Source organism: Phyllostomus discolor, chromosome 1 (genome assembly GCF_004126475.2).
Source record: "Phyllostomus discolor isolate MPI-MPIP mPhyDis1 chromosome 1, mPhyDis1.pri.v3, whole genome shotgun sequence".
Lineage (NCBI taxonomy): Eukaryota > Metazoa > Chordata > Mammalia > Chiroptera > Phyllostomidae > Phyllostomus > Phyllostomus discolor.
Window position 1 is genome coordinate 127,840,404 of NC_040903.2, and position 72,089 is coordinate 127,912,492.

Genomic DNA, 72,089 nt, shown 5'->3' on the forward strand with positions numbered 1-72,089 from the left:
ACTTATACTTTCTAGCAAAAAAGATGTATTTACAAAATGTTTAACTAAGTTTTGTTTTTTAGGAGTTTTATTTATGAACATAATAATTTCCTTACTTCCTCTTGTTACTATAAATATATATGTTGACTAAAGTTAGAAACACCTTAATTACTCAAAAGTATATTTTCAGAGCTTTCACTTATAGTCAACATAACCTAAGTGTGCTATCTTAAAGTATTAAAAATAAGGAGGTGTACAGTAATTTTTATGATATTACTATTTCTTATTGAGACCAATATAATGTAACTAAACTTGTAGTTATTTTCTTGGCAGTCTCTAGGTCATTTAGCATGATAATCTATTAAGCAACATTACAAAATATTAACGCTTACCAGAAATTTTGACTTAAGAAAAAAGAACAGACTGAAGTTTTAAATTTTATTTACTATATACTCACTAGAAAATATTTTAAATAGTTACAAATTAAATGTTAGTGATATATTAACCTTAATAGACCTTTATTAATAATATCAACACACTGGATACTGAACAGCAAGCCATAGTGGCTTAATAATTAAATCCACACTGGGATGGGTATAAGACACATCACAAATATGCAATTTACAAATATATCCCATATACTTTAAATTCCTTTTCATATGAATATTTCTCACAGCAGCGACTAGTAGGCTTTAATATGGTGACAACTCTTTCACCATTTATGAAATGGGAAGTTTTATAAAGCAGTCATTCTTGTTAATGTTTTACCTTGTTTTAATTTGTTTGAGGCTGTTCTATCATTGTATCTTAATTTTACAGTTAGTGTATAACTCTAGAATTTTTCTTCTTCCTTAAAGAAACTAACCAAATAAATGACCAAGTCTGAAGGATAATCTATTATTCAGCTGTTTTTTGTTAAAAATGTCTTAAAGTATCTTTACTGTTTTCAAGCTGATTTATCTCTTTTCATATACATATTTATTTTCCTTCATGTAAAATTAATACCTTAAATAAGATAACAGTTATCATAATCAAATTTAGCAGAGTAATAATACATTTACATAATTGAAAGGTAACTTTTAAATATTAAACTAAGATAGATCAATCACATAGAACAATTTAATATTATAATTTTTAAACAATGATTATTTTGACCACTAGAACCCGTGGAGATGGAAAAACAGCAAAGTATAAGTTGCCTTTTTTTAAAATAAGAAAATGGAAGGCTCTCAGATAAAGTATGTTTCTATGAGCCTGTGGGGTTAGAAGTTAACAAATGAATTACTTTCATAGGGTTTCTTTCATAGGCTTTCATTTTTTAAAACTTATGGTATTGATTGCTTATCTTTTTTTAAAATAGTGTACCAACTTTGTACCACTAACATTTTTTTCAGATAGTAAAGCACCAATATGGGGTACAAAACTCACCATTCAGAATTCTCCTTATCCCCCTCACTTGGACTTAGGAGCTTCTTTTCTTTCTTTGTCCAGTTACATAAGGTATAGTCCTCTTAAACTAGTAAACAGAGTGAGTGGTTTACAGCAATGGGATTAAAGTCATTAACCACATATATTGGGCCAAGTTTTAATACCTAAAAGCCTAATTTTTAACTCTATAACAAGGATAAGATAGCATTTTCCTTCCTATTTGAGGGAATATTATGTGCCCAATGAAATAATCATAATTCACATTAGAATATTTTGTTAACTATAACTTTTATAAATATATTTGTGTTCACCTCTAATATTGGAAGATACTTATGTGCTCTCCCCTTTGGGCTTAAAATTATCCTATTTGGTTCTTATTAGAATTATAGCAAGCAGCCCAGGCTGAGGTGGCTCAGTGGATTGAGTGACCACCTGAGAACAAAAGGGTTGGAGGTTTGATTTCCCAGTCAGGGCATATGCCTGGGTTACAGGCCAGGTCCTCCCCAGTTGGGAGCAAGTGAGAGACAACCACACACTGATTTCATCTTCTCCCTCTTTCTCCCCCCTTCTCCTCTCTCTAAAAATAAATAAATAAAAATTTTTAAAAAATAATTATTGCAAGCATTTATTTTGAATATTTTTATTTTCATCCCTTCCTGCTCATTCCTGTCCATTTTGAGATCCATGCTCACCTTTCAGACACCTTTCTGCTTGCATCATATTTCCTGTACCACCATACTAGCAATACTCTCAAATTACTTTCAGTTTCCCTAGTGAAAATTCCTATTCCCTTGGAGCACTTCTCTTAATTGTCTAGACTGGTGCTCTTCATCCTATCTTATGATGTTAATATTTATCTAAACTGAATGTGTTTCTTTTTTAAATTTTATTTTATTGTTGTTTATATATAAAAGAATATTTAAAGTTTTCAGATATTACTGCTAAAACAAATTTTAAAAAATAAGTGGCTAATATCTAATGATTGAGTTCTGTCAGTTCATGTGGGGCCAAATATTTTGTCAGGGTAATCTGCTCACATATCCTTAAAGTTATAATACATGAGTGAATAGCTAGCTACTCTGAACAATTACAATATATTCATTTTAGTCACCTATGAGTTTAGTTAAAAATCTCATTGAGGGCAATAGGCTTAGTAAGCGGATATCTTAAATTGTCTATTATTTTGATAGAACTGGTTCTAATTCTGAGAGAGAGAATTGTATAATAAATAAAGTAATAAGGTGTTATATACAATATATCTTACTTCTCAATGGTAATCACTGTTAGTATCTGAAAGCACATAATTTCTTATAACATTTTATAAAACTGCAAAGATTAAATCCAGCAGTATACAATGGTTCATCAAAAATTATAAATAGTAAAAAAATTCTTTCTGTATCTTTTAGTGTTTCAATTTTATTTGTGAATTTTTAAGGCTTAATGATTTTAGTTTGCTTTCCTACATAAGTCATTTAACTTTTATTTATTTATTTTAGCATCAGTTGTATATATGGAACCATGGAGATTGCTGATAATGCAAGGGCACCACTATAGACAAGATGCATGCTTTAATAGTGATGGCAGTTTATATAAGAGAGACATATATTAAACAAATAATCAAGTGACAGATAATTTCAATTAGGAATAAGTTATAAAAAGAAAATAAAAGATGGTGATGAAGAGTCTGTGGAAGAAAATTAGTTTTGGGGAAATCCTCTCTATAGGAATTCATCTCTGAAGAAATAACATGTAAACTGAAACTGATCAATCACAAAAAGATCTGTAGAGCAGAGTATAACAAACACAAAGGCCCTAATCATAAATACATGTAGAATGTAGAAGAAATATAAAGCCTGGTGTGGTTGGACATGAGTGATCAGGATGGACGGTGATAAGACCTGAGGATGGAGAATGATCCAGGGGTGTCCAACCTTTTGGCATCTCTGGATCACACTGGAAGAAGAAGGGTTGTCTTGAGCTGCATATTAAATGCATTGTAACACATAGCCACAAAAAATATCTCATAATGTTTTAAGTAAATTTATGATTCTGTGTCGGGCTGCATTCATGACCATCCTGGACCATGGGCTGGACACCCCTGATTGTAGACATTAGGACTTGTAGTGCCTTGGGAACAAGGCAGAGTACGAATTTTAATGAAATGCAATGTAAGGCTACAAGAGGATTTTAGGTAATATATAAAAAGCCATGACTGTCATCTTTTAAAAAATTACTCTGGATGCTCTGTAGATGGTAAATTTAAGAGGACAAGAATGGAAATTGAGAAACCCTTAGGTTCAGTGGTTCACAAAAGAGAGAACAGTTACTTCTACTGTAATGTTAATAGAAGAGATGGAAAGAAAAGGCTGAATTGCCTACAGATTCAATCATAGCTTAGGTGTGGGTGCTAAGGGAAATAAGGAAATCAAAAATTTTTGGTTTGAACCTGTCAGGGGATAGTGGTGCCATGACTGAAAGGGTGGTGAAGAGGTAGGGAAAAATAATAGCTTTGCCTTATTCTTTGACCTCTCATTACTCAAATCTCATTTTATATGGATTTATACATGCTTCATTTTTTAAATTTCAAATCAATTCAGTTAGTTGTATATTAATTAAAAATTACTATATACCAGGTGTTAGCTTGATAAGAAATTGCCCTCTTCTGGCCTCCAAAATTCATCTGGAGGAGGTAGACATAAAATTTTACAGTTATCAACAGTTTTAAATTTTTATAAAGTGCCACACACAAAAAATAATTGCTGACACTTCTAGCACTTACCAGAAATTTCTAACAAAGATGCCAAATGATTGGTCCACTCACATTTTCTCCCATATCCCCATCTGTATATTTTAACTTACATCTAATACCACTTATGGCTAATATGTCTTTATGATTACAGGTAAACTTTATTTTCAAACTCTATAGATATATAATATAAGGCAAAAGTAAAAGCCACATACATTGTTTTCTAGTGACAATAACAAAAGGTAATATATATAAATCAAATAAACAATATTATATTTCATGTTCCATAATATATAAAAATGTCAGTTCAATTTGTATTAATATAAAACATAAATGAAATTAATTTTTTCTCTTTTTATGTTTGTACTAAGTCTTTGAATTCCAATGTGCATTTTATACTTTATATCACACCTTTATTTGATTAACACATTTCAAGATTAGCCACATGTGACTAGACTATCACTGTGTTGATGGTACATCTCTGGACTTTTGGAACCATGAAAGTAAATGAATAATATTAGTAGTTCATTTGCAACAGAATTTTCAAACTTTGCTGCCATGTGATTATCTCAGGATAACAATTTCCCAGGATGGTATAAATCAGATGAAAATTTCAAGGAAATAACATGTAAAGTGTCAATGACCATTAAGACAGTATGTGATGTTACTTTGAAGCATGACTTATAAGAATAGATCTGTAGATGAGAAAGAAAGGGAAGACAGCAGTGAGTCTAAAATGACTGAACAATAGCTAATAGACAATGTTACAAAGGGGTCAAAATTAAACATCAGTGTGCATTCAGGACATAGTGACCACTATGAGAATAATGACATACCATTTCATGTAAGGAATCAAGGATGGAGCTGACAAAATGATGACGAATGGTATGAGATATGTTCTAAGGTTCAGGTCACGGTGACCTTAGTGGGAAAGTACAACAGTGCTGGGAGGTTGAGAAAGAGTCATATAAAAGAGTAAATAGGTATTGTGGTATTGGAGATAACATGGATTTTTGAAATAGATAGGCTGTCATTCACTATCATCAGTTTTCACAACTGAAAGGGAATAGAGAGATTACTCCTTCCTTGTAAATTCATTGTTGGAATTAAGGAAAATAATACTAACAGTTCATTTAGAGTTCCTAGGACATAGCAGGTGCTACATAATTGCATCATATTCTTCCTCTCCCTCCTCCCCCTCTCTCTGTCTCTTCTCCCTCGCACACAATAGATCAGCCATACACAAAAGGGAAATGTGCAATTGGTATTGTGACAAGTCTTTAAATGAGCACATTTTGTGAGCTGATAATTTTGATATAACCACTTCATCATTCAACATGCATGATGGATAGGTTCTGTCATTTTAGAATAGAAGTTAAAAGAACACATTTTGCTCAGAAGTCAAATAATTGCTGGGGATATGAGTTATGATCAACATTATCAGCTCCTAAGCAACCCAGTGAGAGTGTCCTCATGCACCCTCTGTTGCCAAAAGTCCATAATAGGAAGACTTACTTTCTTTGATCACGGAGATGCATATGTAATAGCAAATGGTACTGGAATTCTGAGTTTCCATTGAGACAACCCTGTTTTAACAGGATCAAAATTGTTTATTATATAAAAGATATGTGGATTATTAGAGGATGTTAGCTTTTGGCTTTGACTTTAGAAAAGTACAGCCTTCTGGGAAATAAGTACTTACTAGCTGGTAGGGAATGAGCAGAAGTAAACTGTATCATTAATTACACAAGGTATCTGTGTAAAATATTCTTCTGGAAAATGAAATATGTGATTTAGAGGACAGAGGACCTCAGCTCTTTCCCTTATCCACAAAGGTCCCACGTTCACCCAGATCTCAGCCCAGATACAGAATTGCCCTCCTAATTCTGTTGTCCTTGCAGATGCCATGTTTCCACAGATGCTGACAGCATTCTGTTGCCATTTCCTTAGTGAAAATGGCAATTTATTAAACAGTGGCCTAGTTTAATGCACCTTGTCAAAGTGAGTCATTTGTTCCTTCTTTGCCAAAATGACCAGGCTGATTTTTAAAAATTGCATGAAAGTTAACTTTCATTCTTATTCCCTTTAGTTGTTTTCTACATGAAGACTTCAAGTTATCTATTCAAAATAAAAATCCAATTGTCAGAACATTTTGGGAACATTGAGTCTGGGGATAAAATGAAACAATGTTTTCGTCATCTCTCAATGATTTCTTCTCTCTAGTTAGTTGATCAACTTTAATGTAAGTTTTCATCCTATTTTTAAAAAAGGGGAAGGGTTTACAGGAACAAGTATAAAGGACTCATGGACAAAAACTGGGGGTGTGGAAATGGGAGGGAGGTGGGAAGGGATGGGTGGGTGGGGTGGGATGGGAGTAAAGTACAGAAAACTGTACTTGAACAACGATTAAAATAAAATGTTTAAAAAAAGCTTTTTTGAGATAACATATTAGGACTCTATACAAAAATAATAGAAGTCTATGTTGTAGTTATGCTTAATCTTGCTGTTCTATAAGATGTATGACTTAATAACAGAGAAATTGCATATAAAATTGCAGGTTTAAAGTAGTACTATTATAGGAAATAATATACTTTCAGTAAGCAAAGCCTGGATATTAGTTTAACATGTCATGTGGGAAAACAATATTGTTTTTGGATTTGGAGAAGAGTCATTTTGTATAAAGTGAGAATAAGAAAAATCCTCTGTGAAGTTTACTTTTAGGATGAATTTAAAAAACACAATTCAATAAAATCTGCTTAAGTTAAAAGAACTGCTTTGTATACACTGCAATTTTCATAAAAGCCTCATCATGTTTTATACACAGGTGACCATCTTTAATAGTTTTCTGTTTATATTAACAAACAATAATTACATTTGACAACAATAAAGTGAAATAATGTTATCTGAGAAACCTAAAACACTTTACAGATACTACAAGTTTCCATTTGTTTTATTTTTACAAGACAGGTAGAGATTATCCTTCACCCTCAATTATCCAAATTATTTGTGCAATATTTTTAATGGCATTATCCTAATTGAGTCTCATTTTACCTCTTTTATTATGATTGCTCCTTCTTTTTACCTTCTAAAACTTTTAGAATATTTCTTAATATTTTATAAGGAGAGATATATAGTATAGGGTAATTTTCTTGAATAGTTTTCTCATTTTTCACTGAAAATATCTTCAAAGCTTATCTTCATAAGAAATAAACCTGAAATTTAGATCTCATTCATAGAGTCACACAATGTTTTACTAATTTAATCTAATTTAGAATTAACTACTAGATCGATTATCTTCTGCATAACAAACTACTCAAGAGCTAGTACCTTGAATTGACCATTTTACCACTCATGATGCTGTGAATCAGGGACTAATCAGCCCTCTTGGGATGTTAGCCAGGGCCGCTTAACTGGGACTGGAGGAGCCAAGAAAATTCTACTCACATGTGTAGTAAGAGGTGACCCAAAAGTCCAGAGATTGTCTAGTTCCTTACCTCTTTGTAATCTCACATCTTCCAAAGCATGTCCCTGTGTTTTCTTTCTGAAGGGGGGTTGGGGTGTGGGGTCAGAGATTTTCATACAGTGACTCAAAGTTCAAAGAGGATGAAAACATTCTATTACTTAAAGTCAAGTCAAAGGCTAGCAAAGTGCTTCAGGGGAGAGGGATAATAAACCCATCCCTTGGTGGGAAGAACAGCACATGGACACAGAGAAGGAGAGACTTATTGGTGGCTCTCTTTGTAGACAATCTGTCACAACCACTGCCACCTGTGTTCTACCCCACGCAAACTGTTCATTATTCCCTGTCCCTCTGCTAATGCCTCCAACTATCTCCATCTGTTAAAATCTTATTTATCTCTCAGGGATTGTTTCAAACACCCTCTCATACATTGTCTTTTACATGATGGCTTTCACCTGTATCTGTGAAGCTTTTATTCTCACATTGAAATGAGTAAAATTAAATATCTGTCTTAATTTTTTTTTTTTGCACTTTAGGTAATCCCTTTTGTCGACTGTATAAACAAAACAAAAGCACTGAATGCAGTGGTCAACCATGTCATAGTTTCACCTGAGTTAGCAGCAGCATTTCCTTACATGTTTCTTTACTAGTTTCAGTTGACAGACTGTGATTCTCTTGCTACCTCACTAGTCTCCTGCTTTTCAGGCTTTTGCTGGATTTATTTCATCTCAGATCATTGAAATGTCTCAGGGCTCAGTAGTACGATCTCCTCTCTTCTCTATCTGCAATAATATCCTTGTTTTCATCTATACCCACTGCCATCTATAATCAGCAATCCAATTTTATGTTTCTTCAACTCTAGACACAGGGGTGTCTGACCTTTTGGTGCCAATGGGCCACACTGGAACAAGAAGAGTTGTTCTGGGCCACACATTAAATACACAAACACTAATGAAGTTGATGACCAAAATAAAAGGTTTTAAGTAAATTTACAATTTTGTGTTGGGCCCCTTTCATAGCCATCCTGGGCTGCATTTGGCATTCAGGCCATGAGTTGGACACCCCTACAAGAGGTATACATGCAACTGATCAGTTACCATCTCTATTTGTTGCTCTAATGAACACTTAGTATTTACAAAATTAATGTCTTTATTTTTCCCTTTTATTGACTTTATTGCAGTGACACTGGTTAACAAAATTATATAGGTTTCAGTGCACAGTTCTCCTCCACATCATCTTTAGACTGTATTGTATGTTCACCGCCACAAGCTAAGTCTCCATCCATAACCAATTTTTAAACTCCATTTCCATCTGTTGTACTGCTAGCTTCCCCATGGCAACAAATGGTAACAGTTACTCAACCCAAAAATCTTATTATCATCCTTAAATCCTCCATTTTTATCTCATCCTACATCTCAACCATCATTAAGAATTATCCTTTAGCTTTACTACGCACTTATATCTTGGGTTACATGTTACCACAATCACTGCCAATGACCTTGTTCTTGTGACCATCATCTTTCCATTAGACCACTACAGAAACCTCTAAACTGCTCCTGTTTCCACTTTTGTTCCCCTATTACCTATTTCTCACAATGAATTGGAATAATCCTTTAAAAGTTTGTTATTTTTATTCTTAGCTCAAAACCATACAAAAACATTTTATTACACTGAGTATTATCCAAATTTATTTTTTAAAGATTTTATTTATTTATTTTAGAGAGGGGAAGAGAGGGAGAAAGAGAGGGAGAGAAACACCAATTTGTGGTTGCCTCTTCAGTGCCCCCTACTGAGGACCTGGCCTACAACCCACGCATGTTCCCTGACTGGGAATCAAAACAGTGACCCTTTGGTTCGCAGGCAGGCACTCAATCCACTCAGTCACACCAGCCAGGGCATATTATCCAAATTTGTTATCATGAGATACATTGTTTCCATGTGTGTTCAGTTCTCACTTATAAATTTATTGCTCATTTAATATGTCCAGCCAAACTGTCTGGCTGCTTTTCTAAAAATATATGTCCAGCATGTTTGTGACTCCAGGCCTTTGAACTCGCTAATTATTCTTTCTGAATTTTTTAAAAAATAGACATTATCAGAATTCAATTTCCATTTATTCTACCCAAATATCTGTTAAAAAGACACCTGAAGTATTTAATGCAATACAGTTTTAAATACTATGCCTTCCAAATTTAATACAAAAGCCACATTTGGATTTCCTAGGAGTCCCAAGTGTATCTAGGCACTGTGAAACATTGTTCTGTCTTTTGGTTCTCTACTGGGGATGCACCAGTCATCAGCTTCATGGTTGGCATTGTAATGCTTCTAGGCATCTTTGTTATACACTGGGAGTCTTTCTATTAATCCTGTTGACAGAGTCTTAATGTTGATCACTGCATCTGTCTCATAGCCCTCAAGGGAATACAGCTTCTAGTCTTCTTGGAAGGACTTGCATACAGAGGGGAGATGGGCAGTCCACAGCCAAAACCAGTCAGGGAACTGCTTGGGGCATCTATATGTGAGGTCAGGGTACAATTGAGTACATGTAGTTGAAGAGTGTCAATTTTCCTCAAAGGAACACCACTTCCTCCTTCACTCATCTTCATGGTCAAATCCCCATTTCCTAGTGCTTCAAAGTTGCTCTTATTGCATTCTTGAAAAGCTCAACCACTATGTGATAGAGACTGAGTGGTATATAAACCACCTATATTAGCTGTCCTGGTGATTTGCATTTAGTTCTTCAAACTCTAGTTAAGGTGAGTAAATATAATATAAATCACATAGATGCCTAGCATTTTCATAGCTGCCTTAAATAGCTTCAACTACATTGCAGTTTGGGTTTATGCTTCCCATGTGTTTCCCATGAAATAATCTTCTTTTGTCTCTCCCATCAAACAATGAAGTGTGCTGAGAAAGATTCTGACTGAAATGCATCTCATGAAGAAGTGATCCAAAAAGTACTGAACATTCTGGCTGGGGACAAGACCCACCCCTCCTCCCTCACCCCCAAAGCTCTCCTTGTATTCTATCACACCCTGGACCATACTGGGAATAATGTCATTGTGTCGGTTTCTGATGGGTATCATGGTATCTATAAAGTCATAAATAGTTTTAGAATCTTCAGCACTTTTGTACTTAAAATCAAGAAGCTCCTAAAGACTCTGGATATACCAGGTTTGTACCAATTTAACTGATGACGTCCTGAGAAAATTATCTGGAGAAAGACATTTTTTTTCATTATATTTTCCAGTCTAACGGGCCATTCTTGCTACAGAAACGTAAATGAGGTCCTTTCACAAGTATTCACAGATCCTAAGTCCGGAAACTACTTCGTGGACAGCGGGGGCAGCCGGAGGGAGGGAGTGGTGGGCGGAGAGAAGTGCAAAGAAGTCCACTTGGCCCGGGATGCCACAGTCCGCAGTCCGGAGCCAGGCGGGAGCCTGGGTGCAGGTGAGGCCTCGCTTAGCTGGCGCTGGTGCCGGTGGCATGCGGTCCCGGAGCTCACCGACCGGCAGAAGTGCCTTCCAAACAGCAGCTGAGATCCAGGCCAGAAGAGCTGCAGAAGCCCAGAGCCACGCGGACCAAGTGGCCACTCCCCCCGGGAATGTTCTTTTAAATATTTGTTAGAGCTTTCTCAATACCGCCCTCAGGTTTTAGCTCTTTAATTTCATAGAAAGGTCTTGCATGAATATCCTATCTCAAGTAGCGTACCGTTCTTATCGCTCTTTTTACACTATTTTTATTTTTTGAAGCATTCAAAACAATTTGACATCATATTTAATAAAAGTTAAATTTCCAGGGACATATATAATCTCATAACCCAGAATTCAGGAGAGAGTTCTGGGCTGGGAAATGAAATTTTAATTTACTGTGTGGCTACTTTCTAATTTTTCAACTTTAAAACTTCATTTTAAAACTAAATCATTCTACTGGACTCTATGTATAACAGAAGTCTTATTAACCCCAATACCATATCTATATATACTTTTATATATTAATTTTTACATATGAATAATTTAAAAATTTATATACTTTATATATTTTTTTAAATCGTGGGACTATGAGACTTGAAGTCTGTGAATAGGTGTCTAAATGCTAGTGCAGCATCACTCATTGGCGATGCAACGCTGGGGAAAATTTCTAAACTGGATGTCAGTTTACTGACATTTAAAATAGGACTAAAACATCAACTGTTTCACATTCCTGTTTTAAAATAAGGTTGTAATGTTTGGGGCACAGTGCAAATGGCATCACTTAATGATTACAAATCTACTTATATGCACAGTTTTGATGTCCCTTTCTATGGGTATAATAATAACAGGTGTTTGTGAGAATACTTGGGAGCAACTCTCTTTGTTTCTCTCTCAATTTAGTTCAGTTTTTAAAAAAAATCTTTATTTCTGTCTTTTGGGGGGAATAATATAACTCATTTTCAAAGAAAGCAAATGAAAAAGTTTTGTTTTAAAACACTGAGTTTTGTACATCAGTGTTTACTAAATCAATTAATATTATAATTTTAGCACATGAAAACATTATAAAACTGATTAACAAATATTTTGAATATCACTAGGCAAATTGGTAGAGTAAATGAATTTAAACCCTTATTCTTATTTTCCCATAGCAGTCTTCTCCAGAGACGCTTTTTCCTCTTAGGTTAAAATACAATCACAGCAAGCCATAATCCTTGTTTAGTGTCTGACTCATTCATGTGACTGGTTATTTCAGCTTGAAATACAATTCCATTGACATGGTAACAACAGAACTATAAATGAATAAAAACCATTTTGAGCTTTCCAATACTCTCCTGAGATTTAGGCCTTCCACATTCCATGGAAAGAAAATAAATAGGTTGGCATTAAACATCATTTTTAAAAGTAGTAGTGAATTTCGAAGACTTCTTTGGAGATTGAGTAATGAAATGTCATTGAAAGTAAAAAGAATTGTTTTTTTCTTGTTGAATTAATGAAAACTTTTATTTTCTTAACAGGAAGCTATCAAATACACTGCAGGTTTGCATCTAACATCTCAGATTGATGGAATTTAGTTACTTTATATTTGTAAAGAAGGTCAGTTTGAAATTAACTTTTTCACTATTAAATTATTTATCACTTTAACCAGACATGCAATTTTTCAGACATTTCAGTTCAAAATAGTATGATTTTTATGATAAAAATCATGTATCATACACACAAAAATAAACAATGGAAGGTGAGCAGACATAACTTGGTAAATGTGCCAGCTGCATTCTTTCTGATGAAATTCAATCATCTTTGTACACTGCAAAATTTTCGGTGTTATCAATTTGTTTTTAAAGAAACAACCTCCAAAGCTTTTCAATTAAAGAAGAGCAGGTCTAATTAACTATTGTAACAGTGCACTGGTATTAATAGGATTCACATGTTTTCAGCAATTCAGTTTGCATTCCACTAAAGTGGCTAAAACTTCACTTTATTTTCACGGCGACCCGACCCCACCAGGTGAGTTTAATGTACATTTGAGTTTAATGAGTATTTCACATTGCATATGTAATAAATTTATCTTAGTTCATTTATTTTTTAATTTATCTACGGCAATATATAATAGATATTTGGACTATATAGAGAAAAACGGCAAAAATGATATGGTAATCAAAAACCAATAATTGCAATGTAAGTCACTTTGACCATTTTCAAATCTAGTTGAATGTCTCTCCACTGGAAAAGTTAGGGAGGGAAACTGGATGACATATCTAAAGTCAACTATTGAAAACAAAATTATTGTATGCTTGCCACTTTTTAATTACCACAGATCTGACAATTTATGTCCATTATTAAAACTTTCTATTAATAACTCATATAATTTCAAAAAATTAGTATTTAAAATGCTTTAAACCTAATGTAGGTTCTAGGTATAAGACATTTCTATGTTATTGTATACACATGTCATTTTATTTTCTCAGCATAAAAATGTATGGTGTGCGTTCTTTTGTTGTGGTTGTTTTAATCTGTAGAAGACCATTCTGTGTGGCATGGGCCCAGTTCCCAGTGGAAAGCAAGGTCCAATGCACAGGACCCACATCCATGGATAGGTTCTCCTGTGGGGAATCAGGCCTGCATTACACCTAGACTGCTATGAGACTTGCTTTTGCCAAAACTCCCTCACCCTGAATTGAGGCAGCAAATGTTTACTGCAAAGTAACTTCCTAAAATCCATGCTAAACCTTCCAAGGATGAGTGTAACCAGTTCAACTACTTTTCCCTTTTCATTTGCAAATATCCCTCTTCTGTTATGTGATTATGGGCATCATCTCCTTTGTTTTCCGTAAAAGGTAACCACCTAAAGTGAACCGGTATATAGTAAATGAGGACCATCATGTAATGTGCCCAAAAAAGAAATAAAGGCCTGTCATGGTGGAGGCTGCGGCTTTTGCTCCCCTTGAGAGAAAAGCCATGCTCACCCTTTTCTTCCACAGGACTTGGTAGTCCATGTGAATATCTCGTGTTTCATCCACAAGGCAGTGGACCCCACAAGCTGGGGTCCGCATCATTAATCCTGACCTGAGGAGTGCTTATTGATTTTAAAGAGAGTGAAAGGGAGGGAGGGAAAAAGAGGGAGAGAAACATCGAGATGAAAGAGAAACATTGATTGCTTGCCTCTTGTACACACCCTGAGAGGGGACTGAACACACAGCCCAGGCATGTGTCCAGACTGCAAACCGATTCTGTGATTTTTCAGTCTATGGGACTACATTCCAACCAACTGTGCCACATAGGCCAGGGCTGTATGTTGTCTTCTCATAACAGTAAATTGTAATCCTTGCAAATTGATAATGTAGGACACACTAAGATTTTCTAAAAAGTGTAAAGTGGATCTGGTGAAAGTATAAACTTATAAATATACCCTTTTGTAGGCTACAGCTGATTTATAGATGGACAAGGGAAAAAAACTCCTCATCGCTGAAGAGGTCTGGATGTCTGGTTTTGACCCTTGACCATAATAAGACAGTGGGACTTATGGTATGCTTTATGAAGTCTTAAATTCCCCTAGCAACCCTCTGGGTCACTTTGTTTATTAATGGTTTTTATCTGACATAACAGCTTAGGTAGCCTGGCTTGCCTATGTGGTTAGAAGGGCATGAAACTCCTGGGAATTTCTGCTTTGAGCTCTTCTGAAGCCAATATTCCTAGCACAGATCTCTGTGGTTCAACTCAGAAGCAAAGTAAGATCTCTTTGCAACTAAGGGCCCTAGGGAACTTATCCCTGGAAGGAATAAATTTTACAAATTCAGTGGAATAATTCATCAAATTTACATGAGAAATGTCACTAGAGAAGCTGAATTTATAGAGAAGATTATTTACCTACAAAGAAATCTACACTACCTGTTTTTATAAATAACAAAAGTGCACCTTGAGATTGTTTAAAACCTGGAGTAAGTGATGTTAAGGGACAACTGGGCTCAGATATCCCCTTGTTACCTAAATGAAAATGTGTCCTTGTTGATTATGATGGTCAAAACGTGAAAACCTGTTTCCTCTCCAGGAAACACAGTTTATTCATGAAAGTTATTCTTCACTGGAAGCTTAAACATTGAATATACTAAAAGAACTGTCAGCCTGTAAGAACTGAGCATTTCCTGACTTGTACAATCCCAGCCTAGCACAGGTTAACTTGCTGCTGGGTAGAACATCCTAGAGCAAGGAGTCAGGGAGAGCTTTGCTAAGGTGGACTGCATGTGCTCCACTATTGGTTAAGTGTCTAAATCTTCAGAAAATCACACCATACACTAAGTGTGTGGGTGGGTTCTCTTCTCATGCATTTGCATTGCACATGAAAAGGTGCAGTGACATTCAAAATGTTATGCCAGGTACCATATTTCTTAAACTTGGCCTATTATATGATGAAAGAACTGTGGAGGCAGCTTGGGAAAAGGAAATGAGTCCAATTATTTTTGTACCTATGTTTTATTTTGCCCCTTTAAATTTTACGTAATTATAAACAATACTTTTTCTAGAGGATGTGTTCCAGAGGTGAAGCTTGGATGGAGTTTGGTCACATAGACACAAGTTAAAACCAACTCAAAACTTATCAATGTTTACATATACACTTCTCAGAGATATTGAGGATAGCCATGAGACTCATTCTTTATACATCTTGACATTCTCTGGAGGTGTTAGTTGTTCTAGAAACATTTACTTGACCCTCTCATCAAAATTAGTAATTCTCCATCCCTAAGTTCTACATCTCCATTCACTGCTAAAACATAAAAACTGTAAGATTATAGTCTGTTCAGCTCTCAGGAGGCAAAAATATTGGGAGGGGATAGTTATTACCAATAAGTTTCATGTGTTATCGTTGTAATGTAAACAGTCCTATGGTGTGACTAAAGAAAATGAATGGTTTAAATAATTTCTTCAATAAAAGCAAGATTATTATAAAATATACCAAATAATTTTCAGTAAGTATATCCAAAGCTACATTATTGAGAAAAATTTTAGGAGAAAGCACAGTTCAATATGACACTTCTTAGTAGCAAAAAAGAAATATTTTTTAAACAACAAATAAAATTAGAAGCTTTTATTTAATATATCCATATTATTGAACAAAATGAGAAAGTGCTGTGTGTACCATGTGACAAATTTAGTAAGTAGATTATTAAATCTAGTTTAAAACATACTTTTGCTCCATAATGTCAGCCAGAAGCAATATTTTCATGCTCACTATTTTTGTGTTGAAACACGCTTTTAGCCTTAGGGAGGTCATTTATTGTGATTTATACTAGTCTAGCTTGCTTTTTTTAAATAAAGTACATTATTCAGTTTTTTGTACTCTTATAAATAACAGCTAAGCAAGTGAATATTTAAATGAAAAAATATGTGTAGTATAAATGTGGTGTTATTTATTTTTTAACATAACATATTTACATATAACATATATTTAATTACTGTACATAGTATAAATTTACTCATTTTGAAATTTGTTAAATATATTAATGTGCCAAATTAAAAACTAAGATAATTCCTTAAATTTGGCATTATAGTCTATATTTCCAGTCATTTCCTTCAAAAAATATGTTTTTTAGGTCAGGCTAAAATGGAGAAGCTTTGCTCATTGGATGCTGTTTGCTTCCAGGCCGAGGGAAGAATCCTCCTTCAGGTGCCACTGTGACCTGAGTGGCACACAAAAAAGGCCACCTCTCAGATGGACTCCCAATTCAGCCTTTGGAACATTAGGGCATTAATCTATTTTTATTCTTCTCATACATGCATAATGAATTAAAAGCAGATTATGGATTTTTTTCATTAATCTTGCTTTCCTTTTCCATAACATGGGTATTTCTTAGTTCAGTGCTTTGGCTATGAAAATTATTTAACCATCTTTTTAAGTACAATCTGTTATCTACCACATTCAAGCACACCCATCAACATCATCAGTGTATAGAGTTTCAGGAATTACTGAGCTCCCAGGCTCTGTAAAAAGTTCATGTTCAGCTTTGTTATTTTGTATAGTTGAGTTTCTGCTTAATCTCTACAATTTAAATTTAGTAGTCTGCAGTGTTCTAGTGAATTTATTACTCCTGGAATTGCTTTATTTCTTCTTTGTCTTTGCTTCCTTTGGCAGTTTGTATTGTTATTTTGATTTTGGTTTTGTTTGTTTTGTGTTTCTTTTTTCCTTTTAGCCATAGAGTCCGTGTTCTTTCTTTCTTCCCTACAAGATATGCTACTTTAGTTTTATTCAACTCTGTTAAAAATCTCTTCCTGGCCCTGGCTGGTGTGGCTCAGTGGATTGAGCGCCTGCCTGTGAACCAAGGGTCACCATTTTGATTCCCAGTCAGGGCACATGCCTGGGTTGTGCCAGGTCCTTGGTGGGGGACATGAGAGAGGCAATCACATATTGGTGTTTCCCTCCCTCTCTTTCTTCCTTCCTTCCCCTCTCTCTAAAATAAATAAATAAATAAATAAATAAATAAATAAATATTTTAAAAAAAATCTTTCTGAAATCAGCCATATTGTTACCCAATGCATACATCTTTATTTTTAATCACATGACTTATGTACACATATTGCCTCAATCTATTTGTAATTTCAACACTGCAGGAAAAATGTTAGGGAAATTGTCTTCTAAGGCCAACGATTTCTCCCTAGAATCATATATATCTTTTTGGTTTGAATTGTGTTCATATATGTGTTCTTCAGATATCGCTTCTGCTTCAACCATCTTTGACTTCATCTGTGAAGGAAATAAAGAAAATAAGGCAGTTTTGTTCAAAGACATATGTTGGTGTGTCAGTAAATAGCAGATTATCAGAAGAGTACTCTTGCTCCCAGCTATCACACAGCACTGCACAGCTCGTTATAACAGATAAATTTGTGTTCTCCCAGATTGTTAGGCACATTTGAAAGAGGCTTTGGAATTTGCCATTCTGATTACTGAAAAACAGAGTATGAGATAGTAAATTAATATATAGTCAGTCATTTCACAAGTATTTATTGTTTTTCAAAAACTATTTTTAAATATGGCCATTGGACAAAGCTGCCGCAGGCTTTAATATTCTCAATATGATATTCTTTGACTACTAATTCTCTGAAAATATTTTTTTGGCAAACTACTGCAGAAATTGATTTTATTAACATTTTTCTTGACTTAATGGAGATTTTTAAGAAGTTTATAGTGTAATTAATAGCAGGAACTGATAAGAGTCATCATTATCAATCTCTTGCATATTTTGCTCAAAAGAATTTAAATGTATCCAATGGTCATATTTCAGTAAGTATCTTATATATTTATGTCCTTATATTATTTCTTTCATATCAGAGAATAGGTATTTTATGTGCATTCTCACTGTTGCCCCTGGATAAATGTGTGTGGGTTTAATGTTTTATTAAATTCTATGTTTTCCATGGTATTATGAAATAAATGTGCATTATCCTGGCTATTTCTAAATAATATTTGGGATGCTAAAGAAAGTCAAAGAATGTATTTCAAGAAATATAAAAGTTTTTAATTGTATACATGGTTTTAATAATAAACTGGTTTGAAGATAAATGAAAATTAAAAAAGGTAATTTAAAAATGCCATAAATTACTATTAGAAAGGCATGTGACTCTTTTTTCATAATGAGGTGTTTTTCACAGTATCATAATTTTCTGCTTATTCCCATGTCTCATTTATTGCTTTCTAAACTCCTTAAATTAAAATTTAAAAAGCTTTATTTGTAAACCAAACACTTTAGAAATAACACATTGACCAGAATATGTTAGAAGCACAAGTATTTTTTAAATAAATTGAATAAATAGACAATTGATTTTATCATCAATAACAATATGGCAAAAGTGAATTTTTAAAAACTGATTTTCATTATGATGTATAGTGTTATAAATTAAATGGCTTAACTTCTTTTTGTTGGTGGGTCTTAGAGGGGTATTCCAGCCATAAACCATCTGACTACTGCAAATATGAGAACAATCTGGAATGGGTAAGGAAATACACCTCCATGGTTCCATACAATGTTTGATGTTGATACATTAGTAAACTGGGTGCTCTGAGACATTAGGGACATTTGTGTACCTAACCCATTAAGGTGGACAAAAGTTATACTTGCAGGATCACAGACATATTTCCTTGTGCCTCTAAGGATTGGACCTGATATTTATCTCAAGAAATAATTTACTTTTGGAGGTAGTTATATGACACCATTATTCTATTCCTACATCACAATATGCTTCCTACTTCTATTAGGTTTTTCTCCCAAATATAAAAATCAGCTCCCAGAAAAATACATGAATACTTCCATACCATACATGTCATGATGCTCAGTTGTATCCATGATATAACATGTAACTCCATGGAATATACACTTTAATTCCATCCCCTCAGTCACCATTTCTCAAACTTGATGAACCCCTTAACACCTCCCAGATGGATTAGACAATTGGGTGCCTCGGGTTTACAGCTCTTACCATTGCTGGGGCTCTTCACTACACTTCACTTGGCAATTTCTTTTTCTAGTCCTTAATGACCCAGATCAAAATTGATTTTCCTCAAATAAACACTCAAATAACTGCATGAAAGTAAATTATGGGACTCTCTCATCTTGTTCCTATCGCATTTGCCTCACACCTATAACACTGGACCTCCTGTGAGGCTAAGGAATTGTCTGAAACTGTCACTTTGCACTGCACTCTGAGACCTACAAGACAAAGAAAGACTTTATGTTCATAAGCTTCAAAGTCCATACCTAGACTAATGAGACATTTAAAAACTAACAGATAAATAAAGACAAGTTTTCAAAAAGGCCATAAATGATTTTTGTCCTATTTTAGCATCTATTAAATATTTGTAAGCTGACAGTGGTTATAAATTGTTTTTATCTCATCTATAGTACTAAAGAGATCATTCATTAAAATTAGTGACTATATGATCTACTTTTGACCTAGTTATAATTTATATGAATGAGAAAATTAAAATATATATTCATTAAAATATTAAAAAGTTAACATTTGAAATAAAAAATGTTTATTTTTTGTAGCTCTGTTACGGAGCCTATCAAATCTATACATTATTGTCCTCCTGTTCAACTTTCAACATCTTATAAATTAATTTTTATTTTACAATTATTAAAATTACTGTTGTAGAAAGACTGTATTCTATGAAGTGGAAGTTTGGTAAATGTAATTTCCTCAGACATATTCTTTAATCAATATTCTTTCAAATATCTTATACTCATTAATAAAACACCTAATAAAATAAGTCATAACTGAGAAATATATGCCTTAGGGGGAAGTATAGTAAACTTAGATTTTTTGTGAACTTATGAGAATCTTAATATTTTCATTTTCATTAAAAAACAAAACATTAAAGTCAAGTACTAATCAAAGAACATATATTGAAAACATTTAAAATAATGAGTATTTTACAAATAATTCATGTGTACCATTGCTTCTTTCCTAGACATATTTTAATATCATGTTTTGATGTTTTTAAAATTTTATTTTGAAATACTTTTAGATTTACTGAAAGAATTCTTGCACACCCTTTAATTGGCTTGCCCTAATCTTAACCTCTTACAAAACCAGGGTATATTTATCAAAATGAAGACCTTAACTTTTATATAATATTCACTAAACTGCAGACTTTGATTTGATTATGCAATGAATGTCTTTTTTTCTGCTCCAGAACACAATCCATGTTCATCACATCTTTTAAATCTTCTCTAACCTTTTTTGTTGTTGTTCCTTTTTTCTGCAGATATAGTCCCCTATTCAATGTGGGTTCCACAAAGACAGACAAAAAATGCAGGGATTTTTTTTCCTTCCCACCCTAGTGCAAACCAAAAGAACAATATTACATTGTTCAGGGTCTATCAGTGGATGCAAAAGTGTTCTCTAATCTTTCACAGTCTCAGTCTTTCCTTGATCACCATGACTTTGACATTTTTAGTGAGTTAGGTCTTTTGTAGGGTGTTTTTCCATTTTTGTTTACATGACAATGCCTCATAATTAATAAAAGTACTTTTCAAGATAGGTTTGTAAGTACATTTTGCTTTATTACTCATTTATCCATTATTTTTTTATATAAATGTTTACAGGGTCAGGTACAAATAACACACTCTGTTTATTACATGGTCTTTTATTACAAAATCATAAGCATGTTATCTTATAACATAAATATCACACTCAAGCACACCATATACCATTTTAGGTGGAATGTTCAAATTAAAAGTATAAATTATTACACCCTTATTATTACCCTCCCAACCCCACTCAAGGAGGCCTTTCTTCTGCAGGACCCTGTGTATTCAAAGCCACCACATGTTTGTGTGGAACGTCCACTGAATAATACTGGAGGCTCCATGTATCTTTCAGTACTGCATTTATTTTTCACGTGTTCAGAACACAAAAATACTTGTATTATGAAAGTTTGATTTACTTGAATTACTAATCAACCTGAGGAAAATTCTCACTTGTACAGATATATTATGTTTTAACAGACTACTTGTTTCCATGACAATGACAACTTTCATAATAGATTTTTGTAGAATACCTCTGAATATGACTTCACCTTGTAAGAGCCTCTAATCTATACATCACAGACATCCAAAACAAAAGATTGCAGAATGCAATGCCAAAATTCAGTATTAAATCCCCACAATTGGCTTTACCTTTCCAGGGCCTGGTTGCAGAAATTTCTAGGTTTCCATTTTGTATCTTTTTTCTAGTTAGTTCCATTCTCCTTCTTTACAAATCTGACTTGCTGTAATTGAAAATCTCAAAACTGTAAAAAGTACATATAGGAAGTACTTTTTATATAAAATAGTGCATAAAAGAAATTCAGATTTGGGGGAAGGATGAAAAGGGTTCATAAATTCCTCAGAAAACTATAAGACCAAACATTTCATGGTAAAATGCATTAAGAAAAAAATGATTATATTACTTTCCATCTTTAGGCAATATGCATTAAAATGTTAAATAGATTTATGAAATAAACATCAGTGAAGTCTTCCTATCCTTCCTCTTTTTATCAATGGGTATGTACTTTATAAATTTTATATGGCAGTCTTAGCATTAAAAATATGCAAGATTATGGCATTATAAAAGCTTAATTTTTCTTAAAACCCTAATATTCTATTATTACATGAAGTTTTGTAAATAGCTAATAGATAACTTGAACTAGAAAGTGGTAAAAAATAAAGTCTATTTCTATTCATTTTTATGTCTATGGATGAATGAAAAATTATATACATATTAAAAGATTTTTAATACAATGTTTTAAATATTAAATGTATTGGCTTTCCAAAATAAAAAGATACATATGCTTTTGTTTCCATTTCTTTTTCCAAGGCATGGAAACTCAAATGAATGATTAGATTTTTCATAGAATTCTGCAGTACATGTAAAATAGGTACTATAATAGAAATTACTAGACTTCATGTTCAGTACAATAGCAATTACCGCTAATTATTATCACTTTGAGCACCTACTTTTCAATACTTTTTCAGGTAGTTTTGACACCTACTCTGTATACAAATCTGAAATGTGTTTGCATTTGGTCAGTCATTCTTACATAAACTTCTCATTATAAAACATAAATCCTTAATCTTTATCTAATTGATGATACAAACTTAAAATTTGTGGTGTGTTTTGTTACATAATATGATATAATTTCAACAATTTTAAAGTTACTTCTAGATCCAGAGTCCTGATCAAATCCAAATGCCCCTAAAAATAGATGCATCCTGATCAGTGGCATTCAAAACAAAACAAAACAACAACAACAAAGTTACCTTACAAGAAGTTAATATTGTATGCTTAGGCTAATTTTTAAAACAGAACAATTTATTTATAATTGATCTTTCTCCTCTTTACGTATTCATCTTAGTACCACTCTGTCCTGGGTTTAGTGATCATAAGTTTTTACTTCAGAAAATATATCTGTCCAATAGTGTTTATATCTAAAATTACTTCCTTCCCACACATTAAATCCTAAAAACTATGACCCATCCTTTATGCTTTCTACAGATGCTCAAATTGTCACTCAGACCATATTCAATATATTCGACAAGTTTGTGTGTTGTTATCTACCCAGATTTTTATTAAAATCAGATTTTAACCCACAAATGAATTCACAAATTCTCCTAATGGGGGAAGATAGTTGGGATCATGTATATTTCTCAATGATTCCTTTTTTTCTTTATGGCTCTGATCTCAGTCTGCTTTTTCTTTCTTCCTTTTTTATTGTTGTTCAATTACAGTTGTTTCAATTTTCCTCCCATTGTTCTCTCCTGCCCCTCCCCCTCTGCTGCCTCAGTCAATCCCTGTCCTATTGTCCGTTACTATAGGTCCTTCATACATGTCCTTTGACTGGACCCTTTTCCCTCTTTCCCTCATTACCCCTCTTCCCCATTCCCTCTAGTCAGTCAATATTCTCATTTCTATTCGGACCAAATAAATCTTTTGCCTTTTACCAATGATACATAAATTAAAATTCCTACAATTGAGATGTGTTTTTAAGATAATAGGTCTTGCAGTCTACTTTTTCAAAAGTGCTTATAAGAATATTTATCATGCATAAATTTATATTCCATTTATAGACTAACTAAATTATTAAAAATAAAGTTTTTCCTTGTGCTAATTTAATTTCCAGCATTTCTTCACAATGACTTTAATTCTATTGCATTTTTCTACTTAAATTATGCACTTGCACTCATTTAATTTTATTCACCTCATTCAAAATAGCAGTTTTTATTTTATAAATCTTAAAAAATATCAGTTAAAGAGCCAAACTCTGATATTGCAATGTTTACTTGTAGTTCCTTCTGTTTACACTCTAGATTCAGTTACTTATATACTTATATATTAGAATTCTTATGGTACAATTATCTCAGCAGGAGGTGAAATTTATTTTATTTAATTTTTGCCCGTGATGAGAAGAACAAAGATATTTTTGACATGTCAGAAGCTCCTTATTTAAGCTGGAAATAAAACACTAAAACAATGAAAATAATCCTACTCTACTAGTCTGAAAAACTTTTTTAAAAACGTAATATAGTAGATTAGAAAAAACTTTTTTATAAGTAAAACTATGCAAGTATATGTATTTCTCACTGATTAAAACAAACACTAACATTTTTCTTTCATTTTTATTGTTTTGTTTTTTTACAATTAACATTTAGTCCCCTTATACCTCCTCCCCCCACCATCCATGTATTCAATCCTTTAGATCAAAGTTCTTCCTCAGAACAAAACTTCATGTTTTCTATTTCTACTTTCTCTTGAATTTACTCCAGGTAAAGTTTATTCTCATCACTCCACTGGAAGCTTCCTTGTCAAGACCATCAGTGGCTACTGGGGATGAAAGCCAATAGTCAATCCTCTGGCCTCATCTGATTTGATTTAATAGTATTCAGTACAGTTCATAGTTCTTTCCTTGACACACTTTTTCTTCTGGATGCCCTAGATCCTCCTCTATTCCTAACTCTATGCCCCCCTCAGTTTTCTTTGCTAGTTCATTAGCATCAACCTGATGCCTGAATTTAGGAATGCTGGTGTCATGGGTCAGTTCTTATATAGCTTTATATTTTTTTATTTATGGACATTTACATAATTTCTCATCCAATTCCATGGCTTTGAATAGTGTCACTGTGCTAATATATTTCACTTGTACATCACTAGCCCACCTTTCCCTCATTTATACATCAAAGTCTTCTTTATTTAACTTAGGGGCCAAATGCAGCTTCTTATTTGCTTTCCCTCAGACCTGTTTGTACCAGTTGTCATCAGTCTCATCTTCCCAAGTTGTCAGGGGCAAACATTTTTCCTTCTAGCAGCATGTTTATTTCATGAACACATCCTGCCAGTCCTATTTTCAAAATATATTCTTAACCCAGTCAGTTCCTACCATCCCCACTGCTAACTTACCATCCTGAGCCATTACCATCTTTCACTAAAGTAAAGCAAATACTATGTCTGGCTTCCATGCATCTTCCTTTACTTTCAGTTTTCAACACAGCAGATTAATGTTCAAGGTAGAATTACCAAATTACATCATGGTACTGCTTGCTCAATACCTTCAAATACCTAACTATGATTTAAAATCTGCATGGTATGGTATAATTCATTCTTGATGTTTGACTGCTGACAAACTTTGATTTCCACCCTCCTTTCTAGCCATTTGCTCCACATCTGGGCAAACTGATAAGAGAGCTGGTATGCTCTCTCCCTAGCACAGGCAGGAAGTTCAAGCCATGTAAGCCCCACCTTCATGCACAGGAATGCTTGCCTCATCCCTGCTCTTTAAACACCATAAAAACCAAACCATTTGTTCCGTCCTGCTCTCTCAAGGGACTTTCAATTCCACTTGGGAGCACACCCTGCTCTCCCCAGAAGGCTACACGATGTTGAATAATGAATTTATACTTAATTGCCATGTGTGTAGCATCACCAGTTCAACATCTGAAACAAAATTCTGTGTCAGTCTATCCCACTGACACAGAGTAACCACAACATCTGGTCACATATTACTTTTCTGCTGTCATTGTCTAATGCCCTACACTTCATTAACTTCACTACAATTCATCGGATTTTTTGTTACTCCTATTTCACATTGAGTAAAATTGTTTCCAAGTTTCCATCCACATGGTCTCCACTCACACTAGAACTTTACTTTCCCAGATATCCACATGGCTAACTGCATCATACCTAAAATCAATTTCTGAGACAGGCATTTCTTAAGAAACCTTTATATTCCACAGCACCTATTAACATCTAAAATAATTGACACTGCTTACTTAGTTTAGCATTGGTAAGTCTATGAGGGCAGACATTTTCACTGATTATGTTCACTTCTTTATTTATAGCTCCTAGAATAGTATATTGTACATACAATAGGTGGTAATATTGGTTGAATGAATAGATGTTTATTGGTGATAGGAGTATATTCATTCAAAATGAACACACTTTATTCAGATAATTTCTGTAAAAATAAAAGTACCAAAGTTTCATGGAACTATTTGTAACTTCCCAAGTAATCAAATAAACATTATTTTTTTCATTTTAGTCACTAATAAAGAATGATTAGGAGTAACAAAAATACTGAATCCAATAAAATTCAATGAAATAATTGCTCTTGTACTTTACAGGTGGAAAAGAATGTTAATATCATTCTTTTGGGCAGAAATTTAGAAATACAGTAATAACTATAATTTTTTATGTATTTCAAAAAAGTAATTTTATTAAACTGATAAGAATAGATACTACATTTGATCTTAGCCAAAAGGCTGAGAAGCAATCAAAAAAGTAATTTTTATTTCAAATGTCTTTTATTAAACAATATAGCAAAATTATGGAAGTAAAAAGCTTATGTTGAAAGAAAAATTCAATAACAAAAATGATAAAGATACAGCTCCAAATACAAAAGATAAAATAAAAACATGTTTTTTTCTAAGGTCACACTGATGATCGTTTGAAGTGAGGATGCAAAGACTGGTCTTAATAGAAGAAAACAGACAGAAAATAATTATCCATAGCCTGAAGAGTGTTTATTATAGAAAAGAGAAATAATTTTAAGCATCAAAATTCTAAGTACTATCTATGCTATACTTTTAATTAAATAAAAACATTACATTATATTATTTTATTAATGTAATTATTTTGAAGAAACAAAAGAAATATGAAAATTAGGAAAATGACATTTTCTGAACAAAAATAACAGAACATATTGAGTGCTTACTATGCCAGGCACAGTGCTAAAAATGTAAATGAATTATTTAAATGTATTCTTAGAGTGGCTAGAAAATCATAAAAGTTTCAACATGGTTAGTTTACCATTCTCCTCAATGACATCAATACTGTTATTATAATCATATATATCCATGTTAAAAACTTTATGAATATAACAAAGAACCAAGATAATAAACACAATTACAAAATTAAGTATCAAATAAATCCAAATGTTTAGAGTAGAAAAATCCTATTTCCTTTGTAACAATGCTGATCAAACTCACAATGTTATTTCAAATGGATTGCTTTCTTTTTATTCATTTACACCAGAAAGCAAAGTAAAATGTCCTAAACAGGCAATGATAGTCAATTTTTAAAATCATCTTTATTTAAAAAAAATAGTTTGGGTATAATTATGTCACTGAGAATGAAATGTTAGAAAAAAACTTGAAAATCAGTAAGTAATTTTGCAATGTCTTAAAAACGTAAGACATTTTATATAGGATGGGTATGACATGACTCTGCTTGTGGCAAATATTTGACTCAATTTCTCCTTTAAAATTGATACACTTGTATGATTCAGCTCAAATTTGTGTTTTTTTTCATTGAAATTCAGAAATTCTCCCAATATTTCTATATTGTAGCATGTTATTTCCTGTTCTTGATAGTTCTTATGATATTCCTTCCTCTTGAAATTGGTAAGATACTAATGACTTTGCCATAAAAATACATATCTACATTTTACTTTCCTAAAGACACTATCAGAGATATACAAAATATTTATCTCAAAAATACTGTTAAAACAATGTGTCAGAACTAAGAGGGGGAGTGCTAGAGGGAAGGGGGATACCGGGCAGAGGGTGACAAAGGGGGGAAATTCAGACAACTGTAGTAGCATACTCAGTAAAATATACTTTAAAAATAATGTGCCATATCATTTCCTCCTGTATTTAGCTTTTATATTGCAATGAAATATATTGGAGAAAATATAAAGTTTATGATGGAACCTCAAAATGTCAAGCTTTGCTAGAAGTCATTTACATGGTTCTATTACTGCCAAATTTCAAGTTCTATGGTCTTTTTCTTACTAATATAGTATCCTGACAACTAATAATTTATCTTATTACTCAGTTGCCATCCATTCCAATTTCTCTAGAAGAAACAGTTACCATTGAGAGTGATTAAATGTATTTTACAATTGAGATAAAATATACCAAAGATGCAGATTTCCAAAAATAATAGACTTTTTTAGTATAATCTAAAATTCATTGTGTAAATATAATGTATTGCCTGTAAAAGCAAATAAACTTTTTTTAAAGCAGGATAGTAATCTTGACTGTCCTTTATAAACAGCAGCAAAAAGTAATTACATGTCATTCTTATTTGTTGAAGGGCAAAATTACATGTACTTGTATAAAATACATTTTTCGTAATGGCATAAAGCATACAGAGACATAATCATCTTTCCTATTAAGTGTTGAAATTTTCAACAAAACTTTCAGTATTTTAAATCACTATCTACAAAATGACCAAATGCTAAATCCTGAAGACATAAGCATCAAATTAAATACACCTTTCCTAAAGGCACTGAAAAATGTAGTGTCAGACATATTTATGTGCACTGCCACATGAGATAAGTGTTAGAATAGAGATATAGAAAAGGCAATGGCATTTGAATGGTCTTGAACATGAGTGGAAAGGATGGAGACAGCTTAGTTTAAATCTTATAGAGCTCTTATTTAGTCATTTAAAAAATAAAACTGTTTTTATGTTGAATTTTTAATTTAACATTTTAATGTGGACATATGTAATAGATACTATTAAAATCTTATAATTTTGTGTGTATATGTATAGTTTTATAAAATTAGAATTATATCATGACAGTTTTCTGCTATTGTCTTTTTCCCCCACTTTTATTTTTTATTTGGGTTTTCTGAAAGTACATCTATCTAGGAAGACTTGCCAATACCATTCCCACCATGTAATTCCATTTCAACATCCTAATTTTTATTTTTTCATATATATCCATGCTGAAATCATCCTATAAATTAGTATTATTTGATCATTGCCTAATTCAAACAGACTGATTTTTCTATTACAGAATAGTAAGAAGAAGAATAGTTAAAAAATTGAAGAAAAAAGAAAACTGTGCTTTATTTGGTTTTCTGGCCAATTTTTTAATGAAATAAAACTTCATAAAAGTAAATAACTAACTCCTAGGCTCTCAGATGCCAGAATCATAAGACTGAAAAGCCTGGATTCTTGAATGGCTATTTCTCATTAACCAGGAATAAATGTATTTTATTGTTACATGATTACAGAATGAATAGACATTTTAAACCACTAAATAATTGCAGCTTGCTTGCTCATTACAGAAACTAGAAATCAACTAATAGAGTTGTAAAGCATACACATACAAACACACAAAATCATACCCCAGATAGGAAGGAGGAAGAGTGTGGGGAGGAAGCATTTTGAAGGAAACCTGGCCAACACTTGCTGAAAACTTAAAGAAGGACGTCTAAAATACAGAAGAAGCTCTGGTTGGTATAACTTAGTGGATTGAGCACCAGCCTGAAAATTGAAGGGTTTCCCAATCAATTCCCAGTCAGGACACATGCCTGGGTTGCAGACCCGGCCCCCAGTGGGGGTGTGTGTGAGAGGCAACCATACATTGATGTTTCTCTCCCTCTTTTTCTCCCTCCCTTCCCCTCTGTATAGAAATGGATAAATAAAATCTTTTTAAAAAGTAAAATACAAAAGAAGTGTGAAATACAAAGTGAGCCATTCTGTATGCAATTACTCCTCAAGATATGCAGTGACTTGTAAGATCCATGTGTGTGATTGCAAGACTCTCAGAAACAAAGCAGAGAACAGATGTTAAAAAGCTAAAAATGGGCCCTGGCTGGCATAGCTCAGTGGATTGAGTTCAGGCTGTGAACCAAAGTGTCGCAGGTTCAATTCCCAGCCAGGGTACATGCCTGGGTTGCAGGCTATAACCCCCAGCAACTGCACATTGATGTTTCTCTCTATCTCCCTCCCTTCCCTCTCTAAAGATAAAAATAAATAAAATCTTTAAAAAAAGCTAAAAATGCTAAGGATAATTGTTGGCAATCTCAATGGATGTAGACACAGAAATTGGAGTTAGGGACACAATGGTAAAGGCATCATAACAGGCACTCCATACCATCATGTATGACTACTGAAAGGTTTCAGTTTGGAAACAGAGTATAAAGTATAAATAAATCTCTCTCAATCTACATTTCTTCCGTTTACATACTAGAATAAAATTTTAAGTATTATGGAGGAAGTTAACAGAATCCCAGAGGCCCTCAATATTTTTAAACACAATATTTGGCATATAATAAATTACAAGACAATAAAAACAAATACTAATGACTAAATTCAAGAGTTAAAACAGATAAAGAAAACACACCCATAGGTAATGCACACTTGGAAATTATTGAACAAAGATGTTAAATAACTATAATTAATATTTTAAGATATATTAAAATATAGAACATTTTACAAAAAATCAGAAAATCTATTAAAATGTATTATAATAATATTTTTATTGAAATGTTCATAACATCTGAAACTAATAATTCAACCAATGCATTGGAAACTAAGTTATAAAAAGTAGAATTAAGAATTAGTGACTTTGGCTCTGACTGGTAATGCTTAGTAGGATGGGCATCATCCCACAAACCCTAAGGTCACTGATTCAATTTCTGGTCTGGGCAGGTACCTGGGTTGTGGGCCACATCTTCAGTTAGGTATGTGTGAGAGGCAACCAACTGGTTTCCCATGCACATTGATGTTTCTCTTTCTCTCACCCTCCTCCTTTCTCTAAACATTAAATAAAATCTAAAAAAACAGGAATTAGTGACTTTGAATATATATTAGTGTATATTAAGAATTACTGTAATTTAACAATAAAAAGAACAAAAAATAATTAGTGACTTTCTATATAGATATTATAACATACTCTATCCTTTGATCTGAGTTTGCTTACATGAGTATGTTTACAGCTGAAAAATGTCATCAAATTTGTACTTATAATTGGTCTACTTTACACTTAAATAAAAATATGTTATACTCCAATTAAAATGTGACATAAATAAGTAGGTATAGTAATTTACCTTTATACCTGCAGAAGTTGTAGAATATGATTTTAAATGATTTTTGAATCTTTTCTCTACATAGAAAACTCTAGACTGCCCATTGTTTCCTCTGTGTACTTCATTGTAATAATTTTATTGTTTGTGTTTTCCATCTTTCTGTTCAAAACTCTGCTGTAACTCAAATTGTGGCTACTCTAATTTTTAATTAAATTTATTTTAAACATATTAATACCATTCAAAAGTAGTAAGAACAACTAAAACTCTTCTCTTACAATAAATCATTCACCCTGCCACCCTGTATGATATGTATAATTCAGATACTTTATACATTTTTTAAGGAATAATTTCATAGGCTGTTGTCAAATGTTGCAAACTCTAAAATATAACAAGTGTTTAATAGCTACAATAATATTTAGCTCTATAACAAAATATCTGATCTTCCAAGAGTCATGCAAACATTAAATAATTAAATTTTACAACTTTCTAGTGCTTCAGATAAGTACACATTCATGATAATGTCTGTTTAAAAAACATATATATCATTATACTGGTGAGTGGACTCGGAGAGACAAAGCTACCTTTTGTATGGAAGCATATGTTCCTTTGAAATCAATATTTTAAAGTACAAATATTTTTAAAAATTTGAAAACTCTGTGTGAACAAATTTAGAGCAGATTTCCTCAAAATTCTGTCTGAATAGGATATCTGCATCATAATTACTAGGTGTATTTGATAAAAATGTAGATTTCTTGGACAAATTAACAATACACTTACAAAATCTGCATGCCTGGAAGCTATGTAGAGGAATATGTATTTATAACATTACCCTGAAATTCTTTCATAGAGAAAAATTTAAAATAACTATTTTAGAATTTATATACACACAATACTTATTAAAATCCAATTAAAATATTTTAAGAGGAATGATCTTAAGTGCATATGTTATGACATACACACATTTGATGGAACTGGGTAATTAAAAATGAATCATTTCCTGTAAACAGTAGAGAAAACATTGAATAGGGTGGCATCTGTTTCCACCAGTTATGTGTAGTGCTGTTCAAACTCCTCTTTGCTGTCTATCTTCACAGCTAATAAGAGAATGATGTTTTTCCAATGACATCTTGTTTTGATCTCATTTCCTTCTTTACCCAAGAATCTTGACATTTATAAATAAGTTGTCTGAAAAACACTACAAATTATTTTGCTTGAACTTAGCTATAAAGACTTTATAATGCTTCAAAATATTTTAAATAAGTGGATTTATTTTGACATAGACTTCTGTGAGCACCTGCAAAATCATAGTCTTAATTGGGATACAGCTGTTGCTGATTGCTGTGAAGAGAGGGTGTTTGTGTTGACTGATTGGCCATTTTTATTTAATACTACATTGAGCTTGCTCTCTCTTTTCAACTTGTAGTTTTCTTAGAAAATGGTTTTAAATGATTAAAGACCTAAAATGGAGTGTCACTTTGCCAACAATCAACAGTAGTAGATGAACTGCTTTCAATGAATAAACGTTGCCAGGCACCTGTGCATGACTTCTTCCTTTTTGGAACAAGAATATTGATCTGAAGAACCAATTTGCTCAATGGTTCAGCTGTCACAGAAGTAAATGTTTTAAACTGATGAGACATATAAAATAGTAAAAATGTCAAAGCAGCAGGAACAATTATGTTTGCTCTAAAAAGTACAAGAAGAATCAGGCATGGTTCTAATAAGTGTTAAGTAAATGTGTTCCAATTCTGTTTCTAGTAAGGTCATTGAAGTATTTGCAATTTCCTGTGATTTCCATTTATTTGTTGACCTTTAAACTAAATAGGTTTTTAAATTCTTAAATAATATTTGGATTTCTACCCTTATATAAAATTTAATATTTAAATGATGATTAGCATTTTTACCATTTTTTCCTTAAATAATTTTTGATGGTTCTAATAATTTGGCCCCTCAATCAGGAGACAAGGATTCAAAGTAAACTTCCTAAGGACCCATAGATATATATAATTTCTGTTCCCAGCACTCTAGGCCCTAAAAAAACAAAAGTGTCAAGCTTGAATACTCTGTTACTTGCAATAATTATATCACACAACGTGAAGTCCTTTTATCATCAAATTTATGCTTCTAGGCATTTAATAGTTTTAATTTTCTCTTAGAATATATTATTAAGAAATTAATATACTCCACTAGAAATATTGTTTTAAAATCTATACTTCACATGATATAGTCTTAAAGATTGAACCCTTTTAGAACCCTAGAGAAAACTAAAAACTTACTGCTCTTAAACTAAATTCTCAAAACCTCACTTTGTTATATAATAACATGTACATATGTGGGGGGCACTCTGCACACAGAACCCACCCTGTCCACCATGGATGAGAATAAGTTTACCAAGACATGATCTGCTTGGGGAGGAAAGGTGGCCGATCTCTCAAAGGAGAAGGACCAGGTGCCTTTTCCTCAATTCAGGGCTTATACATAAAGCTCATCAATCATTGTCAGGCAGTAATGATCAAACAAAAGATAACATTTAAAGAACTATGAGGGGTTATTTTGAATCACAGTCAGATAGCTAGAGGACCATAAAACTTTGGGGAAACAAACTCATTTCATGCTTGGACCCTTATCATTTAAATTGAGTGTATTAGCAAAGCAGATTTACAGGATTTTATGCATTCTTTCTTAGGCCTGATCACCCCAGGGAACCCGCCCTTTCCAGCATGGGGCGCACCACCTCCTACATTGTTTCAGGTTTCATTCAGGCAGGGGAGGTAAGGCAACCAAGAGATTAGGAGACTTCTTACAGACAGAATGAGGACTCAGGCTATGTCAAAGCTGAGGGGTGAGGGTCCATCGCCCCCCTTTTCTATAGCCCCCCCTAAGACCTTCTATGAAGGCCCCTCCATGACCATGCCTGTCTTAGGTCATACTTCCCTAGAGGAATTTTACTTGTCATTGGCTAACTAGTCATCTGCTCAGGGCCAAGCAGGGTGAAGTAAAGGGGGCAGAGGTGGTGCCCCTACCAGGGAGATAAGCTTTGTCTGCTTAGTGGCTTAGGGTCCCAAGGTCTCTCACTCAGCCTTAGCCATGGGGGGGTTACAGCTTCTGAAACCAGGCAGGGTTGTTTCCAACATTCATACATTTTTTAAAGATTTTTAAATTTATTTTTAGAGAGAGGGAAAAAGAGGGAGAAAGAGAGGGAGAAAAATGTCAATGTGTGGTTGACACTCATGTGGTCCCTGCTGGGGACCTGGCCCACAACCCAGGCATATGCCCTGACTAAGAATATAACCAGTGACCTTTTGGTTCACAGTCCATGCTCAATCCACTGAGCTACACCAGCCAGGGTCCAACATACATACTTTTAATCCACTCTTTTGCTTAATAAACCTCAACTTCTGTGACATGAAAGCATTTCATTCTATTTGGATCTTATTTAGCATGTTAGTTTCCTCCTTAAGAAACTATCAGAGGCAGCCCTGGCCAGTGTAGCTCAGTTGGTTGGTGCATCATCCTGTATCTAGATTAATAATTGAGCAATACAGAAACTTGGATTTTATCCTTACAGTAATAGGAAGGAAAAACATAAGTTGAAGCAGAAGAATACACTGGAAGAAGGTATTACTGGAAGTAGAAGACTAGGAACTGGTCAGTAACTTTCAGAAATATGGCCTGAACCAGAATGGCAGTAGTGGAAATGAAAAGAAGTAACCTGAATACACAGAAGTCAGACTCTGCATGAATTCTGATGAGAGAAAATAAATAACTGATCCAAGGTTGGCTTCCAGAATCCTGACTTGGGTAGCAGTGTTGCAGTTCCAAACACACAGTTGGAAATATAATTCTATGCCAAGAAGAGAGCTCTAGAACTGAAGACAAAAATTTGGAAGTTGTCCTTTAGAAATGTTATACAAAGTCATATGGCTGCATAAGAGTTTCTAAGGGAAAGGTGCAGAATCAGAAGAGATCCCAAAAGAGAGCTAAGAGTGGGACATCTAAGAGAAGAAATTGGGCTTATTTCAAGAAGGAGACCAAACAGAAGATTGCTGCATCATAAAACTCAACAAAAGAGATTGTTTAAAGAATCAGGAACTGTTGATGAACTACCAAAATTCCAAGAGATTAAATAAAATTCATTTATAAAGAAATAAAAATTATTTAATGTACAATTAAATACAACTTTATTAATACCAAAATCTGATATATTGGGAATTACCCATAGTTATAGTCTTGGAAACTAAAAAAATATTGATTACTTTGCTCCCTATTTCTTTTCATATTGCTGACAAGGTGAAAGGGAAGAAGAAATGACGTGCGTTTGAGCAAGAAGTAACAATGACTCTTACACATATCAGTAAGACATTTGATTGTGAAAGGGTGGGAAATAAATATGTCAAAATCTCAGAAGCCCAAAGACTCAGTGAAATTTCTAGGAGTCCACATGTAGAAATCCTTTCGATGGTGAAAAATAAGTTGTTAAATCCGACCCCTCCTATTACCAAAAATTCGGCACCCTACTGAGTGGACCTATACGAATTTTGAAGGCAACATATTTTTCATATTCTATCCTATTTATCAAGTAATCAAAAGAGCAATTCATTCTGAATGGGGCTCAGAATAAGAAAAAGCTCTGCAATAGAGCCAGGCTGCCATGCATAATGTGTGCCTCTTAAACTGTGTAATCTTGTAGATCCAATGGTGCTTGAAGTGGCAGTAGCATAATGAAAGAACATTTGTTGTCTTTAGCAGGTCCCCATAGGCCCCAGTCTCTAAAAGTTTTGGAGAAAAGCTTTGCTATCCTTTGAGGATAACTATTCCTTTTAGAAACAACTTTTGGCTAGCTACTTGGCTTTAGTAGAGACTGAATGCTTAACCACAGGCCAGAAAAATATCATGTCACCTGAATTGCCCATTATTGATGACCCATCAAGCACTGTATTATCAAGTGATAATGAGTTTGAGAGGTCCTGAAGGCATCAGTAAGTTACATGAGGAAGAAGCCCAAATGCCTATCATTGCTGCTCTTACAGCATTACTTTCTCCTTTGCAGGAATATCTGTGGCCTCATGGAGGGCTCCCTATAAACAAATGACTAATGCAGAGAAAACTTGGCCTAGTCTAGTTTATAGACAGCTGTGCCTGATATGTTGGAACCACCCAAAAGCAGATAGCTGTAACACTGCAGGCTCCTTCTGGGACATCCCTGAAGGAAAGAAGTGAAGGAAAATCTGGTTCTTCTCCTCCCAGTGAGAAGAACTTTCAGTATTATGCTTTTTTTTTTTAAATTCCTCATTGCAAGGAGATATGGTAAGAGGTACAGTTTTGTTTGGGCGGGGGGGGGGGTCCTTCCACAGCACCTCCCCCCCCGCCCGGCTGCCATGGATGAGAGAATAAGTCTACCAAGACATGATCTACTTGGGGAGGAAAGGTGGCCAATCTCTCAAAGAGAAGGGCCAAGAGCCTATTCCTCAGTGGGCTTTTATTGGGTTCATTTGCACAGGAATACAGATAAAGCTCATTAATCATTGTTAGGCAGTAAGGATCAAACAATAGATAACAAAGAACTCTGAGGGCCTATTTTGAGTCAGGGTCAGGTAGCTAAAGGGCTGTAAAACTTTGAGGAACAAACTTACTTCTTGCTTGGACCCTTATCATTTAATTGAGAGCATTCTAAACAAAGCAGTTTTCACAGGATTTTACATATTCTTTCTTAGGCCTGATCACCCGGGGAACCCACCCTTTCCAGCACAGGGCTGCACCACCCTCTGTTGTTGTTTCATCCTTAAGGCATCGGCTTAGGCTTAAAACAGGCAGGGGAAGTAAAGCAGCCAAGAGATTAGGATACTTCTTGCAGATGGAATGAGGATTAAGGCTTTGTCAAAGCCGAAGTGCGAGGATCCATCACCCCCTTTTGCTGTAACCCTCAAAGTCCTTCCTTGGGGGCCTTTCACGTGATCATGCCTGTCTTAGGTTGTTCCCTTCTTGGAGAATCTTACCCGTCATTGGCTAACCGACCAAGCATTGGGAGCCAGTTATGGATGAAGTAAAAGGAGCAGAAGCAGTGCTCCTGACAGGGAGATAAGCTTTTGTCTCCTTAGTGGCTTACAGGCCAAGGTCACTCCCTCAGCCTTAGCCTTGGCGGGGGTTACAGCTTCTGAAACCAGGCAGTGCTGTCCCAACACAGCTTTGTATCAATATGGCCAATGCTTGAGCTGAATGGTCAGAGGATTGGAAGGAACATGATTGAAAAGTTGGTGATAAGGAAGCCTGGGGAATTAACATGTAGATAGGCCTTTCCAAATAGGCAATAAATGTAAAGATATTTGTTCCCCATGAGAATGTACATCAAGGGAAAAATCTGATAATCAAATGCATATGATGACATATTCTGTGAATGCCAGTTAGTTTTTTTCCCCAGGTAGTCCCATCATCACTCAATGACAACTTAAACAAAGTGACCATGGTGGCAAGGATGGAGATTATGCATGGGTCTCACTCACCAAGGCCTATCTAGGCAGAGTCATTGCTGAGTACCTGATCTGCCAGTGTGGAGACCAACACTGAGTTTCTGATAAGGGACCATTCCCTAGGGTCTGGTGGTAGGTTGATTATATCCATAGAACTGCTTCCATCTTAAGAGGAGCAAGGCTTTGTTTTTACTAGAATTGACACTCTAGCTGTGGATTTGCTTTACATGAAAATATGCTTAGGCTAACTACTCTCTGTGGACTTACAGGAAGTTTTGTCCACTGTCACAGTATTCCATGCAGCATTATTTCTGCTCAAGGAAATGATTTCACAGCAAATGAAATGTGGCAAAGTGCCCACACTCATGGAATTCACTGGTCTTACCAGGTTCCCCATTATTCTTAAACAGGCATCTTGACAGAATGGTGAAATGGCCTTTTGAAGACTCATTGACAATGTTATCTATGTCTCAATAACTTGCATGGTTGGCACAATGTGCTCAAGGAAGGTGTGTATGCTCTAAATGAACTTCTGATGTATGGTTCCGGTCCCTACATAATCATGATACACAAGCCCAGGAATGAAAGAGTGGAAGAGGACTACTATTCCCTCTAGAGATCCAAGTGTAAAACATTTGCTTCCTATTCATCACAACCTTAAGTTGTTCTTGTATAGAGGTCTTAGGTACAAAGGGAGAGATGCTTCCATTGGGAGCCACAACAAAGTTTCCATTGAATAAAAGCGATAAAGGCCACTGTGCCATTTTAAACTCCTTATGTCTCTGTATCAAAAGATAAAGAAGGGAGTTATAATACACACTGAATGAGGTGGTTAGTCCTGCTTACCAAGGGGAAATCACACTTCTTCCACACAGTGGAGGTGATAAGGGTATGTCTGGAACAGAGAAGATTTCTTTGGGCTTCTTTAATTAATACTGTGTCCTGCGATTAAAGTCAGTGGAAAATTACAACTCAACTCAAATAGCCCTCTATTATCATTACCTGTCTGAGTGGTAATGACCAAGACCCTTTAGAAGTGAAATTTCAGGTCATCCCACCAGCCTATGAACCATAAGCATCTGAACTGCTTGCCCATGGCAAATGGAACATGGAATGTGTAGTAAAGAAGGTAGTTATAAATAGCAAATATGACTATGTGATCAGGTGCAGAAACAAAGACTGTAATTGTCATGAGCATTTCTTCATTATTGTTATGAATGCTTATGTGAGTGTATGTATATATAATATTTTATATCTTTTCTTACTTATCCACTTATGATGTATTATTACATCATATAAAATGTATTAATAATATTTTATATATACTTACATTATGTTATGTTAGGAAAACTTTCATATGGTTTTGGTTATACACAGAACAAGTGTATCATATTCAGTAGAACTGTGACTTTGTATGTCTTTTTTTGTAGATTAGGTGTGGATTAAGAATACCTGCATGGGTGGCAAATTGACAAGGGGTATACTGTGATGATCATCAATCTTATGTCAACTGCTCTAGGCTGCAGTCTCAAGTTATTCAATCAAACACTAATCTAGGCATTTCTGGGAAAGTATTCTGTAGATGTGAGCCATTTCTTCAATTAATTGACCATATAAAGCAGACTATTCTGTGTAAATCTGATATATAATAATTAGTTGAAAATTCTTAAGAACAGAACTGAGATTTCCCTGAGGAAAAAGAAAGACAATTCACCTCTGCACTGCAGCATCGACTTCTGCTTGAGAGGTTTGAGCCTACACATCTCAGACTTGCCTATCCAACCCATACAAACACATAAACAACTAACCTGTAACAAATAGCTCTCTTTCTCCCTCCACTCTCTTGTCTATCTGTCTATCTATCTACACATGACACACACACATTTCCTACTTTTTCTTTTGGAATCCTGACTAATACAGAGATATAGCCACTCAGAAAACTTTATAACACAGTATTCAGTGTTTCTTTTCTTGTGTGTCAGGGTATAGAAATAAAATTGCATCTAAATTTGTTTACACAATTACGGAGAATATATTTGTCCCCAGTCCTTCTTACCCTACTTTCTAGTGTTACTGGTGTTACCCAGGAATACATTATTCCCAGAGTTCTCTAATAGCCCACAATATTATGTCCAAGGACTGACATGTCAGATAATCAATCATCTGCTTTGCTAGACACACTGGAGCTGAGACTTTTCCTGTTTCCATGTTTTACATTTCTGCATCATTTTAGTGTTTAACAAATTTATAGATGCTGGCATGCTTTACATTGTTCTAAGCAATATTAGTGGGTTAAAACTTGAGTAATAATTATTTTTCTGTAGGGATTTGGGGTATATAATATGCTGAATATATCTGTATTCATTTAAGACATAATGTTTTAGTGTGTACTAGATATAATGTTTGAATATGGGGTAGGCAAAAGTATGTTTATAGTTGTTCATATGGAAAAAAGACATGTAGGTTATGATTATTGCAATAGTTTCATTAACTCAAAAGAATGACAAAAAGTCACAATGACATAGCAAACCTACTTTTGCCTACCCCTGTATAGTTTAATATAACATACAAAATATGTACAAGGAAAAATTAGCATCGCTAGATAATTGTAAAGGTAAAATGTCCCTGAATTACCCTTAAGATTGTCTATGCTTAAGTCCTGTGATAATGTTCCGCTAGCATTCATATGGAATGTGAATTTCTACAATAGACTCACTGGAGAGAGAGAAGGACAAGGGAATACTGTTTAATATTTTGCAACTTCCATAAATCTTTGTAGAAATTTATTGATTTTAGTTCTGCTAAAGATACAATATTTCCTGATCTCAGAGTGCCCATAAACACAAAAGGTAAAACAATTTTTTCCTATTTTCCAGTAAAAGGGGATGCATGAGAGGTAGGGTGGAGTCCTAATAGCAGAAATATTTTGTATATTCTTCTGCTGCTGCTACCAGCCCTGGTTGTGTGACAATAAAAAGTTTATCTGAAATAACATGACTTTGATTTTACATGTAAGAAAATATGATTATCCATTTGAGCTCATTTTGAAAATATATATGTGTGTGAATATATTATGAGCAACACACACACATATATTCTGAGCAATATTTTCTCCAATGAAGAAGTAGAAATGTATCACCTCTCAGAAATACTGCACTTACTGTGACTAACAGAATTTTGGTACATACTCAATAAACAGCAGGTTTTTAATAACTGGTTGCTCTCTATTTTCATTTTGGAGGTAGAAAGCATTTCTTCAAACTTCTCAGCAGTAGAACTAAAAATGACAGGTCATTAAAAAATAAGTAAAACTAAAAGAAAAAATTTGGTATAATTAAAACAGCTTCATTGGCCAACCTAGAAATTCTCAGTCCAATTTTAAGCAGAGTCATATTTAATAAAGAAGTAGGATTTTCTAAGTTCTCAAAGAGCCATCATCATTCAGTGATTATTATGTTAATATTTATGTATGACCTTGTACATTAGTAATAAGTCTATTTTTCCATCTACTAGAGTTTATTTTAAAAATATTTCAGAGAAGATCAGAATACTCTCACTGAAGTGGCAGTTGAGCAAAGACCTGGAAGAAGTGAATTATCAAGCCAATAACAATACTAATAATAGTAATAATACCATTCTCTGTTTTTTAGCAATTTTCTGAGTGGTCTATATGTATGTATCTTGTGTGGTATGCAAGTTACATACAGTCCCTTAATTTTTACAGCAATCTCATATTTTATAAACTAGGGAATTGAAACTTAGAAAGTTAATTAAAATTTTCACTAGGTCACTGGGTTAGTCTGTTGTGGAGTTGGAATTTGAAGCTAAAATTACTGGACCAGAGCCTATGCTCCTAACAATTACGATGCACTTCTATAAGTGAATGAGACTTAAACATCAAATCTGATTTAACCTCTCCATACATGGATGTCTATGTTTAAAACTCAGGGGGAGAAAAATGCAGTCTTATGTTTCTAATGAACATAGCATTCTCTATTTGAGAAATTTTCTCTCTCTGCCTTGCAATTTCTTTGGCTTTATCTTTTTTATGAGGTATAAAAAACAAAGAAACAACAAACAAAACAAACAGCTTCTGAAAGACTCTGAATATTTGTTTTCTCTTCAGTTCTCATTATCATGTTCTGTGGTTCTTCACCTGTGACAGACAGGAGGAACAATGTTGTATAATGACACTATTTATCTATTCCTAAAAATCGATCTGTGTATTCTAAATTGATCAATTAGAAAGTTGTAGACTTTATATAATTTTTTATTTTCTGGAGAATAAGGACCCAATAAATTATTGGTTAAAGAATTTTAATTTAACTCAGAAATGTTGAAATGTTGGTATTTACCCCCTGGCCTACTTCAAAGGTAATCATTTTAAAATGCAAATTATCCATCAATATGTTGAGAACATGACCAAATATCTGTTAATGAATGGACAAAATGTAATGTGTTCCAGTTTGAAACAGGTTACAAAATTATATTATCAGTTAAAAGTCAGTGGTGAATTACATTTAATAACAATGATAATTGAGAACCAGGACATAATTATACTTGATGAAAATTAGATGTCCCTTATAAGTAAATTATACTTAAACATTTATATTAAAACATGAAATATTTGTGATCTTGTCGCTGGAGATTTATGTTTCCTTATAAATCTTGTAGCTATTATTTTATTGGATTATAAATTTTAAAATTTAATTTAATTTGTTTTTAGAGAGAAGGGAAGTGAGGGAGGAGGGAGGAGAAAAACATCAATGTGTAGTTGACTCTTGTGTGCCCCCTATGGGGGACCTGGCCTATAACCCAGGCCTGTACCCTAGACTGGGAATCGAACCGGCAACCCTTTGGTTCACAGGCCGGCATTCAATCCACTCAGCCACATCAGCCAGGGCTGTGTCATTGGATTATAGTTTATACTGAAGTCTGGCATTACTAATTTTTGATGATAAAATAATACTGCTTCCAAGAAAGAAAAACACATTTTAATGGGTTTTAAATGTGGTAGTTTGACATCTCTGTTTTCCATCAGGATGAACCTGGATAGCAATGTGTGTGCTTCAGAAGGCCCCCTCATGGCCAGGGCACCGGTCCCTAGTAGTCCCAGACTTAGGGAGCCATTCCAGGGAACCCAAAACCTGTCCTCATGCATCCATGACTCCATGTGTCTGTGTGGACAGGAGCCACTCCCCCCACCCCCCCCAACCAGCCACCTTCATGTTTCCAGCTGTTCCCTTCACTGCACTTCTGATGCAAAGACTGGAAAGGTTCTTATAAGAAGCACCACAAAGAACTTTAGGATGCCTTTCATTTTGTGTTAGAAATAAAATATGGAAAATCTCAGAATAAAACTTCTTAGAATACATCATAATGAGGATGAATGATAATGATGATACCATTGTCTATTTTTGTTGTTGATATTTTTAATGTTCTCATTGAAATGCTGTTATCAGTATACAATTAATTTGTTTGATAAAATATGGATGAGATGTGAATGAAATCAATACATTGATCCAGGAAGGTTTTGCACATGCCAGGCTTGAATATTGGCTCCCAAAATAGGTCTATGCCAAATCTCTGGAACCTGCAGATATTACCTTATTTGAGTAAACAAAAAAGAGTATTTGCAGGTGGAAATAAATTAAAGATGTTGAGATAATAAGATAATACTGGCTTATTCTGATCAATCCCGAATCCAATGACACCTGTCCTTATAGAATATACACAGAGGAGATGCACAGAAGATGAGAAGGTGGTAATGTGAGGATATGAACGATATGGCTACCAGTAAGGAAGCTGAGAAATGCCAAGAGCCACCAGAAGAAGGAAGAGGCAAGGAAGGATTCTACCCAATACTGGCTGAATGTCACAACTGTGAAAGAAAAAAAATTTCATTGTTTTAAGCAGCCAAGTTTGTGGTAATTTATTACAGCAGTTACAGGGAGCTAGTATAAGTTCTCAGAGATCAGGTAGACAATGTCTTTCATCCTGTGGATGTAAATAACACTGTGTCCTTAGCCTCTAGTATTGGCAAAATGGGCTAAAGATGTAAGCATATTATCTGAAACTAAAAATATGGACTAGATATTTTCAATAGTTATCTATTACTACTATGACTATCCAATTTGCTGGTAGCAGAGAGCATGTGGAGTCTTTTATAATCTAAGGGTTAAGGTCATTCAGTGATGGATGAAGTCATGCTCCACTACCAGACAAGCAGCCAAAGCCAGTCACATTTGTGATCAAGGGGGAGAAAAGTTAGAAGGATGGTGGAGGAATAAGGTAATGTATATCAGTTATAGCTTTGGGAACAGCATCAGGGCATGAGCTATAACTATCAAATCTTCTGTCTGAAGTCTTTTTTATAAATTGAGGTTAATATTTTAAGATAATTACTTGTATTTTTACCTCCCTTTTGGGTTTGAAGTGAGCATTTGTTTCCATTATATAGAAGTACTCTATTGTACAGTAATATGAAAGCTAAATGCAATGAAATATCAAATATGAATTTGAATGATGCAAGAAGTGAACTACATTAGAATCTTCCCTCTTTCTAAGGCAAATGAATATATATTATATTTAGGACATGAAGTTTTCATTGTGGGAGAAATTTGATATAAATGTAAAATGTGGGAAGGAGAGATAAAAATCATGTGGTGTTGGACTCAATGTAGCACCAGCATGAACTTTCAATAAAAAAAAAAAACTTTCCCAATTCTATTTTCTGAATTGTGCTATGTAATGGTACTTACTAAGAATTAGGATACCATATTTTGCTGTGTGTAATGCTTACTTTTTCTGCCCAAAGTTTTGAGGGAGAAATACGGGTACGCATTATACATGGGTATAATGATTACACATCATGGATATAATAACCCTGTGCATATTGTGCACAAAACATAGGTGTGCATTATATGTGGTGAAATACAGTATCTGTTGGCACCCTAGTATTATTCCTTACTTAAGTGAAACACCATTCCTTGAGGAAATGGCTGATCCCAGGTTGGGAGCAGGGAAAGTATGAGAGAGTCTTGAACCTCTTTTACCAGAAAGTAAGAAAATGTCCAAATAGGAATATAAATATGTCAGAAAGAAATGAGACTTTTATTGCCCAAATTTGTAACAATCATTAAGGTAATATTCTTTACTCAAATATCCCAGAATATTGTTGGTAATGAATTAACACAGACAGTGAACAAAATAGGAATGTATAAGTATACAAAATAAAAAGAAAGAAAGATTATTTCCTAAAATAGAATGCAAACTAAATAAATATAAAAGTAATGGTGGAATTAGATAACCAATAATTGTCAACTAACATAGAAACAATTCAGATAATATTCATTCTAGCGAGAATCATCAGCTGATGCAATAATTAGTTAATGAAAATTTGTTGAAGAATAGTACATCTCCATATTTATAGCATTTATTAATTGAAAGGAAACAGTACTATTTTTACAAGGTAGTTTTGTTTAGGTCCTTACTATAAGCTTATTGATAAACATATATTTATGGAAGTGTTCAATTCTAGTATCAATCAGCCAATTTAAATTGTTGTTATTATATGATATGGAATATTACACTTTGGACACAATTTTCTGCACAATGATAATGATGCTGATGCTTTTATAGCTAAAGTTCTTATTTTTTCTTTAAAACTATTAAATCAATAATTCCACAGAGACAAAGAGTAAAAGGTCTTTACCATTTTATACGGACATTTTAGGTATTTCCTAATACCTGGTGATTTAATATTATTGATATGTCAGCCTAATATTATTGAATTGTGAAAATCTGAATTTAAGACAAAAGTATTGTCTACTTAGAGCTTAAATTTAATTTGTGGTTGTGAAAGAATTATTTTATTACCTTTATAGGTATATGCACTATCTACAGAAATTATAACATGGAAATATGTATTTTTAAAACATCACATAAAAAGCAATCACTTAAGGACATGATCTTCACCTAAATGAGAAGCAGGCATGGTCTTTGCATCATTTTTATCCTGCTCAGTTCAAGGATGCTGATGGAGGTATCCTGTCAGAGTAAGTAAGCTTTCCTACAGGTCATCATTAAACACATAGAATGAGGCAGAGTCATTGGTAAGGATCATGCAGAACCTGTAACTACTTTGTGATGCTATTTCTCATTTAGAGAAAGCATCTCTACTATAAAGAGACAAGACTGTAATAGCATTACCTGTCTGAGAGGGCAATCCAAGATAGATCTCTTTACTTCAATTCTTCCTTTGCAAAATAATCTCATAGCATCTACAGTGCCATAACTGATATATTTTTCTTTGTGCCATGACTGCTCCATTGAGTGAATTTGATTAAAAGTATTAAAAGATCCATCATTTAAAACACAATTCTATCACACACACAGCTAAAACAAAATTCAAGACGTATTTTGATGTCAAAGCAGTTTTGTGTTTCAGTGAGTCCACTTCCATGTGTAAATTAGTGTGCCCTTTTGAATGAAAATATCTCTTCTTCCACAATAAATACATAAAATATCTGTTATCACTACTCCTCCTAACTAATGCCTTGCTTCCTGTATGCATGTGCTATTGAATGTAATTCTGTGATAGTTATATGATAGGGATTCCATACTACCAAATTAAAATTTGGGTTAATTCCCACTGACAGAGGGAATCATGGTTTGGCGAAGCCTGACACTTAACCAGTTTGAGGGGATACTTTTTAAGGAAAATAATGCAAAATTGTAATATAAACACATGTATAGTACATGTAAAAAATTAAAACTTGAATACCATTGTGTGGAGTAAAGAACAATAGAAAACAGTGGGAGGAAGATTAGCCTGATACATATGAAAGGAGTTAGGACCTCTAAAGAGCTTCTGTGGCTAGCATGGTGTTGGGCCACTTACTCAGATATCAAGCTAGATTTGCATTCTCACCATAGCAAATATATTGGCTTCAACTGAAGCAACTTACTCAACCTTCCTGAGACTCATATTTCTCATTAACAAATCATAATAATAGTTAACTCAATGGATTATGATGAGGATAATTAATATAGTACATGTAAAGTCACTCTTTTTCCTGAAAATAATATTTTTATAGATTAGAGGTTCAGAATATAGAAATTCACAAGAGAATATACTCCTAGAACTAGAAAAGGCTATGTAATCTCCAAAATCCTAAATATTTTTGAGTTCCCCAGAGAGCTGAAGTTTCAAGGCAACCAGATAAAATGAAATCAAAAGGTTAAATAATCCCTTCCCAGGGAAGCTGTTGAACCTTTAGCATTGCATAGAAGAAAGAGATGGCAGCAATGAAAATAGATACCAAAAAAGCAAGTAAAAGTTTAATAAACTTTAAAGGCCCTCAGCCCTCAGCCCCTCACCAACTTCATGAGTTTCTACCTGGTGCTCACAAAAAAAGGATGGAGGCAAGGCAGAGGATCTGACAAACCTTTGGAGGCACACAGACCCATAACCCTACTTGCTTTCTGAGTCTCTCAAACCTCTCTTAAGTAGAAGCTTTCTGCCCTGAGTGAGTAGCATAAAACTCATTAGAACTATAAATTAACTAAATACATATTCTCCACTTCCAGGTCACATGAGTGACCACATTTATTACAGTAAACTCTGACACTGCTGTATTCACTACTAGATTAAAAATTACCCAGATACGCTCTGGCTGAGTGGCTAAGTTAGTTGGAGCATGGCTTTATACACTAAAAGGTCACAAGTTTGATTTCCATCAGGGAACATACCTAGGTTTTAGGTTTGATCCCCAGTCGGGGCAGGTACAAGAGGCAGTGATCCATATTTCTTCCCCACATCGATGGTTCTCTCTCTCTTCCCTCCTCTATTCCTCCCTCCTTCCCTCCATCCCTCTCTAAAAATCAATGAAAACATATATTCAGGTGAGTAAAAATTTTTTTAATTACCCAGATGTAAAAGCTCTCAGTTGTTTTTTTCTGCTATCAGCATCTTCTCTAAAACTGTCTTTTTCTTTAGCCCTCTTCAGAATCACTCAGCACATGCCCAAATCCTAAAATGAGCACCTTGTAACTCCCTCTTTCTGTGATGCTCTGCCTCACTATAAGTTAAAAATTAAATCTACCTGTTGTTATTTACTCCAGTTACGTTTCTGTAGCTTTTAACAGAGGACTATGGCAATGTAAACACTAGTGCGATTTTCCAGGAAATAGATTGTGGTTTTTGTTTTTGCCTTATATATTTGCACCCTTTCCATGGCCTCATGGTAAGTGGAGTGTACTTCCCCATCTCTTAATTTCAGGGTTGGCTGTGACTTGCTTTGGCTGATATGATGTTAGTGGATGTGATATCAGCACAGACTTGGATGGTGCTTTGGTCTTTTTTGAGCTTCTGGCAATACCATGAGAAAAACATATCCTGTGTAATTGCTGGCCATTTGAGCTGGACCCCATATTGAGGCAAATGGAGCAGATCCAGAATTTGGAGTTAAGCCTAGCCAAACTACATCCTGAAGCAAAGTCACACCAGCCGAATTTCAGACCTACAGGCCAAAACTGAGCCTCTCCAGCTGACTTGTAAAACTGTGATGAAAATAAAAAGATTATATATATATATTCCAGCAGAGGAAAAATAGTTATCATTCTACCCTACTAAGTTCTTCTGGCTGGTCTAATAATCAAATAGACATAAGACAGATTAACAGGATAGAATAACTTAAATTATTATGTATGTATATATAGAGGATCCATAAGAATATGTGACTTAAGAACAAATGGGCAATTAATGTTTATATGTCATCTGGAGCTAAGAAGAAATGGGATGGGTTTTGTGGTTTGGGACTTCACAGAAGAGGAAGTCTATTCACATGGAGATAAAAACAAACAAACAAATGTCTGGTCCATAAATGTTTGCTGGGCTATCTTTAACAATGGCACACAGAGGACTCTGAACACATGGGCTTCGCTGGTTCCTCCCCGTCAATTACACACTAGTTCATTTTCCACTCACACTTATCTACGATGATAGCTTCCTTCCTAGATCAGGTTTTCTATCTAAATGTTTCTATGCAGTGAGGAGGAAGGTCAAAGGTTCTTAGTGAGTCCTTTGGGATTTTTTTTAAGATTTTATTTATTTATTTTTAGAGAGGGAAGGGAGGGAGGTAGATAGAGAGAGAAAGAGTGAGAGAGAGAGAGAGAAAGAGAGAGAGAGAGACATCAATGTGCATTGCTAGGGGTTATGGCCTGCAACTCAGGCATGTACCCTGGCTGGGAATCAAACCTGTGACACTTTGGTTCGCAGCCCATGCTCAATCCACTGAGCTATGCCAGCCAGGGTGTCCTTTAGTTTTTAAAAATAACCCACTTAAAACAATTCATACCCCCCAAAAGACACATATTGGGTGTCAAATTCTTTTCCTCCTCAATAACACCAGATTTGAAGGAAGTGTGTTATGCAACATTGTTATGGATGCAGATGATTGATACAGAAATTGGTACTAAAAATGGGGGACTGTCAAAGGGAAAAAAAATCCTGAAGTATGTGACATTTGCTGTAGAACCAGACAGTGGGCAGTGAGGAAATTGTTATAAAAGTTGGAAAAACAGTTCTACATATCATGTAATGTAGAAAATGTGGGTAAAATGTCACCCGCAGTAACTAGAACAAAAAAAAATGTATCTAATAAATATCCAGCATGTAAAAACAAAAATTGTTCCAGATAAAGTTAAATAGACAAGGAAATTTCGTTTAAGACTATTACAACATGAAGACAGACTGAACTCAACTCTGCTAAAAGAAAGAGCAGGAGGTGACCTCATGAAGTACTGAAGATTTTCTGGGGGAAGCTGACGTATGGCTGTGTCCAGATCTTAGAGATATCCCTGAGTGTGCAACTGTTTTTCTTTGTGATTAGGCCATCTGTGTTTCCTGATTGAGTTTAGGCTCCTAGCCTCCCACAGAGACTGGGAGACTGTGTGCTATCTTTTCCAATGTTTATATTTCAAAGAGATCATTTCCAAGTGCTTGAGAAAAACATTTCCTGTTATAAAACTGGGAGGAGGCTAGGAGAAGATTTACATGCATTCACAAAAGGGCCAGAAAGAATTTAAAATTACAAATTTAAAGAAAATGTTAAGTAAATTCTAAGAGAATGGAGGTCTAGTGCCTCTAGTTAGGAAGAACCTGCCTGTATTTAGTCAAGCTGAGGGCACCATTACTGCCATCCTGGTGGAGCACTTGGTAAGAAATTTTCAGGGAACAAAGTTGAAAGTGAAAGGAAGTAGTTATAAGCTGCATTTCATAAGGTGCCACCTCCTAACATTCCTTTCAACTCTACAACCCCTATTCTCCTAGGGCAGTAGATGAACATTCCTGAAAAAGAATGGATCACATGCAGGAAATAAAGAAGCTGCTTTTCCTTTTCCTTTTTCTGGAGCTTTAATTACCTAAATTTGAATTATTTATTCTGAAATTTCTTAGCTGACCAATATTTGTCTAATTACTCAACTTCTTCACTCATAATATGGGGTGGGCAAAAGTAAGTTTACAGTTGTGAGGACACAAAACACAGGGTTTATTTTTGTATTATTATTTATTAATTATTGCATTATTTCCATACAAACAACTTAAAACGTACTTTTGTCCACCCCTGTATAAACAGAACAATATTAATAATAGTTACATTACAGAGTTTTTCCAAAAATGAAGGTAGAAAATACTCATAAGGAATTTGTCACTCTATAGTAGGTGAACTCTATGGTTTATATTAAGCATACAATAGAAATAAACTGTAATTGCAGTCTGGAAGAATAGTCAATGTTAGAAATGGCTTAAATTGTATGCGGCTTATTTAAATTCTACCTGAATACCTATGTGTTTTAATAAATTTCAGCATTCTCTAACAAGCAGGCAATTAAAAAGAAGGATTCCATATATTATTTCGTGTTGAATCAGTTTGACAGTTTTTTTTAATGCATCTCCTTCAATCAAAAAGACCATCATCTTTCACTTGTACTAATGTTAATAGTCCCCTTATTGATTCTGTACCATCCCTTTCACTGAAAGTTCCCAATTATTTTCAAGAGTGCAAATCAAATGAACTTTTCAAAATGCAAATATAATTAAACCACTCCAGCTCAAAACCCTCTAATATATTCCTATTACATTTAGGATTAAAAATCTTTAAAATTTTCTTTAAAATCTTGCTAGTTTTGCCTATGGTTACTTCTCTAGCTTCTTCCTATACCACTATCATCATTGATTTTGAGTCTCTACACTCATTCTTTACAAGCCTTTTTGGGGGATTTGCATAAACTCTTCTCCCTGCCTTATGCTCCACCCACCGCCTCCTTCCTACAGTCAGCACTTTTTCTGACAGGTCAAAAACCAAGCACTTAGACATAAATCCTGAATTCCAAGGTTCACAGGGTCCCTGTTATAAATTTTCATAAAGCTGAGAGGCTGTATTCATAGTGATTGTTTTTGTTGTAAATTTACATTCATCTGGATGATCTTTTATTTATCTTGACCTCCCCTGTATGGCTCAAGAGGACTGGCACAATGCCAGACTATGTAAATAGTCTATCCCCAGAACTTACCATGTTGACAAAAATGTAGTAGGTTTAGATAATCATGTGTTTACTCAATTGGTTTAACTGCAATAGAAAATGAAAATGGCACTACTTGGCCAATACACTAATTAGGTATCCTCTATCTCAAAAGAGGAAAGTCTCAGTGGCATGACTTTCTTTCCCAGGATTGCAGTGTTTGTTGGTTGGTTCCATTTTAAGTTGATAGAAGACATGGCTTTAACTCAGTCTTAAATTAATATATGTAATAAATATATAAATTATATTAAATATATTACATTTAATATGTTAGATATTATATGCATTATATTGTAACTTATAGCTTAATATGACTTATAGATAACAGTATATTTAATATGACCTTTAACATACTTTATATATAATTTAAAATATTTAATATATTACATTGAATATATTTTATGTATACAAAGCTTCAATTTCTGGATGAGATTTAGACCCCTTGTATTTAATCTGCCCAGCTACTGTCTATCAAAGAATGAGCTTGCCAGTGCTGTCACCACCACAAAGCTGTAAATATTACAAGTGTGGACATCCTTTCCAGATACATATTTTTTAATTTAGAATCAGAGTTAAACTTGTTTAACATTAGTAAAATTAAAATTAAATTAGTAAAATTAAAGATTAGGTTGACAAATGCATAACTATCACTGATGAAAGAGGCCTGTCCAGAAAGTATCCAGTGATGTTATATGAAAAATAAAGACATTTATTGAATAAGATGCAAGATACAAAAAACATTGTAGATAGGGCAATGACACCTCAGTCCCCTTCTAAGTGGGCACCTTGGGACCTCACACCATTCTCCCAATTGCCATCGGCTGCCCTGTCTTATTTTCCTAAATCTCATCAATGGTCTGAAATCTCTTTCCTTTCAAAGGTGGTTTTAGTTTTGGGAAAATCCAGAAGTCTCAGGGCACCAAATCTGGGCTGTAGGGGGTTGAGTCACCTGGGTGACTTGATGTTTTGCCAAAAAACTCTGCACGAGAAATTATGCATGAGCAGGCACACTGTCGTGATGAAGCTGCCAATCACCAGTTGCCCATAGTTGTGGCCTTCTCAATCATCTGAATAGTTTCTACTGAAGAATGTTCAAGCTTAATGCAAAATTTGATGAAGATTTGTTACTTTCTTACCTCATTCATTTTGAATGCACAGCCACACAGTACACATGCTCATTCAACTGTGTCTACCACTCCCACCGATTAGTACAGTGAAGTTGTCATTGTTCACACATGTGTATACCAGTCCACTCTCCTTGGCTGCCAGCTTACACTGATGTTGCACAAACTGTCCTCATTATATGAACAGCTGTTCCAGACAGTCATTGTATATATATATTTTAAAAAACACAATAAATAAACTATGTTATGTCATTGTTTTAGAATATCGACACTGTATAACTGGCATAAATTTTCTACTATGCTTCTATAAATATTTATTGTCAGAACTTGTGAGTAAATAATCCATCTGTTTCTTGTATACATAAGACAGAATACTTTATAATTATTGAAGAGGAGGAGGTATGTAGAAGAAGGACAAATTAATACAAATGTATACAAGTCTATATGAGAGATGATTAGGACCTTAACAAGCCTTGGTTCTGAGGTAAAGAAGAATGATCAGTTGTAGATTTTATAACAAAAACAAACATTAAAACGCATGGTCCATAATATAGAAATTCCAAAGAAAGATGTTGACCCAGAAATTTCTGGTCAGAATTACCCAGCACCCACTTCTACTCCCTGGCCCCTATGTATTCCTTTGGACCTGGTAAAGTATTTCTAAAGTAGGAGACAAAATTAAAGTTTTCAGCAGGGCTCATTGATGTGTAAGCTCTTCTATTATGTGAGTACCTTTTGGCACTCATGTCATACATGTGTACATAAAAGGCAAGGGCTTATCATGAACTGTTCTGAATTTGGGACAGAATAGAGATAACAAATACTGAGGAAATGAAGATTTTACCAGCAACTACTGACACCAACAATGTGCTTAACAAATAAAAACACAAAACAATATTTTTAATATCACTCCAAAACATCCATTACAACAGTAGGAACAAACAATTACACTAAGGCCAAGCTTACCATAGACAATGTAATTTTTAATAGCACTAAAATGAGATCACTATAGCTGCCTTGATTCCTTTCCATCTGTTGCTAGCTAAAGAGAACTAATTAAATAGTTAAGTAAGATAACACAGTTATATAAGTGGGAGAACTTCAGGATTGTAAATGATAACTTAAAAGGAGGAGAGTAGGAAAAGAAAAGAAGAAAAGCACCTGGCTGGTGTAGCTCAGTAGATTGAGCATGGGCTGGGAACCAAAGTGTCCCAGGTTCAATTCCCAGCCAGGGTACATTCCTGGGTTGCAGGCCATAATCCCCAGCAACCGCACATTGATGTTTCTCTCCCTCTCTCTCTCTCTCTCACTTTCTCTCTCTCTCTCTCTCCCTGCCTACCCTCCCTAAAAATAAATAAATAAATAAATAAATAAATCTTAAAAAAAAGCCTTTCTTTAAAAAAAAAAAGAAAAGAAGAAAAGCAGACGTACAAAAATGTAAAGTAAAACTGAATATATAGGAAAATGCTTGAGAGAAAAGAACTTTTCTCCAACTTATTTCTGAAATGCTTCATGAGGTTGAGAAATGTTATCTGTGTTACTTAGCTGCATTTAAATTTACACTTTAGGAAACTTTCAGATGTTATGGTCTGATTAGTTTTCTTATCAGTGATTAGACTATAGGAAAATTCATAGGAAATCCATGTTCAGACAGAATATGTGAGAGGGTATGGACATTTGTGACCTTGGTGCTTAGTGTGGAGTGAAATGTTGGCACAGCCCGATAATAGCAAAACTGAGTTACTTTCACAAATTTACCATCACCTTAAGCACTGTACTTTTCCTTTCAAAACAGAATTGGGCAAAAAACATACAGTAAAAGGAATAAAGGAATATATTTAACATGAAAAAGTAAAATATATTACTAAATATTTACACCATGGTTTATTGGTTTGGTTGTTCTAAATTTGTTATATAGAAAACATGTGAAATGTTAGTATAGAAATGATCTGTAGTTAAGAACTACATTGTAATTTGCATGTCACTAAATATTTAAAAGCACTTGTAATTTTAACTAACCTCTCTATTTCCAATATGACTTTTATTTTTTTTATTAAACTCAATGTCTATTTACTTTGATCCTTTCTTTTGAGCTAAATACCACCAATGACAGTCCTGTGCTGAATCACCTAGAATCAGCCAACTCTGGTCTAACAGACCTGCCCTAGATGGCCGTCCAGTCAATGGTCATCTTATCTTCACTTTTAACCAATCAAATTACTGATGTATTTAAATAAAATCTAAACTTCTTGCTTCCTAAAGCTCTAGAGAAGCATTGCCTTTTGTGTTGTTTGTGCTAAAGGGACATTTTTTCTTTTCATTTAATGGGCATGGATTGTTTTGGAATAAAAAAATCATATAAGAAAGAAAGAAATTCATAACGGTAATATAACAGGGTGCAGCCAAGGGGGGGGGCAAGTAGGAATTTGTAACAGGGTTCAGGACTCAGAGTGTCCAGGAAATATTAGAAAAAAATATGTATATATAGGATGGGCTCACCTCCACAAGTCTGAGCTGGGGGATGGGACCCATGGAGCAGGGCCATTGAGAGTTGTTCTGAATAGCAATGGTTTTGCAGATGACCTCTAGAATGGTCATTTAACATATCTATAACCTTTAACTAGTTTCATAGATATGTTAAGCAGCTATGGTCATGCTTTGAGACAGGGGGGATGGGAGGGACTTCCACCCATGAGTAACTGGGAGGCAACTCCCCATGGTTACAGAGCCTGCATAAGAGCTTGGAGAGGATTGGCTCCCCACCACAGGGCCACACCACATGGACTTACTATGGCAGACCAGTAAAGCTGAAAAAATACAGGAATGCTGGCAGCTGTGGCCAATTGTGGGAGGAGTCAGAAACGGTGCAGCAGAGGAAGACCGGCACTGGACTTTAAGCCCAGGGGTGGCAGCATTTTGGGACCACATGGCTTGGGCAGAGAGGAACCACAGACTTATATTTCTTTTTCTGAGATATGGTACCCCAGATGGGACAGAGTGGGAAAGAAGGACCATGCATTTGTGGGTATTCTAAAGGACTTTGGGATGACAATGAAGACATTAAGTTATTAATTTTAAGTTTGTGTAACTCTTTAAATAAATAATTCCTTTCCTTTTCACCAATCTCTGGGATTGAGAGATGTCTTTTTCCTGGCAGAGGGCAAGGTGAACCTAGCACGGGCAGGGGGGAACTCCCAGAGCATAAAGGTGGGTCCATTTGGTAATAGTATATCATTTCGCACCCCCCGGGTCTGTTCTGTAACAGTAACCATTTTCATCATTGCCTGCTACATGCTACTTTCTCAATATTAGTGAACTGCAGGGCTTGATCAAATGACACATAACATACTATATCCTATACCAACTTACTCAGCTTAAATACATAAAAGAAGTAATATAGTGCTCAGTAAAACAGTGATTATGTTGGAAATTATCGTGACATTTCAGGTTCATTTCCCTTCCACATAAACTTGGAGAAACTGCCCCTCTGTTTCATCTCCATCTTACAACATGTCTTTCACATAGCATCTCTGAGTACCTCCAAGTCCATCCTCCTGTAGTCATGGCAATTATTAAGTATGAGACAATTCTGATATTCACAAACAACTGGTCCAATTAACACTCTACACTTACTTTTGCTCACTGTTCATTTAGGAAAATAACTTTCAATGGAAAATTCTAGATCATATCTTAGAAATCCTGGGTCTCAGAAAAAGTTCAGATCACTGGTCCACCCCTGACTCTGAATTAATACCTTTATAGGCAAATCAATTTCTTGCCTCACTGAGTCTCTTTTTATGAAGAGACGTAATATTACAATGATGCATGTTTGCCAATGGTTAACCTAATTTTGGACATCTAGAGTATAGATGACATGACTTCTATTAAGCCCATCAATTCCCCAAATATGATTTTATCTCCTGTACAGTTATTGGCAAACATATTGAAATTAATTTCCATGAAACTGCCACTAATTCCACTATTATGCAGATAGCACTAGATAAAATACTAAAGAAATGTTTACTACACGAAACATCATCATTACTTTGTTATATATAGTATTTATACTTATAAATAAGCAGAATGGCTGGTTAAGTTTTGCCTTTATTTCTGGCCCATAATAATTTTGAGATGATAAATGTGAGTTCATTAAAGCTGCTAAGTTTGGTGGTGGTTACATAGCAACAGATAACTAATACAATTGAGAAAAGAAGAGAGCTTTGTTATGGCACAATTCTCCACACCATCTTTCTACTTTGGACCCTCAAAACCGTTTTAAAGGAGATCCCACCTTATTTACTTTTTGAATACAAAGTAGCAAATATTCATCAAAGCAAACTTCTAAATTCTTTTCACAGACCCCTCCCCCCGCTTTCTAAAACAAATAATTTAATCAATTGTAGAAGAAACTCAGATTTATGATGATACAACTTAAAATTACAATTTGCTTTTTGCACTTTATGGTGGCGCACAATATATATACATTCACTAGAAAGTGTAACTTAAATTTTGAATTTTTTTTCTGGGCTAGCAATATGAGGTACCGTGTACTCTCGTGGGCAGTGGCAGTCAGCCCCAGCTCCCAGTCAGCCATCGTACAAGGGTAAACAGCTGATACTCAGTGTACTGGTTGCCAACAATTTTTGGATATTATGTTTTGTTTTCACACTGAAATCCCATCATATCTACAAAATGCCCATCTGTGACTTCTGCTTTTGGTGAGGCAAACATGCAGGTGATTATACTTGAGATAAAACTCAAGATGATTGCCTAATTGTGGACAAATGTAAGTGTTCTGAACACATTTGAAGTAGGCTAGGCTACCCTATCATGTTCAGTAGGTTTAGTTTCTCAAATATATTTTCAACTTCACAATATTTTCAACTTATGATGGGTTCACCAAGACATAACCCCATTACAAATCAAGAAACATCTGTACTTCAATTTTATATTAATTACTACTTTCAGAGTTAAAAAGGAATTGGTAGAAGCCAAAGAATAAAGTAATATTTAGCTCATTGATGAGCAGTAGTCATTTTAAAATGAGTACCTCAATCCAAGGAAATATAGATTAGCGTTACCAATCAAAAGAATTGATGTTTTCCAATCGCTTCACTGGAACCTTCACTATAGTTTTGGCAGTAAGGTGTACAAATCCCAAATTAGAGTGCATCTAGACTTCTGAAAGGATCCATTAAAATTATCCATAATTTAAGATGGAAAAAGGTACATCTGCAAGCTATTACCAAAATACTGTCTCCAAAACAATCGTCCTATGGCAACTTTAAGTCTGTTATATGGATATTTTGAAAAATGTTTGGCGTCCAATGTTGTATCAGCTATTATTAAATAAATATTAATTAATAAATAATAATTTTGGTGATTATATAATTTATTTTTTATGCATTTTTAAAGATTTTTATTTATTTATTTTTAGAGAATGGAGGAGAGGGAGAAAAAGAGGGGAGAGAAACATCAATCAGTTGCTTCTTGCACGCCCACAACCAAGGACCTCTCCTACAAACCAGGCATGTGACCTGACTGGGAACCAAACTAGTGACCTTTCTGCCTTGAGGGACAATGCCCAACCTACTGAGCCATACCAGTCAGGGCTATTTATTTTATTTTTTAATTTTTGATTGAAGATTTTATTAGCCAAAGTTAGAATTTACCTACTCTTCAGTAAAAGAAATATGTAAAAGAAGAATACACATTCTAAAGGGAGTTATAAAATAAATTAACTGAAACTTACTAAAATAGTAAGAAATATAAACTGCATATATACATGTTTACATACACATGTGGTCCCTCCAAATGAGTGGAGAAATGTAGTGTAAAAGGACTTCTAATAAACAAAATATGGGCCACAATTTTTTTTAAAAGAAGGAAATAAATGGGAAACTATAAAATTTGAGGAGAAAGAAAAGTTCATATTAAGTACAAAGTACAATGAATAAAAAAGAAAAATTGGCAAAGAAAAATGAGTAGCAAGGGAAGGGAAAAGCTAACCATTATATTATTATATCTATATTAACTGAATCATCAGCTCTGGCTTTTCATTACCTTCTTTTCAGTCATTCTAGGCTGGGAGTTAGACAGCACCTTGCCATTGTGGAATATTTAAGAGCCTTAGCTACACAAACATCCAGTGGTTACCTAACATGAAATATTTGATATGGTGACTTCAACATGTTCCTTTCCTTATTTCAAAATAGAAAGGCAGTTTACTTCCTGTGGGGCTTAGTTAATATAAAGACAACCATTGGAAAATAATATAAAATGTTATTTAAATCCAGATAAGTCACTAAAAAATACTTTAAATAAATTAGTCAGTTAAAAGTGATCTATAAATTTACAAGGTTCTTATGACTTTGAGAGTTATAAATGATGCTAGGAACATTCATTTCTGTCAAATGTTAAATTATATAAACAGGACCTACTGACAAAATTGTGAAGATTAATTGAATAATGATTATAGTAGGTTTTTCATTTTAAATCATAGCATATTAAATGATATAATATATTGATTATATGTTAAATAATATATTAGTTTATATTGTTATAATATATATCTTGATAACATTATATCAGTATTTCTTTAATTCATGTTGTGATAGAGAACTTTCTGGTCACTTATGTGTGGAAAAGCACCTTGTAACACCTTGGGCAATTCTATTCTAATGTATAGAATAGCAAATCATCACTCTTCTCTGTTTCTATACTATACTTCGAGGGATACCTGTAAGTAAAGATGAAAGTCAGGAGTTCGGTAATTCATGTTGTTTACCTTAATAGCTGAGCTTTGGCAATCAAATTCAGTCAAACATTTGTGACCTTAAAATGATTGTAATCCAATCATTAGAAGATCGACTTGGCTTTAATAGAAACAAGGAGAAATTTTTAAGGTGCACTTATAAGAATCTATGATTATAAATGTACTAGTAAAGTTAGATTATTTTCTTAATGCTTAGAATAACGTGGGTTTGCAATTTCAAATATATGTATTTTTGAGATTTTAGTTTAAAAGGCAATGAATATCAAGTTTCAATAGTATTTTATAAGATTTTGTAAAGGTGGGTATTTTATATCTGCCTTTACTTTCATACTAGGTATATATAACTTTAAATGAAAATAAATAGTCAGGTGCTTTAAAATACTTGGTTAAATAAATTCACTTGCTTTTACCAAATTATATAGAAATATTCCTGGTCAGTGGAAAGATAGTAATTCAGGCTTTAAATAAACATTATACCATTTTTAAAATTAATTTTAACTAACAATAGAAAAATTTCTGTATGTTAAAAAGAAGGCACACTAGGTTTTTTTTTAACCAAGTTTTCTTAAAATTATGAAAGTTAGGTACCTGTTTCAAACATTTTACTGATTATAGAAATAAATTCATAACACATGTAACTAAAAAAAGTAAAGATTACCTAAAAGAAAAAAGATTACCCGTAGCCCTCAAAGAGGAGAAAATGAGTATTGGTTGTGTGTCGCATCACTCTTTTATCTGTATGCTATTGTTAATTTTCACTCTTCTTTACATAATAAGTTTGCACTGTTTTAAATTCTATTTTTTTTTCACCATTATCCCTGAGCCTTTTTCAATGGCAGTGTAAGCTCTTCTAAAACATAATTATTAATATCTGCTTGCTCTTTTGGCACACACTGTTACAGAATGGACCCGAGGGTTACAGATCCCTCTGTCATCGTGGATTCTTTGCCCGCTGCCAGGAAATTGGAAGGAATTATGGCTCTCAATGCCAGAGTTTAGTGAAAAGGAAATGAACTCTTGATTCAAAAGTTACAGGTTTAGGGTAATGGAAGAATGTTGCCATCACAAATCCCAAAGTCCCTTAAAATACCCACAAACACACACAGTCCTTCCTTTCCTCCTTTGCCCAGTCAGGCCAGTCGGGGGCACTGCATCTCAGGAAAAAAAGAGAAGTCCGTGGCTCAGGTAGCCCCCGGTTCTTCCCAGTAATCTGAGCCTGGCTGGCAGGCCTCCTGTGGTTCACAGCACCACCAGCTGTGTCAATACAATCTCCAGTTCTTATTCTAAACCCACGTGATACCTTCTCATTGCCTACCAGCAAAAGAGCTTTCACCCCTACCCTTCCTTACAAGGTCTCCCATTGTTCCCCCACCCCATTCCCAGTCCCTAGTCCTGCATTGTTTGTCCTGCTTCCTAAGTCATGTGGTAAAAGGAGGCCCAAAACTGCATGGTTAGCCCCCACATGGATGTTGCACCTGGGTTTAAATCCAGGCATGAATTTTCCTCTGCAACTGCATTTCCGACTCCTCCCACATTTGGCTACACCTGCCAGTACTCCCATAGTTTTCCAGCTTTTCTGGGCTGCCATAGTAAGTCCAGGCAGGTGTGACCCATGGGAAGGATCAAACCATCTCCAAGCTTACACTAGGCTCTGTAACCTGGGGGAGATGCCTCCCAGTTTGGTCATGGGTAGAAGCTGCTCGATCTCCCTGTTTCAGAGCAGGGTCACTCCTACTTAAAATATCTGTGAAGCTAGCCAGTTATAAAATAACACTTTTTGCATATCAGATAAGAGGCAGGCCAATTGTTGATATGCAAAATAGTTTTCAATCGCCCTGCTCCCTGTGTCCCATTTCCCAGTCCAGACTTGTGGGGTTGGGAATATCCCATGTTTTTATATTTACTGTACACCCCAAGTTCTGGACACTGTTACAAACCCTTCTTTGGGGAGGTCTTGGCTGTACCCCATTACAACACCATAATGTATCTAACCCAATACATAATTTTTCCCCAGTACTCTGGTGGTTTCTGATTTGCTGCAATAATTTCCTCCATGGTGTTTGTAGTCAACATAGTACAGATGTCTGGATCACCTTACATAAGAATGAAGCTATATTTTTGTTATTATAAACTAGGTAAGGAAGTTAAGATGAAACTGTTACTTTAAGTTAGATTGAATGACATTCTTTGGAAAGCTAAAGCTGGTTTTATTCTTTAAAAATCACATTTTACCTATTGAATAGATAAGCCTCATCAGGAGAAGAACTGTAATGTGATTCCCTGGAAAGGTTATTCTTGAAATACTGAAGAAGGGCACCTAGCACAATCCCCACAGATGGGGACCAGGATGAATTATTAACTACCACAGAGACCAAGGAAACAGATGAATGTATTTGGAAAGGTGACACACAAAAATAAAAAATCCTTTATTCAAGGGACTCACAGAATATTTGAAAAGCATGTTCAGACATCTGAGAGTTCTATACAGTTATTCAGCTTCAGGAAATATTCACCTCAGGCCAGGGCTACACAATTCTGAGATTCAGTGAAGTAATTATAATCAAATCGACTGATTTCACCAAGTGGTAGAGTATCCCATCACTGTGAAATTGCCCAAACAATTCAGCAAAAGAGAATTTGGACCTACATAATGCCTGTGTAATATCATTTAATATATTGGCCATTTTTGTATAAATAGACCATATGATTCAGAATAGTAAAGTATTACAGCTTTTCCTTAAAACTTGTAAATCTACTTTAACTCTCCCTTACTCATTTTCTTGTCACTAATATTGAGGTTTAATTTAGGTATTTACCAAACATTAACTTAATTTAGTTTTCTTATTTGTATTACCAGAGGTTAGGCTACATTAACAGACATATTCCTAAAAATGTAAAGGCTTGAACAAAAAACACTGTTTTTTTATATTTTAAGTCTTAATTTTTATTTTTACTTTACAAACATAAAAATAGCTGGTGGCAACCTAAGATAAGACAACACATGACTTATAATTTAATTCTGTGGGATTCTTTCTTGGAAGGGAGCTTGGAGGAGTCTGGCAGTGGGAAGTTTCCAGAGTCCTGGTCTTCAAGTGCCAAATATCCTTGCCCCTCCTATTTCATTGGTTAGAACTCAGTTTTAAGGTCATACCAGTAACAAAGAAGGTTAGAAAATGTGGTGCTCAGATAAAGGATAAAGGGATGGTTTTAAAGATATAGCAGCCTCTTTAAAATCTTTAAAACTAAAAAACCTATATGGAAAAATATTAGTTCATATCCTGTCTCAGCTCCTGAACAAGTTATTAATGACTGAATTCTTATGAATTTCAGTTGATATCAATTGTTCAACAGTCTGAAAATCAACTGAGCATAATAAAAAATGGCTATTTTCATTCTAGAACATTTCCTGTTGAAAATGTTAACATAGGCCAAAAGGCCTATATCCATTAAAATGTTTTAAAAATCGCTATTTTATTTTATATAATGTTTAAGATGATTCACCTAAAAGTTAAGATTGAAAACCAAACTCTCAAGAAACTATATTATTATTGAGAGTATTATCTAGATTTTTCTATACAATTTGTTCACCTGGAAACAAACAAACAAACAAACAAAAAACCAATTACCCAGATATATAGTTTAGAGTTGTTGCAAAGATATTTCATTTTAATTTAATGTAAAAAAGCAGTGCTCTATTCCATTATTCAAACAACATGCATTTTCACCCATTTTCTAGTACTGCCAGTGGTTCTCAATCTATAATGTGTAGTTAAATCACCTGAAGTTTAAAGTAATATTATAGGTCCCACGTACTGCCTTTCTGAAATCCTGATTCTTTGGAGCCTGAGTATCCATTTTTACCATGCACACAGGTAATTCTGATACAAATGACTCAGAGAAATAATAGGATTATATAGTATGCAATAAAATCCCCTTTTCTTATAAAGTATTGATATTTAAGAACTTAATAGAAAATAAATTAGTATTTATATAAAATGTCTGAGTTTAGTTGAATCTATATTTCAAGTTAAAAGTTATTTCATTTTAAAGTTTTACCTTTATGTGATATTTCTGAAGTCCCTAAAACATCTTTGATGAGTACCATACATTACATATTGAAAATAAATCTATCCACAACTCCAGACTTGAGAAGTAATTTTAAAAAACTAAAGTTGTGTTCAATATAACTTGCTAAAATTACATTTAAATAATGAGGTACAAATCATTTTTAATATGGTCACTGACTCAAAGCTTTCTGGTATTTGATTTGTCTAAGAGGCCAGCAGCTAGTGTTGCCTTAATCTTTGATTTCACTGACAGGAAATATTACTGAGAAGAATACAGAGATGGTTTACTCTGGAGTTGCAAAATATAATTGCATGTTCTTCCTTTTCTACTTCCTTGTTATTCTCTGCATGACTCAGTCTGATATTTCATTGCTGTTCTATTTTATTTAATATCTGATACTTTACAAACCCACATCATAAGCCTCATCTCTCTTGCAATTATAGTTATAATTTTTTTACATATGAAGGACATTCACAATTGCTTCTTTGTCCTGTGACACATTATTTTACTGAGTGTTCTGTTATATTGTGCTACATACCCACTATATAAAACTATTATAATATATGATGTTGTGAATATTATATATTCATTAATTTGGAAACTATATATCTAATTTTAAAGAGCTACAATTTTGCACTGCACTGGTAATTGTTTCTAATTTTGGGATAACCTTTATGATAAGAGTTTTTATGCATTAACTAGTGACCAGATCATTTATTATTTTACATGTACTGAATGTGTACTTTAAGTAGGCCCAGAACCATGGACAATTATGAGTGAGACATAAATTATAAAATATACCTCAACCTTTTATGAAAAATATATATCACTTGAAATTTAAAAATTATTTCATGTGAAATATACAAAAACATACAGGGCAGTATTTAATAAAGCAGTGAAGTAGTATTCCCTGAAACCATAACAACATTTCAAAATTCATACTAGATGAGGCAGGGGAGGTATGGCAGGGAGTTGTCTGTTTGCTTTTTGTTATTTAAAAAATTTGCAATATTTCTAATCCACAATGACTTAGTCTTCTTCTGTGACATTCATCACACTGGTGCTGTCATATATATACGTATGTTGAATTCTAAAAGAGCAGTTGCTCAAAGAAAAAGGCATAGGAGTTCTCCTTCCTACTATTTCCCCTTAGCATTTGTTATTTTACTTTTCTGTTCATCATTAAAGAGTGAAACTTCAATATTAACATTTGAGTAGAATGACAGTTGTATAAAAGTAATGTGTTGAGTGAATACAACAAAGACTAATTTTTACTAAGGATGCATTGTCTCATTTAGTCTAATTTGAGATAACTGGCTAGATAATTGACTTCTCATTACCCCTTGTTATTTTCCCTCACCTTTACTTTCAAATTGTGTGGAGTAACTAAAATTTACTTTTCCTTTATAACATTTTAGTACACTTCCATTTGTTTGCATTCTTTTAACAGCTTTATCTGAATCTCATTTTCTTTATCTTCATTTAATTTATGAGCCCTAATGCCCTTCCCCATCCCTAGTCATTCTCTACTGTAATTCTCAAATTCAACAACTCTTTTCTACCTCGTATCACAAATATATGAACTTTGTCACACAATTTTCAATTACAAAACCAACAAACATTTTGGATAACTACACTTTACCAGGCCCCATGTCTTCATTCTGATATTAAAGATGCACACAGATTCCAACATAAATTTAAAATTCTTTGTTGGGTATCTATTTATTTGCTCCCTAATGTGACTGTGCTTTATTAAGCATGCCAGTGTGGTGAGGCCCCCTTGCCAGCCATTTGAACTTGCCACTTATATGATAATTAAACCACTTCCCTTCTAGTGGGGAAGCACTACCACATGATCTTCTGCAGTCTCAGATGTTTCAAAGCAGTTTGGATGATCAAAATATTTGAGGAAATCCACTTAGATATCTCCATCTCAAGTATCAAAATACTATTTTCCCAACTAGAGCCCTGACTTTACAATGATGAGCATGCTTTGGTTGAACATTTAGTTTTCTGTTAAGTGAAGCCACTCAATCATTATTATGACTTTCACTTGGGCCTCAGATTTTTTGTCTTCTTAATGCAGAAGAGGATTTTTATTTTAAGTAACTGAGAACAGCACTCAACTTACTACTGTAAAATATGTAATGATTAAAAATTATAATACTAAGTTTACACTCTGAGAGCTAAAACATAAAATCTCCATATAAATTTAGATGATTAGAAAAATAAATTAAATAACTGTAAAAAGGTCATCATCTAAAGAGTCTGGAAATTCCAAAATTGCAATCATAATAGCATGAGTATAATCAGTGAGTAAAAATAGATGTGATTTTAATTTGCAAAGCAGAAACCTAATTCATCAACTTTTAACTAGTTTAGAGAAAAATCCTGTAAAAAAAGACTTAATTATTGGCAAAGTGAAAAAAGTTGTAAATGTCTTCTAAGAAAACTCCACAGATTAAAGTTCTTTCATCCACCTGGCGAGTGTGACCAATATGTGAAATCACAATTTGATACTTGTTTTTAGTATTATGCTGGCTCAGCATAAAGCTCATCTATTAGTAGAATGTGTACAAATTTGTCAATCCAAGGAATGCATGCATTCTTTCAACAATTTTTCTTTGATGGAAGAATATGATATGTTGATTGGTATCTATCAAGTTTTGAAGACGACCTCAAAGACCCATTGCTTCAACAGGAAGTATTCAATTTTAAGACTAAAATCTAATGGACAATTTTTTTACTGACAATGTTTATCATGGGGACTACTATACTACAGAAATTCTTAAAAGGAATTATAGTATCCATAATTGCATACTTCTCTATAACTTCCCCTGGTTGCAGTTTTTATTATAGTTAAAGACAAATAGTGAATTATTAGAAATAATATCCAGTACCTGAGATTACACATATGAATATGGGTGGAAGACTAATAATGAAAGTGGAAGAAATAAATTAATTTTGAGTGTCTAAGTTGTTACAAAGTATTTAAATCTATTATTTCAACAACTCTTCAAAACTACCATACAACATTTGGTAGTTTTTGCTAACTCCATTTTACAGAAAAAGAAACAGGTACTATAGGAATTTTGCCAAGTCCAATTGTCAAAATTGGACATTGTCCAATTGTCACCCAATTGGACAATGTCCAATTGCATTGTCACCCAATGCAAAATGTAGACGTGTAGTTAAACACTTTTACTTTGTGTCTTGTTCCAAAACATATACCATTTCCACTGCAACCATCTTCTCAGAGAAGTCATTGTTAAGATGAATATATTAATGCCAAGTATTCCTAAAACTCCAATGATCACAAGTTGTAGTCTCACAAGTAATTTTTACCTTGCATCCTCTATGATGCAGATTCAATATTTACCCACTTGATATAGGAGAGGAAGGTTTCAAAGTTTTACACTTTATAAAAATTATTAAATCATGTAAACATTTTCTCTCCCTAAGACATGAGCTTGCTGGTCTTCAGAAAAGAACTACATCATTGTCTCTCTTGCTTATCAGGTCTTTAGGCTCAGAGGGGAGCTAAACCACCTGCTGTCCTGGGTCTGGAGCTTGCCATCTCTCCCTGCAGATCTTGGGACTTTCCAGCCTCCATAAATGGGTAAGCCAAATCTTTACAATAAACATATTTATAATAATAATAATTAATAATAAACAAACACATATTTTAACATAAATTAACTATCAATTATCACTTATCAGTTAATTAGTAATAATAATGATTATAAAGACAATTACTAAAAGGATTTAGCTAACATGATTTTTGAAGGCTGGGAAGTCCCAGCATCTGCATAGTGAGCAGATGAGCTGGTGACTCAGAAGGGTGTATACACACAGACACCTACACATGCCTTCTATTGGTTTTCTGGAGAACCCTGACTAATAAAACTAATATTAAAACAGCCTGCCTCAGGAATCAAATTTCTTTATTATATTAACTTTTTATAAATATTTTTTCTCATTTTCAAATAAAAATATTCTCATTGAAACTTTAATTAAACTTTAATTAAAAGTAACATTAATTTAAACATCTTTATACACTCCAAGATTTTAATTTTAGATTATGCTCTTTTATTTAATGAGGTATTATGTTAGCTGCTATAGAAGGCATTAGAGTTTTTGTAGTTATTTGTATTTATAATTAAATATATCCCTAAACATTGCATTTGCTGTTACTGGGAATATTTTTCCTCATCTCTTTTATTTATTGTTTTTACTGTATTTCTTTTTTTATATTATATTTAATCTTTACTGTATCTTTTTCCATTACCATTTAGTCCACTTGTACCTCCCTCCCACCAGCAATCACCACCCTGTTGTCCATGTCCATGAGTCCTTTTCCCTTCTTGCTCAATCCCTCCACCCCCTAACCAACACCCCACCTAGCTGTCATCTGCTCTCCATGAGTCTCTCTGTTTTGCGGGTTAGTTCAGTTTGTTGATTAGATTCTATATATTAATAAAATCACATGATATTTGTCTTTCTCTGAGTGGCTTATTTCATTAGCATAATGTTCTTCAAGTCCATTCATACTGTTGCAAAGGGTAAAATTATCCTCTTTTTTATGGTCAAGTAAAATTCCATAGTGTAAATGTTCAACAGTTTTTTTATCCAGTCATCTATTGATGGACCCTTGGTCTGCTCCCATATCTTGGCTATTGTAAACAATGCTGCAATGAACATAGGGGTAATTATGTTCTTTTGAGGTAGCGTTTTGTGTTCCTTTGGAAATATTCCCAGAATGGGGGGAACTGGGTCAAAAGGTGAATCTATTTTCAATTTTTGAGGTAACTCCATACTGCTTTCCACAGTGGCTGAACCACTCTGCATTTCTACCAACACTGCAAAAGGATTCCCCTTTCTCCACTTCCTTGCCAGCACTTGTTTGTTGATTTGTTGATGATAGCCATTCTGACAGATGTGAGATGGTATCTCATTGTGGTTTTAATTTTCATTTCTTTGATGATTACTGATATTGAGCATCTTTTAATTTGTCTTGCCCATTTGAATATCCTCTTTGGAAGTGTCTATTCAGGTCCTTTGGCATTAAAAAATATTTTTCTTGGTATTGAGTTTTGTAAGTACTTTATAAATTTTGGATATTAACTCCTTATCACCTTATTAGGTGTCTCAGCCAATATGTTCTCCCATTCTGTGGGTTGTCTTTGTTATGATTTCCTTTTCTGTGCAAAAACTTTTCTGTTCAATATATTGTCATTTGTTTATGTTTTTAGTTTCCTTACCTGGGGAGATATATCCAATAAAAAATTGTTACTAGTCATGTCCTAGATTTTGCTGCCTATGTTTTCTTCTAGGAGTTTTATGGTTTGAGGTCTAATATCTAAGTCCATGATTCATTTTGAATTTATTCTTGTGTGTGATATAAGAAGGTGGTCTAGTTTCATTTTTCTGCACATATCTGTCCAATTTCCCCAACACTGTTTATTGATTAAACTATTTTTAGCCCATTGTGTGTGCTTGCTTCCTCTGTTGAATATTAATTGACTATAAAAGTACAGGTTTATTTTTTGGCTCTCTATTATGTTCCATTGATCTATATGTCTGTTTTTATGCCACTACCATGCTGTTTTGATTATTGTAGCCTTATAGTATAGTTTGACATTAGGTAGTATGATTCCTCAAACTTTTCTTATTTCTCAGGATTGCTGTTGCTGCATGGGGCCTTTTGTGGTTGTATATAAATTTTTAAAATATTTGTCATAGTTCTGTGAAATACATCGTTGGAATTTTGATATGAATTGCATTGAATCTATAGATTGCTTTGGGTAGTGTGGACATTTTAATGATGTTAATTCCTTACTATCCACGAACATGGTCAATGCTTCCATGTGCACTTGAAAAGTAGGTATATTCTGCTGTTTTTAGGGTGAAATACTCTTAAAATATCAATTCATTCCATCTAGTGTATTGTTTAAGGTTATGGTGTCCTCATTGATTTTCTGTATGGAAGATCTGTTGATTGAAGTTGATGGAGTGTTAAAATCCCTGGGTATGACTGCATTTCAGTCATTCTCTCTATTTATGTCCATCAAGATTTGCTTTACGTATTTTGGTGCTCCTATGTTGGATGCATAAATGTTTGCCAGGGTTATATCTTGTTGGTCTATCTCCTTTATCATTATAGTGTCCTTCTTTGTCTCTTACCAAAGACTGTTTTAAAGTCTGTTTTGTGAGATATAATGACTGCTACCCCAGCTTTTTTCTTTTCCAATTGCATGAAATATTCTTTACTTTTAGTCTATGTGTATCTTTCAATCTGAGAAGGATCTGTTGGAAGCAGCATATATATTGAGTCTTGTTTTCTTATCCATTCAGCTACCCTCTGTTGTTTGGTAGAAGCATTTGAGCCGTTTAAATTCAAGGTAATTATTGATAGATATGTATGTAGTGCCACTTGATTGTTAGACAGTTTTCCTCTGTTTTTTTTTTTTAACTTTCTCTTCTTCTCATAGAAAGCCCTTTAACATTTGTTGAAGTACTTGCTTGGTTTTAACAAACTCCTTTAGCTTTTTCTTGTCTAGGAAGCTCCTTATTTCTCCTTCCATTTTAAATGATAGCCTCTCTGGGTAAGTAGCCTTGGTTGTAGGTCCCTGCTTTTCTTCACCTTGAATGTTTCATGCTACTCCCTTCTGGCCTTGAAATGTTTCTGTTGAGAAATCAGATGACAGTCTAATTGGTGCTCCCTTGTAGGTAACTATCTTCTTTTCTCTTGTGGCTTTCAAGATTCTCTCCTTGTGTAAACCTTGTCATTTGAATTATGATGTATCTTGGTGTTGGCCTCTTTGGGTCCAACTTCTTTAGGACTCTCTAAGCTCCTGCACTTTTGTGACTTTTTCCTTCACCAGATTATAGAAGTTTTCAATCATTATTTCATCACGTAGGTTCTCCATCCCTTGCCCCTTCCCTTCTTCTGATATTCCCATGATGTGGATGTTGTTACACTTCATGTTGTCCAAAATGTTTCTTAAGCTCTCCTCATTTTTTAAGTCTTTTTAATTTTGCTGCAGTGTGGGTGTTTTATTTTTTCTACTTTGTCTTCCAAATCACTGATTAAATCCCCTGATTCATTTAACCTACTGTTTATTCCTTCCAGTGTATTAATTATTTCAGGTGTTGCATTCTTTGTTTCTGACTGGTCCTTTTTTATGACTTCTATGTCTTTTCTATGCTGTCAAATATCATTACTCTAAGCTCTTCATCTGATAAATTGCTTGTCTCCATATCCTCTATTTCATCTGGAGAATTCTCTTGTTCTTTCACTTGGGGTCTGTTTCTTTGTGTCTCCTTTTGGCTGCTCTTTGTATTTTCCACTTTAACTGTTAACTAATCAGCCATTAAACTGATCAATTGTTAATCCAATCAGTCTGCCATTAGCAGCCTAGCTTAAGCACCATAAGTTGGGGCAGAATAATTCCTGTGGGCTGGGCTATTCCTTCCCCTCAGAATTTTACCACATGAGAGGAGTGCTCTGCTTGAGAGTGATGGCTCCTACAGTACAGAGAATGACTCAGCACAGGGATCCTGGTAGCTGTTCCTTCAATTCTCACCCCAGAGCCCCAAGCCCCAGACTCTCCTCAAGCATCTCAAGTTCACTTTGACCTCCCTCTGCTGGAGCTCAGGATAAGTGACTGAAAATATAATTTTTTATCTGTTGGCCCTTTAAGTGGCTCTCTGAGTCTCCAGCTATCTCTCCCTGGCAAACAGAAACCTTGCTGCTTTTCACAGCTGGATGTTATCTGGGTTCCTTTTTGGCTGTGGTACTTCATGTTTAGGCCCCACACTTCTCTGAGGGAGCCCCCCCACCAGCCACTGTACTATCCCTCCAGAGCCTTTACTGCCACCTGTGGGAGCCCAGCCTGCACATCTTTGCACTCCCTGCCGCTCATGCTGTGGTAAAGTGGTTTCTTCTGTCTGTCCTTGGTTATAAGGCTTCTCTACAGCTAGTGTTCAGTAGGTTGTTCTGGATGATTTCTCTACAATTTAGCTGTAATTCCAGATTGATCCTTGGAGGAGGTTAGTGTAGCTTCCACTTACCCTCACCATAACAGGTCCTACTCTTTCTTTTATTTTAAATAAACAAAATGTTAAGATATAGCTAAAACCCCAGTTGTTTTCTTTCCTGTTTAACTTCTTTTTCACTAGAGATGCACATTATCTTAAATTGAAATGGATTGTTTTCATTTAATATTTAATACTTACCATCTATTTTAAAGTCATATGAATCATACGAAATTGCTATTATTTTTGGTAAAAAAGATCCTACATTTTTTATGTCTCAGCAATTTTATATGCCTCAATCTTACTAAGTATATTCTATTATTTTGAGGTTTAAAATATCTGACACTAATAAAATTTTGTATGTCAGCTATTACTGAATAATAAAAATAAAAATTTAAATATTTGTAAAGACTATAAGAAAATAAGTTCCTATAAGTGCTTCCCAGATAAGGTCAAGTTAAAGGAGTTCATCATCACCAAGCCTTATATGAAAATGTTAAAGGAACTAATCTAAGAAAAACAAGATCAAAACTATAAACAGTAAAATGACAACAAACTCACAACTATCAACAACTGAATCTAAAGAAAAACAAAAACAAATTAAGCAAACAACTAGAATAGGAACAGAATCACAGAAATGGAATCACATGAAGAGTTATCAGTGGGGAGGAGGAGGGAGGGGAATGGGGGAAAAGTTACAGAGAATAAGAAGTATAAATGGTAAATACAAAATAGATAGAGGGAGGTTGAGAATACTATGGGAAATGGAGAAGCCAAAGAACTTTTATGTATGACCCATGGACATGAACTAAGGTGGGGGGAAATGCTTGAGGAAGGGGGTTGCAGGGTGGAGGGAAATAAAGGGGAGAAAAAAATGGGACAACAGTAGTAGCATAATCAATAAAATATACTTAAAAAAGAAAAGAAAACTACCTTCCTAAAAATCCCCAAATTATTATTATGATACTTAGCTATAAAGATTTATTCTATTTAACTTAACACCTCTGATGTAGTCTATCAGGTAAATGAACCAATGTTTGTTCACAAATTCTCTCACTGAGGAACTGTTAGGTTGTTTGCTGTCATTGAACTCTACAGTAATGA

At 34.2% G+C, this 72,089-nt stretch overlaps 1 non-coding gene and 2 pseudogenes across 1 annotated transcript; all 3 read right to left on the bottom strand.

The window, feature by feature from the left end:
- Positions 1–10,003: 10,003 nt before the first annotated feature.
- LOC114492057 lies at positions 10,004–11,101 on the bottom strand (annotated as a pseudogene).
- Positions 11,102–20,835: 9,734 nt separating this feature from the next.
- LOC114493661 lies at positions 20,836–20,965 on the bottom strand. The gene has a single exon (XR_003684274.1). It is a non-coding gene; the product is annotated as a small nucleolar RNA SNORA31 (small nucleolar RNA).
- A 5,306-nt stretch (positions 20,966–26,271) lies between these two features.
- LOC114493496 lies at positions 26,272–26,376 on the bottom strand (annotated as a pseudogene).
- Between the last annotated feature and the right edge of the window lie 45,713 nt (positions 26,377–72,089).